The sequence below is a fragment of the Eublepharis macularius genome, chromosome 8 (genome assembly GCF_028583425.1).
Source record: "Eublepharis macularius isolate TG4126 chromosome 8, MPM_Emac_v1.0, whole genome shotgun sequence".
In the NCBI taxonomy this organism is placed as follows: domain Eukaryota; kingdom Metazoa; phylum Chordata; class Lepidosauria; order Squamata; family Eublepharidae; genus Eublepharis; species Eublepharis macularius.
The window spans coordinates 30575148-30635022 of record NC_072797.1 but is presented as its reverse complement, the minus strand read 5'-3'; the positions used below and the strand labels follow the sequence as shown (position 1 = coordinate 30635022).

General features: G+C 44.3%; 1 protein-coding gene across 1 annotated transcript; it reads right to left on the bottom strand.

Moving 5' to 3' along the window:
* Positions 1-7680: 7680 nt before the first annotated feature.
* On the bottom strand, positions 7681-35138 carry LOC129334523 (granzyme A-like). The gene is made up of 6 exons (XM_054986680.1): positions 34980-35138; positions 24600-24642; positions 19954-20092; positions 13528-13669; positions 11366-11629; positions 7681-8776 (listed from the first exon to the last, which is right to left on the bottom strand). The coding sequence occupies exons 1-6, from the start codon at positions 35136-35138 to the stop codon at positions 8621-8623; spliced, it is 903 nt and encodes a 300-aa protein (XP_054842655.1). The 3' UTR covers positions 7681-8620.
* Between the last annotated feature and the right edge of the window lie 24737 nt (positions 35139-59875).

Here is a 59875-nt window from a genome sequence, read left to right as displayed (position 1 = left end):
CCTAAATCAGCCCAAAATGAAGCACAGAAATGCTCCCATAGGTGGCACATTTCAGGTCAATGGCTTGTACTCTTATATAGAAAATTTGTTATTTATGTATGTAGGCATGAAATGCATTTATGGAATAAACTGTGTTTTGTATGTATTTTAGGGATATTTATTATCAGGATTGATGTACACACACAGTCACATTACACTTTAAAAGCTTTATTGAAAAGTTAAAAATTTCTAAACATCATATTCCTTAATTAAGAAGTGGTATATTGAGTTATTCCATTAGGGAACTAGATAGCTCCACTTCTCTGGTCGTGGTCAGATTAAAAACAAAAGCAATTTTTGGGAACCAAGGACTGTTTTCTCATGGACTAAGGTGAAAAGGGAGAATGAATCTCAAACATTCTAATTAAATACAAAATTGTAAACTTAAATGATACAGAGTAATGAGATAAATCACACAACATAAATGCAAAATAAATGTAGCATAAAACATAAGTAATAAATTGACTGGAAAAAATGCAAAATAACACATAATTAAATGGTTGAAAAATGTGAATCCAAAACAAAGCATGCAATGGAAACGCAATCAAATTAAATCCATAGCAATAAATGATCAAGTTCAATTCACATATGAAGAAACACACATACCAACAAAAAAAATCAGCAGCACAGGCAATCTGCGGCAGAAGCAAGCCTCTTGGAATTCTTCCCCTCTTGTATCAAAAAGGGTGTTGGGCAATTCAAGCATGAGGATGCCCAGTATCCATAAATTCCTTTAAGCTTGTTTACCTTCTCCCCATGAGTCCAATGACTGGAATGCATGGCAGACTTTGGATAGCATGTGGGGAACCATGGGAAAGTGTTGGCAGCTGGCAGCAGCTTTTGCTGACAAGGTACACGCCGGCAGGACCTGCAAAAGGATAGCTGAAGCACTGGCTTTGGGATAGAGGGGATGGGTGTGGAGTGCTGGAGTCCCACAGGGTCTGCAAGCTGTGGAAACTTGGCTGGGTGCTTGCAAATCTGTGATTGGTCGAGTTAAGGCTTTTGGAGGCAGGAGGTGGCCCATGGTAGCTGATTTCCTTTATTTTATTTTTATTATCTATTAGATTTTTAGTCTGCTCTTCCCACAAATGTGGCCAGAGCGGAGCACAACATAATCTATATATATAAAGACAAGTGTCCTGACTGACTCATCAACGCCCAGCTCAAACCCCTGGACTGTTGTGGCCTCTGAGTCCTCAGAGGATGAAGACCTCGGGGAGGACGACAGGGGTGGGACTATTCCAAGCCCCTCCAGAGGCAGCTGCTTGGAAGACCAGCAGGGAATGGAGCGGCAGGAACCCTTGCCAGAGCAAGTTGAGGAATCCAGGGCAGACTCAGGGACAGAGGCTGTTCCCTTACCTGCACCAGCTCCTGAGACCAGGGCAGAATCTCCACCCAGCTCCCCTGAACCTGATAGGCAGCACAGAGGGAGACAGCATCTTGCTGCACAGGAAAGGAGGCAAAGTGCAAGGCTTCAGGCACTCAAACAACGACGTAACGACCTTGAGTTGTAACAGGGTGCAGCACTGCCCTGCAGTTGAGAGCTCTTAAGCCAGGACGCCCTTTCCCTCATTGCAGAAGCACCTGCGCACAGACCTGCCCGGTTCTACTGCAACTCAGTTCTGCTCTGACTGCTCTTTGGCTCTGACCCTTGCATTCAGCTCCTTGGACTACGCTTCCTGCCTGCTCCCCCATCGGCTTGGTTGAACTCCGGACGTTCAGAGAGGCTCGTGGCAGACTCCCCGCCTGCATTCCAGCACATGGACCTAGAAACATGAAATTTGGGCAGGACGTTCCTTTTGTGATGCAGGGGCTCACTAAGAAGAGATTTTAAGAAATTCACCCCCTAAGGGGGTAAAAAGGGGTAAATGTGTTTTCCCATAGGGATACAGCTTCCCTGTGTGGCTGGGAGGCTGCTCTTCCCCCTGCCCCCACCAACTGCCAACTCTGCCTCCCTGAGGTCATTTGCATATGCAGTCTTGATTGGCCATCAGCCCAACATTCTAATCAGTATGCAGGATGCATGCAGTACTTCAGGACACATTCAATGACTCCCAGTCATTGAATGTGTCCTGAGGTAAAAATACACCTCTCAGTCTGCCCCTCTAGGGTTGCCAGTCTCCCTGTGGGGCCTGGCTTTCCTGTGTGGCTGGCAGACTGATAGGTCAGCTGTGGAAGGGGTGTTTTGAGGCACTGAGCATAACTCTCAAAGATGTCAGGGGCAACAAGAGAATGATGGGGGGAGTCACCATGCTGCTGGCTGGAGACTTCTGGCAGACTCTGCCAGTTGTCCCAAGGGGAACTCGAGCTGATGAGGCATCGTATTTGTGGCCCCTCATCAGAAACCTCTCACTAAGAAAGAACATGAGGGTCTACTTGAGAGGCAAGGTGTCCGCTGGGGAATTCTCTAAACTCCTACTACAAATAGGGGACAGGGAGTATCCCAAGGGAAAAGTGACTATCCCTGGGCACAGTAGTGACGACCCTAGCAGACCTAAGAGTCACGATATATCCTGATATCGCCACTATCATGGAGAAGTCCATGCAAGCATGCCATTCTGATCCCCAAGAACAACAAGGCTGCCATTGTTAACGAAACACAACTTAACTCCCTCGAAGGGGCAGAAATGGAGTACAAATCTGTGGACTCAGTAGTGCAAATGGATGACGTGGTCCACTACCCTTCAACACGCGCAACTCTCCTGGCTTCCCAGCCCACAAGCTTCTCCTCAAAGTGTGGGCTCCAGTGATGCTGCTCCAGAACCTCAGCCCACCCAAACTCTGCAATGGCACCAGACTATGAGTGAAAGCCTCCACAGGAATATCATTGAGGCCACATTGTTCACTAGCAGTGCTTGGGGGGGAAGAGTCAGTGTTCATACCACGCATTCCACTCATACCATCAGAGAACCCCTTCAAATTCAAGAGATGTCAGTTCTCCCCCAAAGCCTGCTTTGCTATGACGATCAATAAGTCCCAGGGGCAGACACTGAAGGTGGCAGGAATTGAGGGAGGATTGCTTCTCACATGGGCAGTTCTATGTGGCCTGCTCCAGAGCAAGCTCACCCAGCAGCCTGGTGATCCTAGCACCTGAGGGGAAAACCACCAATGAGATCTACAAAGAGGTCCTTCAGTAGAAAAAACCCCGGTTGTACATATTTTTCACTTTATTTATTGCCCTACAATCTTTTCCTTTTAAAATTTCTTCAATAAATGTTACATTTCGAAATTCACTTCATCAGTTTTCGGCATCAACACGCTTCACGTTATTCAAACACCTTTGTGAAACTCGGGTACTATGCTATTATACTACAAAACCAACTCAAAAAAACCCTCCACAAACCAAAAAATGTTACATACCCATAAGTATTATAACGGAATTTAAAGTAGTTAAATACTGTAGCAAAGCACGGCATCAAGCTAGTAATATACATAAAAGGTTAAAAATGGGAGCAATTCATTATATTAAAAACATCATAGTACAGCGCACACAATCAAACTGGAATGTGAGAGATCAAGGATTATTCAAAAATATGATGCTCCAGCATAGGTCACTTTGACAAGGCAGATGAAGGGGAGTTGGGGGGGGGGCTCTTGGAAGGGGGGGCACCTTTATTCAAGGCTGGTGCTGGCCTTCAGTACCAAGCAAGGCAGTCCATAAAAAGACAACAATCCCTTGCGGATGAGAATCCTGGACCTGTATGGATATGGAATTCTCCATTGGGTTTGCCTAGCTGGGCAAGTTACTTCTGAACCAGATGGTGGGGTGAAAAAGGAATAAGTTCTTACTACCCCATACAAATCCAGGGCAAAGTGTGTACTTAAATGATCCCCTGGAAAAGGAATTATTCTCTGTCCCCTTTGGTTCTGGGCACCAGTATTTACCTCATAAGGTTCCGAATTGGAGTCATGGGGGGCTCTGTCCCCCCGACGTACAAGTTGAAAGATAGAGAAAGGGAAGGAGAAGGGGTGGAAGAGGGGCAGTGGCATAGGCCTCTTCGCTGTTCCTGTCTTGCTGCAGCGGGCCATTTTGCTCAGGGTTTTCAAGAGGATGAGCTGGAATCTCATGTACCTTGTTAAGGAGATTAGAAAGAGAACTAGCAACACTTGGGAAAAAAGGATCACAACAATGGGTTGAAGCATTATATTAAGCATCCCAGTGGCATGCTCTGACCATCTAAAGAGCATCTACAATCAGGTGTGATGGCCTGTGGAGGTGATTACAGTGGATAGGTCAGCGATCTGAGCACCATTGTGGGAGACTGTAAAAACAGTTTGCTCCCTGGCTTCCTTTGTCTTTTGTAGTTCCTGCTGAATGGAGGGATGAGTAAGGAGGTTGCGGATGAGTTCCAGACCTATGCCTAAGAATATGAGGGACACTGAGAGCAGAACCACAAGTGACAAAAGCCACGGGTTGGACACTTGTCAGCTTCCCTCAATTTTTGATGGGAAATGTAGGCATCCTGATCTTGCACCTTGGCTCTCCGACTGCTGTCCAATGGACTTTTCAACTGTCAGTTGTCCAACATTCCGCCAAGCTGCCTACATTTCCCATCAAAACTTGAGGGAAGCTGACAAGTGTCCAACCTGTGTCAGGCGTCACTTGTGGTTCCGCTCTGAGTGGTAGAGGATGCGGGGTGGTGGTGGTGGTAGATTTAGTTCCTGGCAGGTCCAAACAGGGACAGTGAAGTCAAAGTCACACAACCCTTGAAAACAGGTTGCAAAACCACCTGTTTATCAGGGGCACTATTAGCATTAATGAAGACTCTGTTGGAAAGGATTCTAATGCTTGCAAATCCTTATCCTATGTACACAATGTCCATCTCTGGTTACATCATAGGAGCATTGGCCTTGTTGGTTCCTCCTAGGGGCTAGGCAGTGATTATGTTCCTCTAAGGCATCACTGTTGCAAAGGAAGCCTAAGTTCTCTCTGCATCTGCATCCTTCAGTGTTAACTGTCTGCCGTTTGGATGGGGAAGCTCTAGCCCAATGATTACAGTCTCTGGTATAAAGAACATCGCTGGTGATTGTTTGTAAGCCAAGGGGGATGATGGTGTAGATAGAGAAGGATTCTTGAGCTACAACAGTAATTATAAAGAGGCTCAACTGGTGATGGTAGGAGTCGTAGGAATCATGAACTAATCTCCACTATTCTTCAAGCTCTATTTCTTCCTTAGTTAAATTAGCTTTCATGAGCCAGTTTACTTCCATCAAGATGTGTCCGTCCATGGAATGGGAGATGAGTTCCATAGCTGTAGCCAGATTAAGGTCTTGGGCTTGAGTGCAGGCTCATGTCATGGAGACATTGTGCTTCAGGGTTTGGGTTCCTTTCAGAAGCACTGAAAAATATTTTTCCATGAGTTGTTCCCAGGTGATTAAGAAGGAACTAACAGAGTGCTGCACATCCATCACCAAGGTGAGGTATTGCATTAGAGGGTTGCCTAACTTTGCTGTTTTGGTGGTGGCATAGGACAATTTATTTGCAAGGATTTCTATATTGGTGGCATCTATAAGAAAAATCCTCACCGCGACTGGATCTAGCCAGCCCTTTAAATTGTGCTTCATCCTTGAAGGGCCATTGGCACCTTGCCACATTTTAATCCATTCTTACCAGCCATGCTCACTTGGGTGAAGGTAGGGGGTGCATTCTGGAAGCATGAGAGAGATGTTGAGTCCGATTAAGCTAACATGAACCTCTTTCATAGACATTTGAGTCTGTATAAGCACTCTTTCCTGGATGTCCATCTTAAGGACGTGAGATCCAACTTTGGGGAATGCTGCTCTTTTAAGGGTGTCTGCATTAGCGATGAGGGGGTTAAATTTTAAAATTGCAGGGTTCTTTCATCCTATGCAGAGGGTGTACCTTCCTTCCTGGTGGTTAACGTTTATAGTGAGAATGCCCAATGACTTGAAGGGGATTTGGGGAGAACAGAGGTCACAAGGGGATCCGGTCAGGCCAACTATCCAGTTTGGAGGAACTTGACATACAAGATCTTGCCCAGTCAATGCCCAAGAAATTTGTTTCCAATTGGTGACGATCAGGCTGCGGCCAGAGCCTGAGGAGTTGGTAAGTGAGATAGTGAGTTGGTCTCCTTCTTCCCAAAGTTCATCCATGCAAACTGCTATAATGATTTGGAGGGGATTTCCCATGTTCCATATGGCTGCTGTGACTAGGGCAAGTCCCCAGTAGGAATGTCTGCTGCTTGTCTGGGCAATAGCTTGCAATAGACTGGAATGGCTGAGGTGGAAGTGTCCACTAGGCTATAACAAAAGGTTTCTTCCACTCCAGAAACCTTGTGGATGCACTTGGCTTTGTAGGAGGGGGGCAATTTATCAATGTGTCTCTAACCCATTCTCCACTGGGAGCAGGGGATCCCTTGCTCCCATCCTCTGCTCCTGCCACATTTCACTTGTCTGGGGGAGGGGGCGCAGGAACAGGCCCAGGGAACCCCACATTGTGTTCCCATGCACTCAGGAGCATTGCTACATCATGTTGGGAATAACATCATTTTTGACATGACATGAAAGTGCTCCAGAGTGCTTGCACAATCCCCCCCATTGTCCCCCTCTTTCATACCAGGGGGACCTGGCAACCCTACTTCTACTGCTGAGAAAATTTGGGGCCCAAATCCTGTAAAGACTTATTTCTTTCCTGGCACTTCCTCAACAGGGGGAAGGCCTTAGGCTGCCAAATGCTCGTTCCTGTACCTGGTTCAGGCCTCTGCCATTGTTTGCCATTGCCTACCTGTGTAGTGACCCTGGACTTCCTTGGTGGTCTCCTATCCAAGTACTCACAAGGACTGACTCTGCTTTAGTTTCCAAGATCTAACAAGATCGGGCTAACCTGAGCTATCCAAATCAGGGCAATATAGGCAAGATATGTTATAATGTTATGAATGGGAGAGAATTAGACATAAAGAGTTTCCCCCCCATTTTCCCATAAAATATGGGGGTACCCAATGAAGGGGATGAGGATTTAGAATGGACAAAATAAAGTACTCAGCAATAATGAATCATACGGAATTTGTCGCCAGTGGATGTACTGTTGCCGTTAAAAGTGGAGTAGATATATTAATGGAAGACAGGTCAATAAATGTTTACTAAGCAGGGATGGCTTAGGCAATTGCCTACAGTGCCAGGGGTACCAAAAACACCACCCAGGTTGCCAGGCCAGCCAGTGGTTTAGGACATATTCCAACCAGCTGACTGGTGGCTTGGGGTACAGTTGCCCACTAATGCTGATCACATTGTATGTGTGGAAATTGCATTGGAATCCAGAAATGAACAAGGATGCTCTAGGAATCTCCCCAGTCTCTGTTGTCTGTACCCCCTATGATCAATTACGTGGCTGGCCTGTGACTCGGGGTGAGCCCAGGCAGGGGAGGGGATACTTTCAACCAGCTGGCCTAAGGTATGAAAAGCCTGGGCTGGCATTACATAAGGGGGAAGCCTTGGGTTGCTGGCCCTTCAGTTTGGCCACCATGTGAAAGAAGATTCTGTACCACTGGTCTGATGCAGCAGGTGTCTTCTTATATTTTTCTGTGCATCAGAAAGAGGCGTGCATAAAAATATTAAAAGGATCAAACTGAGAAAGTATACGTTTATTTTAAAAGCAGCACAGTAGAACATTTTCCAGTTAATTTTAAAATTATATAGTAAAGATTAAATTGTAATGATTTAGACTTTGGTTAGAAGAGCTTTCCCCCCATAATAAATTTCAAGGCTGGGGGCGGTGGGGGGGGAGTGCTATTTGCAGAAGAGATGAACTTTGCTGGGGAATCAAGCAGCATTTTTGGTGCATCATTCAATTGTCAAGAAAAATATTTTAATGTTACTGCTGTCCATTGTCAATATTTTTGAAAATATCATATGTATATATCTATTTTTTATCTGAATGAGAAAAAATGTTGTCAGGATACTGTTGGAAGGACTCTCAAATGGAAATAGATCCCACTGAACTCAATGGAAGTTAGTTGCCTACATATTTCTTTGGACTGCACCAAAGTGGCTTATATATTTTTGTACTGAGCCTCAGGGATCCCCTAGTATCACAGTAGGCTATGGAGGAAAATCATACTCTTCTTTTGTCTCTCTGTAAATGATGAACCCCAATATGTGATACTGATTGACATCTAATAGGCAATTTGCATGAGGCTACTGGCTTTATTGTGTACAATTTAGAAGTACAGTGAAACTGGTTGAAATAAATTTATCTTTCATTGAATGGAATGGCCTTGCAATCTGGTCACAAGAAGAGACAGAAAGTAATCAACTCTTCAGGCTGAAATTTTCAGTCTAGGCCTGAGAACACAAAATTTTCATGGGTGATAAGGAAATCCTTCTTGCAAAGGGGTCGGAGTGAATTTCAGAGCCAATTGCTTGAATATTGGAATTTGCTAGATCTTAGGAAGGCTCTCTCTCACTCATTCACCTCTTGTACATCTATGCAAATAGAATACAATGTCAACAACTAGCAGAGAAATAAATGAGATGCGCATGAATCAATAAGCAATCTAAACTAAGGCACTATATCAGAAGGCATCAAGAGACTAAAAAAATAAAATCCAGTCATCAACCAAGTTCACCCCCGTATGACTTTATGTATCCATTGGAGATAGCCCTTTGTGAGACGAGTAAAGACATCTGGGGAATCGGGATGAGCACAAAAGTATTTATGGCCAAAAGAAGTGATGCCTGTTTGTATTCCTCCGCATATCAAAGGCCCACCAGAGTCACCCTGGGGAAATGAAAAAGAGACACCATTTGTTATCTACCAAAGAAGAAATGTGTCCTTCTTTGGTTATAGTGTTACAAGAATAAGGAAAGCTAGGGAAAATAAAGCTCTTGCATTTAATGATTTACTGAAATGTTTTAACTGCATGAGATGCAAAAAAAATCATTATGTTCTAAGTGCTGTAGCAATGCACTGAATACTTACATTTTGGGTAGTTGAAAAGATTTTTACAAAATTCTTAAGTCAAAATGTAATTCAGAGAACAAATAAAACATCGTTTCACTGTGGGTTGAAAATCAATTAACATACTTTATAAACACATACATTCATATTGCAAAAATCCACTTCCCAGCCCACTTAAAAGTAGGATATCAGAGATAAGGCTCATTTAAAGCATTCTACCAATCTGGCTAGTTTTGTATGTGTAGGGAAATTTGGGAAATGGGTGTGCATTCAGTCAATTACTGCTAACCATGGTGCAAGAGACATTGTCTGAGGTTGCTGACTTTGATGTACAATCAACCAAAACATCCAGCCCTGAGTCAGTTGAATATATTTTGTTGGACCAAGGACACTTCTCTTGTGCCATCCTTGTTAGGCCCCATACAGGTACAGAATTATGAATATGGGAGGCAACAATGGGGGTAAGCAACATCTGCTACCTTCTCCTGCATTGCCACCTCAACCAATTTGGTACCACATATGATTGCTTGAGTTGCTTGGATAGTGAACTAGAGAGTGATGTCAGTGCACTGCTGGTGACGTAATCCCCCGATTACTGGGGAGGCCAGCAACCCTCCCATCAAGCCTCCTGGGGGATATCATTAGGGATCCCAGGTCCCCTGGTGGGAGTGGGGGATGCCCCACTCCCACCCTCCACCTCCTGCCACCATTCACCTGGCTGGCAGGAGGGGGGAAGCGGGGGAATAGGCCTCCTGGGTGCACTCATGAGGTGGCGTAATATGTCACTCCCAGAAGTGACATCATCATGCAGAGGGTGGGAATGCTCCCGCACTTCACAGTGGGCCAATTTGGGCCCCAAATGGGCCAAATTGGGCCTGCTTGGGGCCCAAATTTGCCTGCTGCAAAGCCAGTGGTCCTGCCCCCTGCACTATCACCCTTCTCAAGAGCCACCCAGAGGACATCTTTGGATGTACCTGTATGGGGCCTTTTGCAGTAGCAACATGAAAAATTATTGTTGTGTGCAAGCAGCCTTAGCCGCGGCTTATATATGTATTTGAGACAGAGGAGCTGAACGCTCCCTCTATCTAACCTCTCTGTTGGAGTTGATTAAGCAATGGGAGTTGATTAACCATAAAATTTCCTCCAATTCTAGATAGAGTTACCAGATCCCCTTACCCTCCAGGTGGGAAGTAGGAGACCTGGCACTCTCCTTTTCAGTTGTCTTCATGTGTGCACTCCTGAGCTACGTGATGTCAGGGAAGTGACATCATCATGCAGGCCTTATGTCATCCCTGGGAGCATAGGAGCTGGTAACCCTACCACCAAGCCTCCCACGGGGTGTTGTGGGATTAGCAGATTGCTTTTAAAGGGCCAAGCAGGAATTTGCGGGTTTACCAGATTGACTGTCGGGAGGACATTTTTTCACCTGCTTCATGATGTCACAAGAAGGGGGATTTAAAATTGTTAGATCTTTGACTGTTTGGCCATAACTAGTTGACAGGAATAGGGCAAAGTGTTCACAATTGGTAGGGAGAATTGGCAAACACCCTGAGGCAATGGGCATGATGGAGGGTTGTGTCTGGAACAGGCCATCACATGATTTACAGCTGGAGGGGGTGGCTGGGTCTGCCCAACAAAGACCATTTTCATATGGCCACGCACCCAGAAGATCACGCGAAACTCACGGCATGGCATGATTTCTGTTTAATGGCGCTTTTTTCTGACATCAGGCCATTAAAGGGGATCATGCTGGGAGATCATGCTAGGAAGATACTTCATGCCATGAGTTTGCACAATCTCCTGAGGTGCGTGTGAAAACGGCCAAAGTCAGCAGGCTGCCTAGCATAGCCAGCCATTAAAATATGTTAGCAGATTTAATAAATTATGGTGTAGATTTAATAAAGTAGTTAAACTCACTCTGTTCTCTTGTGCTAGGCTTGTCAGGCTGAGTTTGGCAGCTGGCAGGAGGTCTGAACATGGGGGCAAGGGGGTGTGTATGTGACATTGGTAATGCCACTATGTCATTTCCTGGTAACTCAGAATTGACAAAAGAGCTGGAAGAGCTGTGACTGACCCAAGGTCACCCAGCTGGCTTCAGGCGGAGAAGTGGGGAATCAAATCCAGTTCTCCAGATTAGAGTCTGGCTGCTCTTGACCATTACACCAAACTGGCTCTCCAGTTCATAGAGCTTCCAATTCATAGAGTTTCCAGTGATTCCTAAAGTTTGTGTTTTATATGTATGTTGTAAACCACCTTGAACACCAGACATGGGGGAGAGGAGGTATGTAAGCTGAATTAAACAAACAAACAAACAAACCCATTGAAAGCAGTGCCAAATTCTTTAATTGGCTAACCTTAATCCCATTTATAAATCTACAAGAAAGCAGGATTGGTAAACAAAATTCTTACCTTACAAGTACCTTGTCTTTTATTCTGAAAACCACCTGCACACAGGTTGTTGAGTGTCACAGGATAATTGCTATTATACTTCCTTTGGCAGGATCCTCTGTTCTTGACAAATACATTAACTTCACGCAGCCTATCAGATATCCATTCTTTTTCATTTTTCCCCCATCCAACGACTAGACACTGTGTTCCTTCTCTGATATCTCCAAAAGTTTTAGGAAGTTGAATGGTTTGCACATATCGATTAATTCTTGCTTTTCCATTAAGCTGAAGAAATATAATAAAGAACATCAGTGGTTATTGATAAAGAAAGGGAAAACCCAGATATCTGTTGCTTGCCACACTAGCTGTTCCACACAGTTTGAAACAGACATGCATTTAGTTTTTCTAGTAAAGTGCTTTTGTAACTTCCTGGAGCTGTTGCTTCTTTAATTTTTTCCTTCATTTTGTTGCTGTTTATTTAGTTATCTATTTGTGTGTGTATACCCTATCCAATGGGACTCCCCAGTAGGAGTCCTGAAGCAGTTTACAACATCACTCTCTCCTCTTCCTTTTTTCCTCACAACAGCCACCCAGGCAGATTATGCTGAGAGAATGACTGGCCTGATGTCAGTAACAAGCTTCCATAGCGGAATGGGGATTCGAACCTGGGTCTCCCAGTGTCTAGTTACATCTGGTTTTCAGCTTAATTAGTTATGTTCCACTCACTTACAGTGAGCATGGCACCTCTGAATAAATTATCTGTCCTGTTCCTGGGTGGAGTGGGTTGCAGAGAATGAGAGCTGGAATTACCGTTTTTCAGTTGCTTACTCTTTTTATTTTTGTAGCCAAAGCAATTGCTCATTTTTAAAAATTAATATAGTTGTATGTTATAAGAATTATGATCATGAAAATAAGAAACAATTATAATTGCTGTCACATGAAAGAGAAAAAGAATAATTAAGCTCATTCCTCCTCTGGGAATCAGAGCTGATTAAGGATCAACTCATTTAACACTGTGAACTGATTAAGAATCAGCTAAGGAATGCTGCTACTACCACAAATGATTGGGAATGAGAAGTAATTACAAATAAGTTGATTCCTTTGATTTTGTGCTGATTTTGAAAGATTCCTCCTTCAGGGGTTTTGTTCCAACTCTTTTGTCCAATGTCATCAAAATTTGAGGAACAGAACCCCAAGGATTAAAGAGAGAATATTACTCCCACTTCCCCAGTGACTATCAAGACTGGGAATAACCAGCAACCCCCTTTCCCACCTTCCATTTCCTACCACCACTCACTTGGCTGGCAGAGGAGAAAGGTGGGGGAACATGCCTCCTAGGTGTCCTCCAAAATCAGCCCACTGTGAAGCACGGGGGTAATCCTGGGACCTGTGCGATGACATTACTTCCCAGAAGTGATATCATTGTGCCACCCCGGGAGTGCTCCTGCACTTTGAGCATACGTGAAGACAAAGAATAAGGTGAGTACTAGGTCTCCCCCTTCCACCGGGAAGGTAAGAGGACTTGGTAACCCTAACTCTGAACAACCATGAAGATTGAGGATCTGGAGAAAAGTACACCCTTGAGTTGCAAAAAATTAGCAGAGTAGCATAGTGAGTGCAGCAAAAGCATGTGTGCGTGCCTGAGTTGCAGAGCATGTGCACAGAGAAGAACCAACTCATACATGGGGGTTTGCTTAAGCTTTAGAAAGAAATATAAGTTTTTTTTATTTCAGGAACTCCATTACAGATAAGAGAAAGCATTCTGTTCTATCTATCTAGTCGAGGATGCTGAGCGATGCAAGATGGCATGTCCTACACTGATAGTGGCAAGGTGGAGAAGAAAAGACAAAGTGAGGAAGTTGTAGTGCAAGAAAAAATCTACACTTGAAAGGGATACCTCCAGGACAGTAGAGAGGACCCCATGTATCTCTCTGACTCTCTCATAGTCCCTCTCTGAAACTTGAGATGAGGGACAGCCTTACAGTCCTTCCTGCTAGGGAAACAGGGAAGGTGGGTATGATCTGCCTCTGCAAGCTTCTTGCATTTGTATTCTGTAACATTTAAATAACGTTCACTTTCATAATCATTATAGTGGAAAAGCATCCTACCCACCTAAAAAGAAAAATACCCATAAAGATAAATACAGCCTTTCATTTCCACCAATGTTCAGTGTTAAAATGTACCTGCAAAAGCATAATGTCGTTTTGCAGTGGGAGGGAGCTATAAGATGGGTGACGAAAAAACCTAATAATTCGAAAGGTTTGCTTTCCATTCTCATGGTTAGATAGCGAATGAGCACCAAGAATAACAGTTGTTTGCGGTGTTCTGAAAAGATAAAAAAATGGATGAATATTTTACTTCGCAATATTTTGATTTTTTACCTTTCCATGTTCTTTGGTTAACCCCCACCCCCAACTAATAGAGCAGCACCTATAACTTTGTAAAAAAACCAATGCCCGCTATAGCTGCCATGGGGGGGGGGGTTGCTAGGCAACAACAGCAATATTGCTAGCCTTCAAAACTTGATTTCTGTCAGTAAATGGGAGAAAGATGAGGCATGGCCCTTTCCATGCTTGTTTTGCCTTTGAGGGAAAACTCACTGGGGGCCAGGCCCCTCAGCAACCAGGCTTGGCTGCTTATTACTATTCAACAACAGCCCCTCCCCCACTTTTGTGTGGTTAGAGTTTCAGACTAGGATAGGGTTGCCAGGTCCCCTTACCCTCGTGGAGGGAGGGGAGGACCCTGCACTCACCTTTTTTTCCTCTTTGCATGCGCAAAGTGCGCATATACTTCCAGGCCTGTGCAATAATGTCATTCCCAGGAGTGACGTCATTGCGCTACCCCAGGAGCACACCCTGAAAGCCTGTTCCCCCTGCCTTTCACCCCCACCAGCCAGGTGAGTGGGGGGGGGAGTGGAGCGGGGGAGCAGAAGATCCCCCACCCCAACCGGAGGAACAGCAACCTTAGACTAGGATCTGGGAGTAACAGGTTAGAACCACCCTCAGCTGTGGGTTGGTGTGAGGATAAAGTGGAGGAGAATGATGTAAGCTACTTTGGGTCTCCATTGTGGAGAAAGACAGCACAGAAAGGGAGAATGGAATATATCTCCTCTTTTACAAAGCAAAGGGGATTTAAGAACCTCCCTGAACTATCACAGACCGTGTGGTATAGTGGTTAGAGTGTCTGTCTAGGAGGCACAGGTTCAAATCCCCTCTCTACCATAGAAGCTTGCTGGGTGTCCTTGGGCCAGTCACACAATCCCAGCCTAACCAACCTCACATGGTCGCTGTGAGGATAAAACGGAGACAAGGAGAATGATGTAAGCCAAACAGTAGTTTGATTGGTGGGTGGGAAAGAAAGAAGGAAGTTTGGAAAGGTGATACGGGGAATTGCCAAGGGGAGAGAAAGAAGGATATAGTATAAGAAAGCAATCCCTTAAAGGTAATAAATCCTTCTCTTTTTGTATAAAGTAGTCTATGAGGAGAACCCTGAGGAATCATAGAATCATAAGGTTGGAAGGGATCTCTGGGGTCATCTAGTCCAACTCCCTGGACAATGCAGGAAATTCACAAATACCTCCCCCCCCCCCCCACACACACACCCAGTGACCTTACTCCATGCCCAAAAGATGGCAAAACACCATAGGGAAGGGAAATCTCAGTCTCTTCTTCTACTGCCTGACTCTTGTTACTCCAACCCAAAATCTTACCTCAGCAACAGGACATTTTCCCTGCAACTGAGCAGGCTCAGATGTTGCTATTTTTGAGAGGAGGTTAACCTCTGCTTTTTACTTTTTCTATTTTTATATAAACCTGAGGTGATGCATCAGTGGAAGATTACTGCATTCCCCTCCCTTAGCTGTCTTCCAACCAGAATAATAACCACATGGAGGACGGGAAAGGACAATTTTTTTCTGTATTCCACATCCTTCAGCAGAACTCCACTAAGGAAATATGAAGACAGCCATTTTGCCCCCCTTCCCTTTCTCCATTGCAGCCTCCTGCCCCACATGGCTATTACTCCATGTGGGTCCTTCAACACCAGTAATAGACTTTACTGGAGCCAGAAAGGATTGCTGGGAGGAGAATAGGGATGTGTACTTCGGGTTTCAGAAACCCGAAGCAAACCTGAATCAACCCCGATTCGGGTTGATCTGTGATTCCTGAATCGGCCCCAGCAGAGCTGGCCTAATTTGGGAAACCTGAAGCAGAGCAACCCGAAGTGATTCAGGTTGATTCGAGTTGCTCTGTGAAGCCTTTTCCCCTTGCTGCGGCAAACGGAAAAAACCTTCAAAGAGCTCTCTTCCCATGGCTTTCAATTGATGGGAGGGGGAGAGGGGGGCGATCAGGGAAGGGAGATTGGCTGAGAGAAAGAGCCAGTTGCTGCAGCAGCAAGTAGCTCTTCCCTTCCTGATTGGGGGAGTCCCTGGGAGGACAGTATTTTTTTTAAAAAAAATTGTTTCAAGGTGGGACTGTGATTTGAATGTGCTGTGCTGTTAATGCTGTTCCCAGAAATCCAAGATTTTTTTAAAAAATGGTTTGTGATTCTCTGGAGTGATGTTAGAATTTGTTTCAAGGTGGGGGACTGTATGTTGTGATTTGAATGTGCTATTAATGCTGTTCCCAGAAATCCAAGAAATGAAATTTTAAAAAAATATTTTTGGTGTGTTTTTGGTTCTGTTTTTGGAGTGTTTTTCATTCTCTGGTGTGATTGTGGGGGCTGATTTAATCTAGGCCTGTACATTGTGATTTAACAGTGATGTGATGTTTTTAATTTATTGCTGCTACAAAGAAATATTTTTTTAAAAAATTGATTTGTGTGTGTGTGTGTGTGTGTGTGTGTGTGTGTGTGTGTGTGTGTGTGTGTGTGTGAGAATCTCTGTTGCGATGGCTGGCCAGCCAGCTCTGGGGGTGCTGGGGAATTTTGAGGAGTTTGTCTTTGTCTTTGTTGGGCTGTTGGGGGGTTTATTGAGGGGTTTCTGCCTGTGGCCATGGATGCCACATTCTATGTGTTTCTATTGAGGGAGTCTGGATTTTCCCACAATAGAAAGTGGGGTGGCTGGGGTGATGGTCAACCTTCTTTGGGAAACCATTACCTGGCCCCTTGAAGTCCAATCTCCCTGATGTTTGGGTGATCTCCAGAGGGCAGGTAGGAGTAGGTCCCCTGCAAGTCTGGTGCATTTTGCTTGCAAAATGCCACCCCCAGCCTCCTAGAACTGCCCACTAGTTTTCAACACATGGTTCAGTTGGGTTTGGGTTGAATTCAATGGATGATTCTCTGGAGTGAAGTTGATCCCCTTTCATCAGTTTGGCTGCACTGAGGGAGGTCGTTTATTAGTTCACTTCTAGTTGTTCACTCACTTGCTTCACATGGTTGTGTTGTGTATTTTTAATCAAATTTTTCTTATTGTGATTCTCTGGTGTGAAGTTAGTCCTCATTGAGAATTACTCGGCTGGGGGACCTTCTTTGGGGGGCCATAACATGGCTCCCCGAAGTCCAATCTCCCTGAAACTTGGGTGGCCATGGGAAGAGAGTTGGGAGAGGGTCCACTGCAAGTTTGGTGCATTTTGCTTGCAAAATGCCACCCCTAGCCTCCTGGGAACCTTCCCCCCGCTTTCCCCCCTAGGAAACAATGGAGGTAGGCGGCGGCTGGGGGGACCATAACATGGTCCAATCTCCCTGAAACTTGGGTGACTGTGAGAGCAGGGTTGGAAGAGGGTCTCCTGCAAGTATGGTGTTATTAGGAAAGAAAATGACCCCCCCCCAGGCCCCCCGGATAGCTGGGAGCAGCATTTCCCATTTGAAACAATGTCCGAATCTTCCCTAATAATCCCAAACTGGCTAAAATACCTGCCACTTTGGGGTTTGAGTTTACCCCAATTTTTTTCCTGCTCTGGGTTAACTAGAAGCAGGAAAGCCAAATCTTTTGGGATTGCTCACACCTAGAGGAGAATGCAAGAAAGATCCACATATCTTGCATCTGCAGATCATCCATCCCTATTTCTTACTTTGAAGAAATAGAACCTGTTGGCCCTATTGTATGCATTCTTCAGTCTTCACATGGTTATTAGATAGGTACAGTTTCTTGAAAGCCTATGCTGCTGGAAGGTAAAAATGTTTTGTTTTGTTTTGTGGTCTCAAGTGGTGCCAGCTACATGCACAAATGGCACATGATGCAAGATAGGATCATAGGTGCATTGACCAAGATACTCTGGGAAAATTGGTTAAGACTCTCATTCTAAGTTGATGAGCCGCACAGTACTTTAATCCCTGAAAAGGACCATGTTAAGGTGATAGTTATCCAGAATCCTCATCACAGGGAGATTTGCCATCTCACTTGGTTGACAGCCCAAATTGTTGTGGGTTTCCTTGCCATGCTAACCTTCTTGGACCCTATAGCAGCTGACATTAGGAGACAGTCTTATTGGTCCAATTCTGCCCCCAAAGTGATTTGGTTTCTCTCCAAGTGCCTGCCATTCTTTTCTGCCATTTCTCCTGTATTTTCTCTGAGTTTTGGGGGGCAACTTTTACTCCAATGTTTTCCTAAGAATCAGTTCTGAATCAAGTTTGTGCATAATGTTTCTTGTGCTTTTGTAGGTTCCTCCCATTTCCCATTCACTTTCAGTAGACTGGGCTGGGACTGGGGGACATCCCTGCTTTGTGCCCTCTCCCTGCCCTACCTTGTACTCTCTTCCCCTTGCCCTGGAAATAAGGATTTTTTGCCTTGCATAGGCAAGTTTTTAACATTTATATTTTAATCACTCCTATCATAGTGATATATTGCTATAAGAAAGCACAGAAGCAACCATTACACTCCCTGCCCTCTGTTCTCTCAACCTGTCCTACGTACCCCTAAAATAAGGAAATCCTTATGTTTTTGTGTAGTTAAGTTTTGCACATCTGCACACTGAGTATCAAAAAAGATTTTATAGAATGGCAAAAAGTATAGAAAAGGCCACCAAGATTATCAATTCCTTGCTAATTTTGAAGGGTTCCTCCTTCAGTCCAGGGGTTTTGTGCTGACTCTTTTGTCGAATGTTATCAAAATTTGAGAAGCAGAACCTCAAGGATTAAAGAGAGAATACTACTCCCACTTCCCCAGTGACTATCAAGACTAGGGATAACCAGAATATAATATTTAAGTCCCATGGATATGCACTCCCAATAACCATGAAGATTGAGGTTCTGGAGAAAAGTAGGCCCATGTGCTGCAAAATGTTAGCAGAGTAGTATAGTATGTGCAGCAAAAGCATGCATGTGTGTCTGAGTTGCAGAGCATGTGTGTGGAAAAGAACCAACTCACACATGGGCCCTGGTTTAAGCTTTAGAAAGAAATATAAGTCTTTTTATTTCAGGAACTCCATTGCAGATAGGAAAGGGTAAAGAAAGCATTATGTTCTATTGATCTAGTCTTGGATGCTGAGAGATGCTTGATGGAGAAGAAAGGACTAAGAGAGGAAGGCCAGTGAATTCAAGACCAAAACTTATGGGAAAAATATAGCTCTATTTGGGCAGGTGCAGGGGGAGGGGGGGAGTGGATTCAGCCAATCATTCTGCCTGCCTCTCTGCCTGCCTGCACTTGGGTGAGGGACAAGATTGGTGGTGAGAACACTCTATTTTGCAATGGAATGCTGAGTGTCAAAAGGAAGGATTTGGATTCACTCCTCATCATGGAAACAAAACTACAAAGCTCAAGGAAACATAGCAGCCACAAGCAGCAGCAGAATGCAAAGGTAATAATTTATTGGCACCATAGAAAAAGAAAAAAGTGAACAAGAAGCAGGATTGTTTTTAATGTCACTGCACTGCACTGGTTGGAGTGTTCTCCTGCTTGGGAGCTGCCTTGCAACCACTGCCTCTTTGCTAGTCAGTTTCCTGCCATAGTGTGCTCCCGCCAGTACTCACCTTTTGCGGGGTCCGTTGCTGGGTGTGTTATTGTGCTTGACTCAGTGGATCAATGGTTTAGACTAGGAGGGGTACTAATGGTTGATGCAGATTTGGTTAAGCCTCATTTCCCTACCCACCTCCTTGAAAAGAATAGTGTGTATGAGTAGTTGCCTTCCCCAAGCTGTGTGTGCTGAAACTCAGTGGGTCAATGGTTTAGAGGGAGGACTATGTTTTGTGTGATTAAGGTGCTGTTAACTCCAAAACAGCTGACCCAAAGAGCCTGGAAGCCCTCACTGCAAAAAACAGGTCTGAAAACTCATAACAACAAAAAACTCAAATGGATTAGATCTGAACTAGCAAAGCCATTGTCAGAAAAAAACCAGAAATGATTCATAGTTGGTTCAGAACCCCTGGATCTAAAACTGAAAGGGACATTTTTTCAGTGCACACTTCTAATGATGACAGCACCATCATTCAGAAAATGTGATCTTTATTCCATTGCATTTGTAAGACATGCAGAAAACCCCAAACTCTGCTCTCCAGCAAGATCACTTTTTACCATTGCACAAGCAGCCAGTCCAGCAAATGCACACACCAGAACTTTGCCTAACTGACGCATTTCAAAGGAATGCGTAAAAACAATAGAGCATAAAATAGAAAAGGAGAGAGGGAAAATGTCTGGGAAAGGAAGTTATAAAGAAGAAATATTTCTCCCAACTTACATAAGACAATGAGCTGCTGTTAGCACCCAGTTTTCATGGATCAAAGTTCCTCCACAGGATTTTGGTCCCTTGATAAAGGCCATATAAGGTCTTGAATTTGCATTTGATTCTTTCCCTCCAATGATATCAGCACAGTCACCTAAGTAGAAAGAAGTCAACCTAATGAAGCTGCTTCGTTTATGATGTGTTGCAGGTTAATCAGTCATTAGTAGTACAGGATATATAATTGGGAAAGAGATAAACACGTGCATATATGGACATAGAGAAGTATATTAAGAAGTTACTGGATATTGCTGAAAGGTGGAATATCATCCGAGGTGAAATAACATCCCCATGGTTCTGCATAGTTTCAGGTAAGGTCGCTTTCTCACTCTAAACACCTTTAAACAGCTAAACCAACTACGAAGTTAGAATGCCTGCAGGAGAGTGGGGGCTATCCAGTGTTTTACAAAAAGTGCCCATAGGAAAGAAGTTGTGGGTTCATGCTTGATGCATGCAGTTCTTGGGTCTCAGTTCCCTTGAGACTAGGGTTACTGACCTGAGAAACAGAGAGAGTTAGAGAGCCATGTGGATGAGACCCTTTGGGGCTTGGTAGAACTGCCCCAGTCCTGTTCTGATAGCTCCTCTGCTGTCATGAAAAGTGACGGTCTTGAGGATAGAAGGCTGAGGAGGATAGAAATAATCCTTTGGAAGGCACCCTTTCCTTGCACAATGAACCAATACCATCTTGTAAGGAGGATACCTTTCTGGGGTAGGGGGTAGGTGGACTTTTAATAGTGAGAGATTGGATCATTAGGAATATAGACAATAGAATTTGTGATGGGCATTTTGAGTTCCTGGTGACTTACCTGCTTGATGCCAAGGTTGTGGAAATCACTTGCTGTCTAGAAAGACTAAGAGCTACTATGGGAGAGGAGTTAACAGTTATGGGGCATGTTGGCACCAATGACACAAAGAAATGTAGTCCTGTGATACTGAAGGGAAAAAAATAGGCACAAGGCTGAAGGCCAGGACTCATAGAATCATAGAATTGGAAGGAATCTCCACGGTCATCCAGTCCAACCTCCTGCACAATGCAGGAAATTCACAACAACCCACCCCAAGTGACCCCTTCTCCATGCCCAGAAGATGGCAAAACACTTCCAGGATCCCTAGCCAAACTGGCCTGGGGAAAATTGCTTCCTGACTCCAAAGTGAAGATTTGCATTGCACTGGTCCTGTAAGAAACGGCCACGAGAACTAAGCACTGTTGTAATCCTTCCTGCCCTCCCTCTCATGAATCAGCATTGCTATCAGATGGCCATCTGTTTAAAAACCTCCAAAAAATGAGAGCCTCCCCCACCACCCCGGAAGTCTGTTCCACTGAGGGACTGCTCTAACAAGAAGTTCTTCCTAATGTTTAGCCAAAAACTCTTTTGATTTAATTTGAGCCCATTTGTTCTGGTCCGACCTTCTGGGGCAACAGAAAACAATTCCGCACCATCCTCTATATGCCAGCCCTTCAAGTACTTGAAGATGGTTATCATATCACCTCTCAGTCGTCTCCTCTCCAGGCTAAACATTCCGAGCTCCTTCAATCTTTCCTCATAGGTTCCACATAATATCCTTGTTGACAAGTTGGTAAAATGTGGCTTGGATCCTATTACTGTTAGGTGGATCTGTGACTGTTTGACAGAGCACACCCAAAGTGTGCTTGTTAATGATTCCTTATCCTCTTGGAGAAGAGTGACAAGTGGAGTTCCTCAGGGATCAGTCCTGGGACCCATTCTGTTCAACATTTTTGTGAAGCTAGAATGAGATAACTCCATGTTTGCTTCCCTGAGCTCCTTGGAAAAAGGACAAGGTATACATGTGCTGGATAAAAGACTAATAGAAAAACACAACACAGCTTGGCCTGACCAGTCATTTCATTGGGTCTTGTACTCTGCTCACTAATCTATAGGGGCAAACAGTGAGAAAAAGAAAATAATCTAGTGCAACACTTACCACTGTGCATTCCAAGGAAAAGAATGGTAGTGGAGAAGGAGAAGACAAAGAGAAGGCCCATTGTTGCTGCTTTGTGTTCCCACCACAGTGAAATATCTAATATATAGAGGGATTATGAAGGAAGTGGTCTTTTTTGTTGTTATTTTTTCACATGAAACACCCTCTGGTCTTCCTAGGAAGATGTGCCATTTCTGATTACATAATGCCTGTCATATGACTGTGGGGGGCGGGGGGGGGCAGTGGCTGCCCTACCCTCTAACTGTGATGCCTCCACAAGCCTGACTCTTGCAGCATTACTCAGGTATCCACTCCACCCCCCAGCATTCCACCAACAGAAACACATGAACAACTCTTAGGGGAGGGGAGTCTTTGAGAGGACTCGGTTCATTTTCAGGTGCTGTATAAGCAATGAGGGAAAAACCCCACCAGGAGTAAAAAATAAGATGCAAGAACAATCTGTATTCCAGTAATAAAGTTTTAAAGTACAAAATCTTCAATTACTGATAGTGACTCACTAAATGTGCAAATTCCACCTATATACAATGTAGTGGACAATAAGAATTCATACAACAACTCCTATACAGCATTCAACCCCTCAAGCATGTCCAAATATCATTACAGTGGATCCAGGAAAAAGTAATCGAACAGGTAAGTCCAAGCCCAGAATATCAACTGCTGTTATTTGTATATCTGCAGAAGACTACGTTTTAAATGAGACATTTTGAAATAATGTTATAGACATAGACTTACATGTTAGATTACTTTTTCCTGGATCCATTGTAATGATATTTGGACATGCTTGAGGGGTTGAGTGCTGTATAGGATTTGTTGTATGAATTCTTATTGTCCACTACATTGTATATAGGTGGAATTTGCACATTTAGTAAGTCACTGGCCGTTTCCGCACGGCTTACCTCAACCCAGAACACTGTGCAACATGCCGGAAAAAACGCAGAAGATCACGTTTTCTTGTGCGAGTCTTGTGCGATGTTGCGCAACTTTGTGCAAAACTCGTGTGAGAAAACGTGATCTTCCACGGGTTTTTCGGCATTTTGCTCAGCGTTCCGGGTTGAGGTAAGCCGTGTGGAAACGGCCACTATCAGTAATTGAAGATTTTGTACTTTAAAACTTTGTTATTGGAATACAGATTGTTCTTGCATCTTATTTTTTACTCCTGGTGGGGTTTTTCCCTCATTGCTTATACAGACTTTAACCAGGGGTGCCTTTGTTTTGCTCAGCTTCCATTTTCAGGTGCTGCCTATTGCTGACCACTGGCTCAATTGCATGGAGCTAGCCAGCAGGCCAGTGCTAGCTGAGAAGTGGTCCAGGCCCAGCTGCATGATGGGAAACCCACAAGGACCTGTGAGCATACCTCAGTTTCCCTTGTATCACTTTCCTCTCACTATTTTGTCTTTCCCTCCTCCTGACAGCCCCCATGTCCTTACCTTTCCCTGCTTGCTTCTCTCCTTCCCACCTACAAACCACCTGAACATTTATATGCCCCCCATCTTCAGCTGTATTTATTATTTATTTACTTCATTTATACCACATGTTTCTCCAAAATGGGGGCAAAAAGTAGATTACTATATTCTCCTCTTCTCCATTTTATCCTCAGAACAACCCTGTAAGATGGGTGGCTTGAGTGTGAAAAACCCTGGAAAAGGGCCCTTCATCCAGTTTACCTGGGCCCTGCTCAAATACCTGGTTGGTGCAGCAGCACCTTTCATTGGCCTCAGACAGAACAGTAATCTTAGAGATGTGCTGGTACACTCTGTCTTTAAAAGCAGTGATAGCAGCCAAGGTTGCCCTAGTGGCCATTAGTGATGTGGCAATTGCAATGTATGCCCACTTGTGGATGTAGGAAAATATTTCAGATTGACAAGTACTGGCCGTGTTATCATTCTAAAACACTTTCCCACCTGTAACACCTCAGGTGTTGTTTACATCACAGAGTGCTCATGCCCAGTGGTGTATGTAGGGAGCACTACCCACCCAGTAAGAGTTAGGATCCAAGAACACTTGTTGAAGATTAGGAACCAGAATGCGGAAGCACCATTAGCGACCCATTTTCAGCAATGGCATAGGAATGAGAGGGAGTTGCGCTTTTCTGTTTTAGAGGCAACCAAAACACGGGCTCAATGGATTTTCCAAAGGTTGTTATTATAACTGGAGGCCTTCTGGACTTTTGAACTTGATTCCAGGGCACCAAGAGGTTTCAACCAGGATTGGGATTTAACTTGTTATCTTTGAGCATCCTTTCTCACTACCAGGTGCTTTCCTTTTAAGGGTTGATGTAGGAGGATGGTCCCTTTAAATGCCTTAGTTGTAGCTCTGTGTAAGGGTGGGGTTTAGACTGGGAATTCACGGAAGCTGCCCATCCTGACACTTTGGAGCATGGCATCCTTGTTTGAAGACTTGTATACATATGTGAATAGAGACATTTCATACTTTTTATTATCCAATTGTTTATTACCTAGAGGATGTTTGTGATCAGTCTATTTCCTTGCAGTTTGAGACGCCCTTGAGGAAGCTCAGTGAAATGGGCCTGTGGCTAGCAGCCTGTTGGGCAAGGCAAAGAACTGCAGCATCTCCTGGTTTCTAGATCCTTGAAAATACAAAGGATGCTCTTATTCCTGGAAAGTAAGAGATTATTTGCTTACCTGATGACTGGGAAGACACTGTAGCTTGCTTAATTTTCTCGACCTGCAGAAGGAAAAGAGAATCAGAAACATTTAGTGCAGCACTTTATAATCAGCTGTTTACAATACTGGTCGGACTCTGAATTCAGTTTATGTACTGTATCTTGGATGTCTTGGTTCTTGTACTGAATGATTGATACATTCAGACTGTATTTTTAGGTAGGTTATTTATTGTGATCATTATATATTAGCACTGTTGCACCTTCTTTATGCACTTATTGGAATATATAACTTATAGTGTTGATTATACCTGTGACTGAATGCCACAGGAGGGCCACACCCTACTTGTTGGCAGGTTACTACCTGTGGCAGCCTCTCTCTAGTTGTAGTCTGCCCAACAAATTGGCCTGGTGCTGCTTGCCTCAGCTCTCATGGGGCTTGGGTGGGCTGGGTACTGCTTTCCTGGGTTCACATGTCTCAGGTGGGCAAATAGCCATCTCTCTCACCTTGGGTGGGATGAACCATAAGTTACCTCCCTAGCCTTACCTTGCACAGGGTTTGGGTGAGTCAGACACCATCATGGGCTTTGTGTCTCCATTGTCTTGCAACAGCTGAGTGCTGCTGTTGCCTCCCTCACCTTACCTTGCTTGGGCTGAGCCAGGCACTGCTGCCTCTCTCACCTTGTGCAGCTTGAGCTGGGCACCCTTACCTCACTTGTTTTGCACAGGCTAAGCCAGGTACCTCTTCCCTTGCCTTGCATGAGACAAGTGTTGTCTCCCCTGCCTTGCCTCAGGTGGTCCAGGCACTTTCTCCCCCAACCTGCCTCTTGCAGGGCACAGGGAGGCTGTGCACTGCCTCCTCCACATCACCTTGCGTGCACTCAGGTGGGCTGAGTGCTGGCTCCTTGCCTCACCTCATGCAGAGCTCACATGGGCCAGGTTTCCCCATCTTGCACAGGGCTCAGGTAGGCTGGATTCATCCTTTCTGTCACAGGGCTGGCCCAGTCCAGCTTGGCGGGGTGTGTGTGTGTGGCAGCCATGGGCTCACTAGGAAGCCTTTCCTTCCACATGCTACCAAATTTCTCAGAGGATTTTCCTCCTAGTGCCTCAAATGCCCTTGCCTTGTCAGCAGTGCTGGTTCCAGGTTCGGGGGGGGGGGGTTGCTTATGCTCTCCACCAAGCTCCCCTCATGCCTTCCTTTCCACCCACCTACCTGCATGTCTCCCCACCTGATTGTGCTTCCTTTCCCTGCTCACCAACCCTCCTACCTTCTATGCTCTTAGAGTTGGCTGCATCACATTCATGCCCTTTCCCTCACAGCAGTGGCTAGTGCACGCAGCTTATGGTGCTGCTGCTGTAGCTACCAGAAATACCACCAATCTGCACCTCCTGCATGCACATCAATGCTAGGAAGTGGGAACATGGACAGGCTTACAAACGAATCAGCAGGGAAGGGAACATGGACAGAGGGCAGGGAGATGCACACATTGGGAATCAATGACCCCCCACCAAGAGCTCTGGGCCCAAGCAGCTGCCCCACCTTAGATATGCTGATGCTGGCCCTGCTATAAGTATAAGCCCTGCTATAAGGCCATTTCCCAGTGTATTGTTATTCCAGAAAAAAATGATCTTATAATAAAATGGTATAATATTCCAAAAATCCTTTGCCAGGACAGAACTGTCTGCAACATGCACCAACATAAGATTTCAGTTGTGGTGCTGAGGACTCCCCCCACCCACCCACAGAACAATGATTTGCACTCCTTTGGCTCTATCATCATAGCATTGGCTACAAATATTAGACACTACAGTGTTCATTGATTTGCTATTAACAAAGGAAGGGGGAGTGGGTACGAACAGAGTGGCAAATTGTCCCTTGGCACTTTGGTGAGAGTTTGGCATCCATCACCAAAGAGTAATAAAGTTGCCCTTTACTGCTGGTGTGAAGTTTGCAACATGAGAAAAGAAACAATTATTTCATAGCAGGGGTAAACCTCAGCATCTATCCCACTTGGCTGATTGCTGATGCTGGTGCTGCTCCAGCTCTTTGTTATGTGCAATTATTAGTGATTTAATTCCAAATTCCAAATACTCCAGTTTTCTCCCCAATGGGGACCCCAAGTGGTGTACATCATTCTGCCCTTCTCTATTTTATCTTTAGAACATCCCAGTGGGGATGTGACTGGCCTAAGGTCACCTGGCAAGATTGACTGGCCTAAGGTCACCTGGCAAGATTCCATGGCATAGCGAGGATTCAAACCTGCATCCCACAATCAATCTGAAGGTGGTGGCCAATTTTGAGACTCTTAGCTTTATTTTCTGCTGAATTATGTCTGCCATAAACGGATAGCCTTAGCTTCCATTACCAATAGCACTGTGTGTGTGTGTGTGTGTGTGTGTGTGTGTGTGTGTGTGTGTGTTCCAATTTCCTTCATTTTCAGCACCATACCACCCATCATGATCTTGAGGTTGTTGGCCAATTTTTAGATTTCTAGCATAATTTTCTGATCCATTATGCCTTCTGCCATAAACAGAGTACCTTATTTTAGTTTATATAGCAAATAGCACTGGAATGGGGTTTTTTTGCAGATAACATAGGCCAAGATGTTCTGATTCACTTCATCTTTGGTATTGTAACTCCCACAGTCCTCCTGAAAATGGTGGCCAATTTTGAGGCTCCTAGCTTTATTTTCTGATGAGTTATGTCTGTTACAGGCAGACAGCTGCATGGTTTTGATATGCACAATTGCTGTTTCATCTGAAATGGCAACTGCATTGCTGGGAGAATTGGAGATAGTTTGCACTCATGCTACACACAGTTGGATACCCCAATGTGGTTTTTGGTAGAACAAATTTATTAGAGCTTTCACTTTCTTAAAATGTCTTCCCTCTGGCCTTCATTGGAATTTTTTAACATCCATTTTAATTATTATAACTTCACTTAGGAAATTAGCAAGTTACAATTCTTAACAAAAGAACCTGCATAATGGTTTGAATTCTTTCATAGCCTTCAATTCATACATCTCATTGTCATTGAGCAAGGTGTCAGTCAAAACATGTTTCACAGTTTAGTTTATTTCTCCATTTTAGTTATGCAGAAGGGAAGAATTAGTAAATCAAATCTCTTGCTATACATGTATCCTTCCTTCTTTTTTTGTCACCAGCATATACCATGTTCATTATGACAACAGGACTGGTTATTTTCTCAAAGACAATGACATTCACTTCATGCAATGTATCAAATGGTCTTTTGTCTTTGTCATCAGTAATGCCCCACTTTCTAAGTAAAACATCAACTGGGGCAATACTTCCAAATGTCTAACATTTTTCTAATAAAAGTATTGCTGCTACTATAAAATTTCCTAAGAAAATATGAATCTTGTCCCCTTGCTTCTTGTGCTAGACAAAATTAGATTGACTTTGGGTCACAAAGCACTCTGTACTTCATATGTTCACTGATTACTTTGCATAATATTTATTGTTAATATTGATTAGTTACAGAACATTTCTACCAAACATGAAGGAGAGATATGTATAATTAAAAGAATGGAAACAAAGATTGGAACCAGTGTTTGTCATCTTAAATATTCTAACTGGTGTATAGTATCATCTATACATGAGTTTCAAATCATTTACCCTAATCCCAACATGTACTGAGGTACAGAAGATATTGTTAGGGATTTTAAGACAAGTTTGCTATGAAATATCCTGTGACAAGTCTGATTGCCACTAAACATTGTAAGATGATTCTTTAGAGTTTAAGGCTTCTTCCACAGGGTCTTATTGCCACAGTCTCCAACTCAATATTTTGAGAGCTTCCACATCACTTCATTTCATTTACATACCTGTTCTGCTCCCCAACCCCTGTGTTTCTTCTGAAGTTTGGCAAGCCTCTTTTGATCTGATGTTTTCATAGAAACATAGAGCTGGAAGGGATCCCAAAGGTTATCTAGTCCAGCCCCCTGCACAATACAGGAAATTCATAGCTATCTCCCCTGCTCACCTTCCTCAGTCACCCCTGCTCTATGTCCAGAGGAAGACAAAAAACTCCAGGATCCCTGGTCAATCTGGCCTGGAGGAAAATTCCTTCCTGACCCCAAAGTGATGATTGGCATTAGTCTGGGCATCTAACAAAGGGCCATGAGAGCCTAGCACTGACTCATCCCTTCATACATTCCATCTCCTGATCTGTGTATATTCATATTAAGCCAGAGAATCATCACAGCTGTCAGATGACCATTTAGCCTCTTCTTAAATACACTTTAATACTTTAAGGACGCTTTAGAACATAGTGATGTGGATCCTAATGAATTTAACCTAAGACCTAGATCCATATTTAATCCAGTTACTAAAAATCCAAGGGTTTTAGCTCTTCTTAAATTCCTCCAAAGGAGAATCCACCATCTCCTAAGGAAGCCTGTTCTACTGCAAAACCATTTCTGTAATCATTTTCTCTTATGGAAGGTCTGCTTCATTGTCCGCTGTTGTACCCACTCTGCCATTTCAATCCCCCTCCCACAAATCACTTGGCAGTGCAAAGTGGCACTGAGCAATTTCTTTCTTCATTAAAAAATAGCATGACAGTTCTATATCACTGCAATGAAATATCACTCAAAACATCTTTTAAGAGAATATTGAAATCTATTTCGTGTTGCTATACCAGTCACATGGTCAGGGTTGGGGCATAGGGTGGGTAGTTGGGGCCAAAATGGTGCTGTCTTTAATTTTCAGACCAAAAAAAAAACCACTTGGTGCCCAAAAATGGTGCTGTCATTTTTTCCCTTTTAAATCAGCATAACAGCAATATATTACTACAGTGATATAACATAAATTAGAGCAGTGGGGTTTTTTTGTTCTTAAAAAAGAGGTGCCGATACCCATGATATTCTACCTCCTCAACTCAATCTTGAATGCCCAAGAGGTACTGGTACTCTGTACCAGTGCATAACCCCTGAAAAAAGTCCTGTATTAGAAAGTCTTTTCTCTGTAGGCACAAATCATAAAAAATTATACCGTGTAGGAAAAGATGAAAGGAGGCACACTATTCCCAGTATATTGCTATAGTGTATGTGCATAGGTAAAGGGAAGAGCCCCGTGGTGGGGAAGAGCCCTGTGGCGCAGAATGGTAAGCTACAGTACTGCAGCCCAAGCTCTGTTCACTACCTGAGTTCGATCCTGGCAGAAGCCGGCTTCAGGTAGCCAGCTCAAGGTTGACTCAGCCTTCCATCCTTCCAAGGTTGGTAAAATGAGTACCCAGTTTCCTAGAGGTAAAGTGTAGATGACTGGGGAAGGCAATTGCAAACCACCCCGTAACAGAAGCCTGCCAAGAAAATGTTGTGATGCGAAGTCCTCCCATGGGTCAGTAATGACTTGGTGCTTGCACAGGGGACTACCTTTACCTTACCTATGTGCATAAAAAAGGAGGGGGGAATAGGAGGAAAAAGCATCCAGTCTGGGATGTTTGTAATGTAAACATCAGCCCACACATACAGAGAAGGTTTATAGTACTACCCAACATATGGAATGTCTGTATCTGAAGTGCATGATCAGGAGCTGCCTTGGCAATGAGCTAAATGCTGGAAAATGCTGCTATATGGAAGACATTGAAGTCCATGAGAACAGAATAACATTAGCCATCATCTCTTTTTGCTATAGAGGCTGAGCTAAGCAATAACCTTTTCATGCTGCTGTGGCTGCTGTTTTCCCTACCATGCCACCAGAGTGTTTCTTTTTTTTCTTTTTCTTTTTTTTTGAAAGAAATTTTTATTAGGTGAGTATACATATAAACAAAATCTTCAATTAAAAACCTAAATGTCAATTTTCCCCCACCCTTTCCCTCCCCCCTCTTTCAAGAGACTTCCAACAGCTTTCCAACCCATATCTTATTCTATAACTTACTTATCCATTCTATCTATATGTTATTATCTCATATTCCATTAATATACTAAATAATATCCATTAATATCAAATCTATTCTAAGCATAAACTTAACAATAATTAAAACTTCACTTTAAATGGTAAAGATCCCTATCTCTACTAATCGCCCCAATTAATAACTTTCAAATTGCCATAATTTCCCCTTCACATCCCACTTTTTCTCCAAATACTCCTTCAATTTCCCCCAGTCATTAAAAAATTCTTCAGGATTCTGATCTCTCAGCCTTCTTGTCAATTTATCCATTTCCGCCATGTACAGCAACTTTTGTATCCAATCTCCAATAGATGGTATTTCTTGCACCTTCCATTTCTGCGTATAGTATTCTTGCCATATAAAATAACAGTGCTCTGTGTTGCACAGGAACATCTTCCATATTTAAGTTCAGTAGCAGGAGTTCTGGGTTCTTTATTATTGAAATCTGCAAAATCTCATTTATCACTACTAAAATATCTCCCCAGTACTGCCTCGCAACCTCACGTCCACCACATATGAAAAAATGATCCTTCATGACTTTTACATTTCCAACACTTATCTGACATCTTAACATTACCATAAGCTATTTTTTTTGGCATCAAATACCACCTATATATCATCTTAAAAACATTTTCCTTAATATAGGTACAAGTTGAAATCTTCAATGTATTTTTCCACAAATACTCCCATGCCTCCATTGTTATGTCTCTTTGACAATTTATAGCCGACTTCACCATCTGGACTTTAACAACTTTATCCTCAGTATACCACTTCAAAAGTATTTTATAAATCTTTGAAATTTTCTTCTTGTTTTCTTGTAGTATAGTTTCTTCCAATTCTGACTTTTTCCATCTGATTCCATCTTTTGAACGATCCGAGTTGAGTAAGTCCTTTATCTGCCCATATTGAAACCATCCATAACAAAAAGCTAATTCTTCTTCTGTTTTCATTCTTGTCATATTCTGTTCCTGGATGAGAATCTTTTTATAGGACAGACATTGGTCTCTGTTATCAATAGCTCTCGGATCAATAACTTCAAATGGTACCACCCATGAGGGGATACCCTCACCAAAGTAACTTTTGTATTTTTTCCAGATTGTGTAGAGACTTCTTCTAATATAATGATGCAGAAACATAGAGTCAGCTTTTACTTTGTCATGCCACAAGTAGGCATGCCATCCAAACAATTTCTTATATCCTTCCAAAGTTAGAAGCTTACGATTCTCCAATGACATCCAGTCTTTTAGCCAAACCAAACAAACTGCTTCGTAGTATAATTTGATATTCGGCAGTTGCAGTCCACCTCTTTCTTTGACATCACATAAAACTTTCATCTTTACCTGAGGTTTCTTGCCTGCCCATACAAAATCGGAAATCTTCCTCTGCCACTTTTCAAACTGCTTACTGTCTCTAATGATTGGAATTGTTTGTAATAAAAAAATAATCCGTGGTAACACATTCATCTTAACTGCCGCTATTCTTCCCAGCCATGACAGATTTAATTTATTCCATTTAATCAAGTCTCTATCAATCTGTTGCCATAGCTTTTCATAATTATTCTTGAATAAATCAATATTCTTCGCCGTAAGCTCAATTCCTAAATATTTTACTTTATGTGTTACTTCACAGTTTGTGGTTTCCATCAGTTCTTGTTGCTTTTGTTTAGTCATATTCTTACATAATATCTTTGATTTTCTCTTTATTGACATAAAATCCAGCCAGATCTCCGAATTCCTTTATTTTGTCTAGCAGCTTTGGCATATTTTATATTGGATCCTCAACAATAACCATCACATCATCCGCAAAAGATCTAACTTTGTAGGTAAAGTCCTTAATCTTTATGCCTCTTATAGCATCATCATCTTGAATCTGAATCAGTAGCATTTCCAAAATCAAGGTAAACAACAATGGAGATAATAGGCAGCCTTGCCTTGTACCCTTTCTTATTTCCAGTTTTTTAGTTAAATCTTCATTGACTACAATTGCTGCACATTGGTCTTTATAGATCGCTCTTACCGCTTGAATAAAATCTTTTCCCATTTGCAGTTTTTCCATTGTGGTGAACATAAAACTCCAATTTAGATTATCAAAGGCTTTCTCTGCATCCACAAAGAAGAAACCAACTTCTTTCTCACACTGTTTGTCATAATATTCTATCGCATTTAAGACAGTTCTCAAATTGTCCTTAATTTGTCTATTTGGAAGGAAACCTGCTTGTTCTTCCGCAATAAATTCCACAAACCCCTCCTTTAGCCTCTCCGCCAAAATTTTTGCAAATATTTTATAATCATTATTCAGCAACGATATAGGTCGATAATTCTTAACATTACACAAGTCCTGATCTTCCTTTGGTATCAATGATATAATGGCTTCATTCCAAGATTCCGGAGCCTTTTGTCCTTTTAAAATTTCGTTCATTAGCACCTTCAAAAAAGGTACTAATTCTCCTGCCAATGATTTATAAAATTTAGCCGTAATTCCATCTGGACCTGGTGCCTTCCCTAATTTAGTTGACTGAATAGCTTCTTTTATCTCTGTCTCTGTAATTTCTGCATTCAGCTTTTCCTTCCAGTTCTCTGATATCAATGGTAATTTAATTTTGTCCAAATATTGATCGATAGTGTCCAAATTTACTTCTTTCCTTTGATACAATTTTGCATAAAATTTAAAGAAAGCTCTACTAATTGCAGATTGATCCATCAGTGTCGTTCCATTTTCTTGAATCTTAGTTATCACCTTTTTTTCTTTTATCTTCTTCAATTGCCACGCTAGATACTTCCCAGGTTTATTTGCCCCTTCAAATGACTTTTGATTTAGTTTTTTCAACTCCCATTCCAACTCTTTATTCTCCATTGCTTTCAATTGTTCTTGAAGAATTTTAATTTCTTGATACAATTTCTTTTTGCCTGGTCTTTTCTTCAATTGTGCCTCCTTAATTTTTATATTCTCCACAATTTCTTTCTTCTTTTCCCCTTTTATCTCTTGCATTTAAATCCATTAAAACTCCTCTAATAACCGCTTTATACGTATCCCAAACTTTATAGGTTGGAACGGTATTGTTCAAATTATACTGAATAAAGAATTTGGTCTCCCTTTGTAGCATTTCTAAATTTCCTTTTTGCTGCAGCAAATCTTCATTTATTCTCCATCCTCGTCTTTTGGTGCATTTTCCAAACTTCCACATAATTGGATTATGATCTGAGCCTACTTTAGGCATTATCTCCACATCTTTTGTCCACACAACCAAGTCCTTAGAGGCCCAGATCATATCAATTCTTGATAAAGTCAAATGTCTTGGCGAGTAGTACGTATATTGCTTTACTTTAGAATTGCTTCTCCTCCAAACATCTTCCAAATTCTCCTGATCTTTGATTTCAAAAAAGGATTTTGGCAAAAGTCCTCTTTTTTATGTGCACCTTTTGTTTTTTTATCAACATCCAAAGCCGTAACTCCGTTGAAGTCACCTGCCAATATTATTTGTGAGTAAGTTAATCCATCCAATTGATTCTGTAAGTCCTTAAAAAAATTGTCCTTAGCACCATTAGGTGCGTAAATCCCAATCAGCAAAATCTTTTTTGCATTCCAAGTAATTTCCATGGCTATATATCTAGCTTCCACATCATTAAATATCATTTTAGGTTGCAGCTCCTCTTTAATATACAAAACAACTCCTCTTTTCTTTTGCCTCGCTGTTGCTGCAAATTCCTTTCCCAGTTTAGCATTTTTTAGATATTTCACATCCTGTTTCTTAATATGGGTCTCCTGTAAACAAATTGTATTGCAGTGCTGTTTAGATAGCCAATGGAAAATAGGTTTACGTTTTGAAGGTGAATTAAGTCCATTTACATTCCAAGATATAATTTTGCATTCCATGATCAAATTCTAGGTCTTTTAGGTAAGTCTTTTTCATTGTTTGAAAAGAACATTTCCATCTCATGCCTAGATCTAATAGTTTTCTTAACTGCTTGAAATTCAAAGCTCAAACCCTCTGGTAATTCCCATCTTTATCTGATTTTCAACTCCTTCAACACTTGCACCAATTCTCTATACTTCTTCCTCTCCAACAGGACTCCTCTAGGTAGCTCTTTCATTATTCGCACCCTTTTCCCATCAATTTCCAGAGGGTTTTGAAATTGCTTACTCACAATATCTTCTCTTGTTCTTTTTGTTGTAAATCATATCTCTTGGTAAATTTTTTTGAGCTGCATATCTTGAATTGATTCTGTATGCCACATCCAGAAAAGCCTCAACTTCTTCCTCTTCCTTCTTCAAAAATTCTGCAAGTATTTCTGATATCTGCTCTTGGGCTGATTTCCCCTCTACTTCTGGGACTCCACGAAATCTAAGTTGTTTTTCCATATGTTTACATTCCATCACGGCCATTCCTCCTTTCAAACCTTCGGTTTCTGCCTTAAGAGAAGAAGACAGTTTATCAACTTCATCTTCCATTACTTTAACTTTCTGCTGTGTTGTTTGTCATTCTTTCTTGACCTCATCAATACTCTTAGTTAGCTCTGCCACCTCTGATTTAAGTGTCTCTTTAAAATCCTTCACCATATCCTTTATCATATCTTTGATCTCTTTGTTTCCGTTCACCACTTTCTTGTCAAGACTCTCCAGCGCCAACTGCCATTCCTTCTTTGACATCATGGGGCTAGCTTTACCTTGCTCCCACGAGTCCGCTCTCTTTCGCAACTCCGTGGCGAGGATAGTTTATTTTCAGAGTCAAAACATTCATTTTGCACAAATTCTGCTTGAGTTGAAAGCTTCCAGTGTCCAAAATGGCGGGCGTCTTTTCTCTATGGTTTTTACTCGAAGCTTCTGCCCGTTCCCTCTTCCAAGATGGCCCACTTCCGCTTGAATTGAGGTCGTGCCCTTTCCCTTTTCCAAGATGGCACACTTCCTTTTCCGGGCTTCTTTTACCAACCACTTCCAGCCCGTTGCTCTATTACTTTGACGCACTTCCTGTTCCGTCTCAGCCACACAGCATTTCTCGTGATTCTTCAAGTTTCCCACAGTTCACTATCTCTCTTAGACCGCAGGTATGTAAACAATAGTTACTTTTCCGCTCTAATTCTTCTAAATAAATTTCTTTTTACTCAGTCACTTTGCCGGAACATAGCCAATAAGTCTTTAAGACTTTTCAGTTTTTTAACTTCTGATTTAGTTCAATTTTTCTTATCAAATTTCTTCTCAAAAAGAGAGAGAACAATCTTTTACCTTAACAGTTCGATTTGCGGGTTGTAATCACTGTTTCAATACTCAAAACAGTCCAAATTAATCCAAATCGATTACTGAAGCTTGGGTACGATGGTCTTATGGCAAATCATTGACTCCAGAGCCGCTGCAGAGATCTTAGCCACCCCTTGTTGAGTGGGACCTCAAGACTGGGTGGGCGATCGTTGCGCAGATCTCCCCCCACAGCCGAGATCTACTCGCTCTCAGAGTCTTGAGCGTACTCGCCTGTTCTCCGCCTGAGAACAGGGGGCCGCAGGCGATCTTGCACCCCACAAGCCCTCACAAACAGCAGCACGGACAGCCCAGCTCCCTGAGCTGCGTCAGACCACCATGATCCCAAACCGGAAGTCCCCAACAGAGTGTTTCTTAAGTTTAAAAAAAAAGATAGTAAGGACAAAGATTCATTAGAAATAAAATTGGAAGTGTTACTGGAATTGGTCTCCTTGCAAGTAAAAGAATTTGTGGGGGGAATTAGCAAGCAAGGAAGACAGCTATGCGAGAGGCTGGTAACTGCGGGGATCTGTTCACCAGTTTTTACGGGGTCCCATCCATTATAACAAACAAGGCTGGTGCTTAGAGTCAAGCAACAACTTTTATTAAACAAAAGGCTTCATGTACATACACACAGTATTATGGGGTAAAATGGTTACACACATACAGAGTCCTAGGAAACTAGCCAGAAGTTGGAATAGAGGGAGGGGAACAAGTATATCTACCTATCCTGAAGAGTAGTCAGTCCATGGGGAAGAGGGCAGCTTCAAACGCCAGCATTCTTGGCCAGGAAAGCAAGAGGCTTAGGGCAAACCTCAAGGGAACAGCACTTTGGATCCGATACGCATGTACAGAGAGAGAGAGAGGCTTAGGGAAAAGACCCTAAGGGAGCAGCCAGGAAGCATGCACAATTTGAATGGGCCAGGGCACTACTCTTATAGAGTAAAACGTGCCTTGAGGTGAGGGAACCCACCTAGCCATTAGAACAAAGACTCCAACAGTCAGTTCCTGGGATTGACAAAAGGTTTGATTACCTTAATTGGTAGCTGCCTGGGTGTATGAAAGCAAATGCAAAATTTGTTCTAGCATTGCACAAAAGGGACGGTTTGTTAATGAAGTCCACCAGAGCTAATTTGATGAATTTAGGTGGGGAATGTACTTTTCCTGGAACAACTGTTTAAACTAATGAACACTGGATTCCTTAGGGGCTGAGGAGACTGCAAATCCATTTTTCTGTTGTATCATTATTTATACATATTGTCGCTTGTTGATCCTTATAGATGGCTTTTATAGCTTCTGTAAATTCTTGCCCCAATCCCATCTTGTCCATTAATAAAAACATAAAGTCCCAATTTAAATTGTCAAAGGTCTTCTCCGCATCCGCGAACAGAAAGCCCACCTCTTTCTCAGGATGTTTATCATAGTACTCTATGGCATCCATAACAACTCTCAAGTTATCCCTTATTTGTCTATTTGGTAAAAATCCAGCTTGTTCTTCCCCCACAAAGTCCATTAAAAATATTTTCAATCTCTCTGCTAAGACTCTTGCAAAAATCTTATAATAGTTATTTAACAACGATATAGGCCTATAATTTTTAACATCTGAATTTGAAGTTAGAAAAGGAACGAGACAAGGATGTCCACTTTCACCTTTGTTGTTTGCTATGGTTCTGGAAATATTGTTAAGACAGATAAAGGATGACCACAGTATTAAAGGTATAAGGCTCAAAGGTTTTTCTTACAAATTCAGAGCTTTTGCAGATGATATGATGTTTATTACTGAAGACCTGGTCCAGACATTACCGTTATTATTAAACAAGATTAAAGAATTTGGAGATCTGGCGGGTTTTTATGTTAACAAAGCTAAACCTAAATTGCTCTGTAAAAATATGATGAAAAAGAAACAGGCTGAGCTAATGAGTATTGTGAAGTGTGAAGTGGTCCAGAAAACAAAATATTTGGGAATAGAATTAACAATGAAAAATAGAGATTTATTTAAGAATAATTATGAAAAACTATGGTCGCAATTAGAAAAGGATTTGATAAAGTGGAACAAATTGAATTTGTCATTGTTGGGATGTATATCAGTTGTGAAAATGAATGTGTTACCAAGAGTGATGTTTTTGCTTCAAACTATCCCAATTGTGAGAGACAACAAACAATTTGATAAATGGCAAAGGAAAATATCAGACTTTGTGTGGGCTGGGAAGAAGCCAGGGGTTAAGATGAAAGTGTTATGTTATGCAAAAGAAAGAGGTGGATTACAGTTACCAAATTTGAGATTATATCATGAAGCGATATGTTTAACATGGTTAAGAGACTGGGTAAAATTATCTAATTTAAAATTACTAACCTTGGAGGGTCACAACAATTTGTTTGGTTGGCATGCATATTTATGTTATGACAAATGTAAAGCGGATAATATGTTTCAACATCATTATGTAAGGAGAAATGTTTTCTTGGTTTGGCAAAAATATAAAAAATATCTAGAAGAGAAAAGGCCTTTGTGGATTGTTCCAGCAGAGGTGATAAAACCACATACAGAGTACCAAGGCAAAGACTGGATAACTTATAAGGAACTGTTGATAGAAGAGAGACTGTTAAAATGAAGAAAGAAGACTAATCTTTTAAATACGGATGGTTACAACATCAACAAATTAAAGATCTATTTGAAGTAGACAGAAGGAAAGTAGATTTCAGAAGTAGAAACTCAGAGTTAGAACTTTTGCTTGGAGAAGGAATAAAGATAATTTTTAAGTTTTATAAGTTGTTGTTGAAATGGTATACTGAAGATGTAGTGGTAAAAACACAAATGGTGAAATGGGCATTAAATTTTAATAAAGAGATTACAATGGAGGCATGGAAGCACCTCTGGAAAAATACTATGAAAATATCCACATGTGTAAATTTAAAAGAGAATGGATATAAGATGATGTATAGATGGTATTTAACACCGAAAAAATTAGCAAATATGAGTAATTGTATGTCAAACAAGTGTTGGAAATGTAAACAACATGAAGGCTCTTTTTATCATATGTGGTGGACTTGTGATAAGGCTAAACAATTCTGGTCTAAGATATATGTGGAAATGTTGATAATTATAAAAGGTAACTTGCCGAAAAACCCTGAGCTGTTTCTGTTAGGACTTAGCATGGAAAAAATTTATGTAATGGACAGGACATGATTATATTATATGATGGTGGCAGCAAGATTATTATATGCGCAGTATTGGAAGCAAGCGGAGATCCCAGAGATTGAAGATTGGATACAAAAACTGTTGTACATGGCAGAGATGGACAAGTTGACTAGAAAATTGAAAGATCAAAATTCAAATGCATTTTTAAAAGACTGGGAGAAATTTAAAGAATATCTGGAAAATAAGTGGAATGTGAAGGGACAGTTATGGTCTACGGATAATTACTGATGTCTATGTGATTGTGGAATTAAAGTTTAGGCAGGAACTTTACCTTTAAGAAATGGGAATATTAGAAATACTAGAATAGATAAAATATGAGGAGAATTAAAAAGGTTTTAGTGCTGTTGGGGGTCAAGAGAGAAAGGGGGAGGGAGGGTGGGGAATATATGTTTTAATTAATTAAAATATGGTAAAAAAGTTGTAGAGTGTTATAGGGAACTGATGTATGCATTAGATATATGTGTGTATTAACCTACCCAATAAAATCCTTTAAACATAGAGACTGCAAATCCAATCACCTTCAATCACTCTGTATTCCTATGCCACATTCCATTCATGCCGGACTCTCCCAGGTAGGATTCAGCAACTGTTAGCTGGAGGTCCTCTGGTAGCAATACAAGCTGCCATTTTAAATCCAGAGGCCTGATGACATTTAATATCACAGGCAGCCATATTAAAATGGTTATTAAAAATGGTAGAGGTTGGGTTGACTGCTTACAGAAGTATTTTTATCTCTGCTTGATCTTCCATGTTTAGATATTACTCAGCAACAACTTCTTGCTGAACCTTTGCATATGGATGAAATTAAGGTTGTAATAATGTGATATGAACACCGGCAATTTTTTCTTGCCTCACGGATTTTTAGAATTTTTAGAATGGATTAGAATTCTAAGCAGAGCCTAGATGACCATCTGACAGCAATGCTGATTCTGTGAACCTAGGTAGATCATGAGAGGGAGGGCAGGAAGGGTTACATCAGTGCTTAGTTCTTGTGGCTCCTTGTTACATGCCCAGGATAATGCTGATCACCACTTTGGAGTCAGGAAGCAATTTTCTCAGGCCAGTTTGTGTGCACTCCTGGCCTGCACAATGATGTCACTTCCGGGAAATGACATCACCATGCAGGCCACATGCCACCCTCTGGGAACACTCCCCATTTGGGCCGAATCGGGCCGCTATGGAGCTCAGGAGGTCTGCTGGGGTGGTGTGATGGGCCCTGGTGTGCTCCTCTGCTTCGCAATGGCCCGATTCAGCATGGATCAGGTTGGATCAGGCCACTGTAGAGTGCGGGAACACTGCTGTGCTCCACAGCTGGCCGACTCAGGCCTGATTCAACCCAAATCCTGGGCAAATTGGGCAAAATCGGGCTGCAGTGGAGCACTGGAGTGCTGCTGTGCTCCATAGTGGCCCAATTTATTCCAATTCAGGCTGAATCTGGCCCGATTTGAGCTGATTCTGGCCCGATTCAGCCCAATTCTGACCCGGGGGCATGCCCTGGGAGGCCATGTAAGCAGGGGTGGGGAGGGGTCAAGGATGGGAGAGTGGGATCTCCTGCCCCCAGCAGGGAACTGGCAACCCTATATATGATAATGCCTCCTCCTTTTCCCCTCTTCTTTGTTCTTAAACAGCAGAAATGATGCCAGAGGTGTTTTTAAATTCAGAAATAATTATTTTATTTATTTTAGAGGAGAAAGATGAGGTGAAATCAGGGGTTGAAAATTTCTGAGGTAATTCAACATAGATATTTCTGAGGTAAAATCAGCACATGTTCAGACTTTAATTCTTATGTTTCAGGCTAATGAGAGTTACTTACACTTTTCACAGATATTTAAATTCTTACGTTTAAAGGCTTTTGTTCCCGTGTTTTCCCCCAAACACTCTCATACAATTTCTTTTAGTATTCTATTTCTATTTTGGATTTAAGAATACTGGTACCCACTTTCTAGGACACCAGTTCCCTTCTCTTCAAACACCAGTGCTTTTCTTAAGTTTTAAATGAATCTTAAGTTTTCCAAAGGCAGTTTCTAACCACACCAGACCAGGAATTTGTTCACTCTCCAAAGCTACCTCCATGTTTGACTGGGTAAGGAAAGTATCCCCTTCCTTAGTAGATCTATCCCTTTCCTTTGGCCCAAATGGGAGTCTGTACCTACTTCCCAAACTTCCTTGCTAACTTTCCCCCAGTTCTCCTGTCAGTGTTTAACTGCCCTCAGTCAGGAGTCCATCTCCCAACTGTACACACCTGATTCCTCTCAGCTAGGTCTGAAAAACAGACCTCCTCTTTTCATCTCATGCTACCCAATCAGATTCCTTAGAATAACCTGTTACTTAAATCTCTCTGTTTCTGTGAGGGATTAACCCTTAACCATCCTTCAACTGTTTGTACAGCACTTCCAGGCTTTTTAAAAAAGTGCAGTCCATCAAAAGATGACAATTGCGTATGGATTTATTTTTAGATATTTGGAGACCTTTATACAAATATTTTTTTTAAAAAAATCGAAATGCAAAATTTGGCGTCAATAAATTCTAGCTCAATATAGAAAGCACTCATCCATCTTTAGGTGTTTATTGTCAGTATTAATCTCATTATGCCTTTTATCACTAGCTCTAGTAGGAAGTGAGTCACAGCCATATTGATTGGATCATGTTAATTTGACTACATTTTGAATTCAATTATGCTCTCTATAGCTTTGCATCACACCATGTTTGATCATTTGGCCCCACTTTGTTTTTTAAAAAGACAATTTTTCTCCTTCTCTGTATACTCAAATGCCTTGTTAGCATTTTCAATGTCTAATCAAAGTAAATTTGTACCAGAAGCCCCGTTATTTGTTTTGTTCCTGTAAGGAAATTGTCAGCCCCAAACCAGGTCTTTGGTACAAATGGCTGGACTTAGGTTCAGAAATGTAAGAGTTGTCAGGTTGTAGTCTACCTCAGCTATGTGGTTGCTGGGCTGATTAATAACAGCTGTGGAGGAGTCTCTGAGTTCTTCAGAGATTCAACCTTGGGAAACTGTTCTCAGAGAGGTTCTAAGTTCAGGGGGGCTTGCAATTACCAAATTTGAGGCAATATGCCTAACTTTTGAGGCAATATGCCTAACTTACCAATATCATGAGGCAATATGCCTAACTTGGCTGAGAGAATGGGTAAAATTGTCTAATCATAAATTATTGGCTCTGGAGGGACATAATAAGCTGTTTGGATGGCATGCATATTTGTGGTATGATAAATACAAAATGGACTCTATGTTTCTTCATCATTATGTTAGAAAAAATCTCTTTGTAGTATGGCAAAAATATAAGATGTTTTTAGGTGAAGAAAGACCATTGTGGATAGTACCAGCGGAAGTTGTGAACCCAAATCTGGAATATAAAGGAGAAGAATGGATAACCTACAAAGAACTGTTGAAGTGGGATAAAAACGAACTGAGGATTAAAGACAATATAGAGTTACCGTTTCAACATGGATGGTTACAATTTAGGCAAATTAAAGATCTATTTGAAACGGATAAAAGAAAGAAAGGTTTTAGACAGGAGCAGGGGGACCTAGAAGTACTTTTTTTAGGCGATGGCCTAAAAATTATCTCTAAGATAAATAAACTTTTGCTGAAATGGTACATGGAGGATGAAACAGTTAAAGTTCAAATGGTAAAATGGGCAATGAATTTTAATAGAGAAATTACAACGGACACCTGGGAATATCTTTGGAGAAACACAATGAAAATATCGACAGCTACTAGTCTAAAAGAGAACGGCTATAAGATGATGTATAGATGGTATTTAACACCAAAAAAATTAGCAAATGCCAACAATCAAATGTCAAACAAATGCTAGAAATGTAAAAAACACGAAGGTTCAATGTATCATATGTGGTGGACTTGTGAAAAAGCTAAGCTATTTTGGTCTAAGATTTTTGCTGAAATGTCATCAATTTTGAAAAGTAATATAGCAAAAAGCCCAGAACTGTTATTATTGGGGTTAAATATGGAAAATGTGAATGTTAAGGATAGAGTCCTGGTTTATTACATGACAGTGGCTGCAAGACTACTGTATGCTCAACATTGGAGACAGGAGGAGCTACCAGAAATTCAAGATTGGATTCAGAAATTGTTGCACATGGCGGAAATGGACAAATTAACAAGGAAATTGAAAGAACAAAATCCAAGGGAAATTGTGGAAGATTGGGGTAAATTTAAAAAATATTTAGAAAAGAAATGGGACGTGAAAGATCAGTTGTGGTCTCTTGATAACTACTGAGAGATTTAGAAATATAAGATAAAACTTTGCCTTAAACAATAGGGGAAAAGCAACTTAGAGTTAGTTATTAGGGGATAAGGGGTCAGAGTGCTGTTGGGAGTCAACAAGGGAAAAGGGGAGGGGGGTGGGATAACATATATTAAGAAAAGGGGTATATTTGTTGTAAAATGTTTTTGAAATGTATGTGAACCCATCCAATAAAAATTTTCAAAAAAAAAAAGAGAGAGAGAGAGGTTCTAGGTTCAATCCCTAGATTTTCACACAGCAGAAACACCAATTAACAGCTCAGCCCTGATTGTCTCTGGAGTTGCTGGGTGATTCATTGAGTCCTGAAAAGAGAGCTTCTCAGCTCACCCAATTCCCCAATTTCTTCAACCAAGCTCAGACTATGATGCAAGTATGTCAGAGAGAAGCTGAAAGTCACATGATATTCATCACCTCAGAACGTCCCTATGCTGAACCAGCATGACATGGGAGAGGGCTCGCGTTCTAACAGATGGTGAGATAAGCAACAAATGGATGCCAATCAGAGATGCTAAGGTAGCCAGCTCTCAAGTTTTAGATAGGCAGATTTTATCATGTAGCAACAGAAAGGTTTTCTTATTTTAATGTCTGTTGCCTGTGTAAGAGTGCTTTATGCTTTTTGCAAACACTCAAACTAATAACCTAACTTTTATTTAAGCTGAGTCTGGAATTGATGACTTGGATTCACCCCAGAACGAACCTGGAGATTGGAAAGTCAAGGCCTCTGGGAAAGGAAGAGCTTTCAGTCTCACAAACAGAAAGGAACATGTCCCACCTGCCTAATTGCTGAAGTAGCTATGAACAGCGCTCAGAATTAGGAGGAAGGGAGGGGGCCTTCCTGACAGCTCCCATGAGATATGAAAGCTCCCCTTTTAAATATCTTACCATTTGATAATTATTGTACTGATGTTCTTTGAGAAGAATGTCTTTAAGTTAATATAACTTTTGAAACATTTATTAGCGTTTACATAAAATAGATTAACAGATGACCACATCACTTAAGAAATGAACAAATTTGCTTGCTTAACAATGTTTAAGGGACATTTGTTTTATTGATGGGATATATATTTAGTTCTCAGAAGTTTAGTCACTTTCTATTTATCAACTTTAGACTCCCATATCCTAAACGTCATGATTTGCAGAGAGGGAAACATGCTATTTAGGAATGAAAAAAAATATTTTTTCTCTTGTACTGTACCAACTGCGTGCCTCTCAAAAAACAACTTGACATTAAACCTGTTATTGTATTAAATTTTATAATTTTGCACATTTTACTATTAAAAGGAAATTAAAAATTCTAAATGAAAAAAGATAATTTCTGTTATGCTATTTTGTACTTAAGTTTTAAAGATATAGTCTCTGAAGTTTCAGATTTTATTTTAAAAATAGTAATCCTCTTCTCTTTTCATAGTATGTGTGCTTTATTTCAGTTTTGGACCAATTCATCTGGCATATATAGTCAGGGCCTTTATTGTCTATTTGAAATAATATTTTTCTTGACCAGGAACTTCTGCACATAGATTCTGCTATTTCCTTGTACTTTCTCTGTGTTTTATGAAACCATTTTAGGTCTGATGCCTTCAGCCAAAATGCATTTAGGCAGTGTCATATAGGCCATGCTGTGTGATCAGGTTTTTTTGGTGTGTGTGTAAAAACCATGAGTCTCCCCATGTATGAGAGTATTGGGTCCAGGTTTCCATGCTGTTCTGCCTGAGATTGCCCAAGGCTAATGGTGCAATGCTTCTCCTTCAGTGTTATTATCTATGGTATCCAGCATTTGAATTTCTTGCTAGTAATCTCCAATGCCATCCAACCTGGGAGTCCTGTCTCCAGCACTATATCTTCTTTCATTTTGGATTGTCTTACCATAGGGTTTTCAAGGTAAGAGTGGTCTGCCATTGCTGTCTTCCGTGCAGTACCTCAGTTTTTTCACTTCAGCTAACCATGGTTAGTTAAAAATAACAAAACTTGAGGCTATCGTACTTTAGTCACATCATGAGAAGACAAGATTCTCTGGAAAAGTCAATAATGCTGGGGAAAACGGAAAGCAGTAGGAAAAGAGGAAGACCTAAAACAAGATGGCTTGACTCAATAAAAGAAAACATGTCCTCCAGTTTGCAGGATCTGAGCAAGTCTGTTAATGCGAGGACATTTTGGACGTCTTTCATTCATAGGGTCTCCACAAGTTGGAAGCAATTTGAGGGCTTATTATAACACACACACAATCTCCAATGCAAGGAAGTTATGTATAGCTTAATGCAAGAGTTCTGCAGAATACCCAGCATTGCAAGACTTCTGCAGAACATCAAGTCTTATAAGAATTCTGCAGAATGGCTAAGTTTGGGGGAGGGGTATGAACAGTAACTCAGAGCTCACATTTCCCCCTTCCAGTTCACAAAATGCCTGTATACAACCACATCTTCCTCTCCTATCTATAAACATACATTTTGGGGGGAGAGTTACTCAATATAATTGGCACAATTATATTGAGTATTGATTCAGACATAGCATGAAATGATGGATTCACTACGGTTAGTTTGTGAACTGAGAATTCAATAAGACGGTTTAGTTGTGGTTATGGATTAGCATACAGACCAGAGCAGGGAGGAATAGGGGGTTGTGCATCCATGACATCAGCTCACATGTATCCATTTCCCATGTTTTCTCTAGGTTTGCTATGATTTTTCACAAATCCAAAGGCAACAAGACTCTAGAGAAGAGCTGTAGTTATTGTGCTACTTGCCCCCAGAGTCCTGCCATCTGTAAGCAGCAACTGATTATCATCAACAGCATTGCAGATGCCACCAAGCCCTGCTAGGGCCAGGTGATGAAGAGCTATGGCTTCTGGAAGTATTGGAAGGACTTGAGAAGCATCGGGCACTATAGCAGCAGCAAAGCAACATTGAATCAAGTGCTGCTGCTGTGATTCTTGTCGTGGCAGTGTGGGCCAGGCAGGAAGGCTGCTAAGCTTGCAGCCCAAAGACAGCAGAGTTAGCAAGAAGGCTAAGCAGTGTTGATGAGCCTGCTGCCTCTGCAAAAGGCACCACAGAGAGAGAGGTACCTGTGATTGGAGGCTTCGGAAGAGCCCAGGAAGTACCGGCAAGCTCTTAGCTCTTCTCCTCTTGGCCTCAGGTGAGCCCGTCTAGATGCTATTGATTAGAGATGGACATGAACCAGAAAAAAACCAAACCGTGAGGTTCGTGGTTTGTCACATTTCACAAACCACGAACTTTCATGAATCTGCTTCGATTCATGAACTGGTTCATTTGGTTCATGAAAACATTACATCCAGGTCAGGAAATTGTCACTTCCAGGCCAGCAGAAGTCCACTTCTAGGTCAGCAGAAGGTCTACAGGAAGTCCATCCCCTGTTGCCTAGGAAGCTGATTGATCAGTGCCAGGCTGTCTGCAGTGATGAACCAAAAAAATGAACTAAATGAACCAGCTTACAGTTTGTGGCGGTTCGTCAGAAATGGGCTCTGACAAACCACCGGTTCGCGAACCATGAACCGGCCTGGTTTGTCACGAACTTTGGTTCATATTTCAGTTTGCGCTCATCTCTACTATTGATGCGGTGTATGTGAATGATTTATGTTTCTTTTTTTGTCTCTAGATATAAATGAAGTAAATAAATAAAAAATAATTTGCCAGCAGTGGCTTAGCAAATGCTGGGAGATTCTGAGGGTGACATCACTTCAGGGCAGGCTTATCATTTATTTATTGGTTTGTTTGTTTCATTTACATTATTTATAGTCCGCTATTCTAACTGAAACAAGGCAGTTTACACAGTATGAATTTGGCAAGAAAACTCCCAGGAACTTGATCTGTTGCCTGCCCCCTCCCCCACCACTAAGTGGTGATGGGGGAGAGGAAAAATAAAAGGAAAAAAGGCTTCAGCCTAGTCATTGGCACATCACTTCCAGGTACATCCCAGAAGTTACAATGGTAGCTCGAGCAATTGCACAGTGTTTTACTATAGAGTTGCAGTGATTACAGCTACCACTTTCACTTCTGGATTGTACCAGAAGTGATGGAGTAACGTTGCCTATGTCACTGTTACTCATCCCAACCCTCCACAACCCCACCCCAGCCCCTTATACTGATTGTCAGGTTTGGCCACATAACCCTACTTCTGGGTAATGCTGTAGGAATTCCCCTTAATCTCTGTGGTAAAGACCATAGTGTTACGATGCAGGCCATTTCTCATACACTTTTTCTTCTGTTTCTCAGTTTCTTTAGGGTGGGTGATTGGGACCAAGGGCAAAGGTTTGTCTGCTACAATTGGGAAAATGGCAAGCTTACTTGTCTCTTTGATTTAGCTGCCCACATGGTGCAGGTACCATGTGCTTTTTGGGAATCCCAAAAAGCAACATGGCAGTGGAGAAATACAAGACAAAGAAAAGCTCCATTGCATCTGCTCTGTGTCTCTGTCCAGTTAAGGATCTACTAATATATATTGAGAACAAAAAGGAAGTGGGCTTTGGTTTCTTGTGCTATGTGCGTTCTTTTTGAAACGGAAAGATGAAACACCTCCAGTGTAGCCTTGGGCTTTCTAGAGATAGGTGTCATTTCTAGGCACTGGAGTGTGACTAGGTTAGCTGGCTTATGTTAGCAGGGCAGATATTGTTTCACTGTGTGCGTGGTCTGCCATATATGAATATTTCCTGTAACATCTGTATATTTGATTTTGTCATGAAAAACTAAAGTAACAAGTACTGTTAGAGAAAGGAACATTTTGGGTGGGTGATAATTTCCTGCTGAGTCCGAAGAAAGCTTGAGTTAAATAGACAGGGGATGTAGTGTAGGTACTGCTATATGGTAAGAAGTATAACTAGAGATATGGGTATAGGTTGACTGGGTTAAGCTGTAATAAATTCTGGGGCACTATGACTCCACAGTGAATAAATGTGTATGTTTAGTTCCTTAGGAGGAGATGCCCATGTTCACACCTACTACCTTGATTATCATTAACAAGAAACAGGTTAAAGGGAGGGTTTGGGTGCAGACTGAGGAGAGAATCACAGAGATATCATTGAAGTGATAAAATTAGAGTAACACATGCACCCTGGTGTTTTGGTTTCATTTTGTAAATCCATTGATCTCTGCCAGATGTGCTGCAGTTGGATGGGGGTAGCCCTGCTTCCAGTAGGGAACAAAAAAGACACAAATGGTGGGGCCAACTAGCTTTTGTAGTACATGAGCAGTGATTGATGCTTAATTTCAATAAAATACTGGGAGAATTTTTTTAAACTCAACTTAAGCACTTTGAATAAACTACATTACAGCTGCAAGACCAGGATGCCTACATTTCCCATCAAAACCTGAGGGAAGCTGACAAGTGTCCAATCTGTGTCAGGTGTCACTTGTAGCTTGGCTCTTAGTTGAATGATCACTAGCCGATTTTTAAAGGTACAGCTGTGGAAAATTTCTATGTCATGTTTAAAGTAATACTCATATAATATTGTTATTTTTACATATTGTCATTTACGATCAAGTGTGTTAACATCATACCTATATGTTTCATAACACTACATGTTGTTGTTATACATATATATAGTGAGAAGTCAACACTCTAATTAAACCCATTTGGCATACCTGTTCCTAATTTATAGATCCAATAAGTCTAATTTTTGCTGGGGTTTGCAAAAAGAGATGTTCTCTGTTGCTTCATCCAGTATTATGCAACAGTTCTGGCAGGAGGCAGAACTCTTTACTCAGTATTCAAACGGCAGTCAATATGACAAGTGCAGTGAATTATGGGGTTGATGAGCAGAGTGAGTGGGCACATCTCTAGTCAATATGTAAGAATATGATACTTGATTTCTTAACAGCAGCTGGAATTAGCTAAATCCTGGAAAAAGGCAAAACATTTAAATGTAAAAACATGGAAACTGGAAATGTAGTAAATAACAAAAAGCAAACTGATTGATAGAGCTAAGAATGGTCTTGCAAGAAACCTTACTTTTCCATATGTTGGAAACCTTTCTTTGGAATGACATTCGAAGCTGCAGTTAACAGTTGATTTATACAATTGTGCAACATTGTTGTAACTTAGAGATACTACTGTATGACTTCAGTTATTTCTGTCTGGTCTCCACATGAATGGTGAATGTTATCTGAATTATAAATATAGTAACTAACTAACACTATGAAAGGGAAAAATGTTACGTATTAAGGTTAATATGTACATGTGGTACAGTTAAGTATGCAGATTTTGGTTATTGGCTACAATGAACAGTTTTTGTCGATATTTTTCTTCTTTGGTATTAATAGACGTAAAACAATAAATATTAAAAGTGGAAAGTTTCTCTGAATGAGGTGAACAGAAAGGAGCACAGGTTCATTTACAAGTTCAGAATAATGGGGCTGAAGAGAAAGATAGGATTTTTATCTCAACTGGATGTTTGTTGATTAGAGTTGCCAGGTCCCTTACCCTCCCTGTGGTAGTGCTTATCTCCCTGTGGCAGTGCTTATCTTTTCTCTGCTCCCTTCATTCTCTTCGCACACGTGCAAAGCAAACACGCTCCCCCACCAGAAGTGACATCACTTCCAAGCGATGTTATCACATAGGCACAGTAGTCCGTATATGCTTCACAGCAGGCCGATTTGGGCCCCAAAATGGCCTGCTGCGAAGTGCAGGAGTGCTCCCAGGGCTGCATGATGACATCACTTCCAGGTGACATCATCACACAGGTGCAGGAGTACGTGCATACTTCACAATGGGCCAATTTGGGCCCCAAATCAGCCCACTTCAAAACATGGGAGCGCTCTCGGGGTGGTGTGATGATGTCACAACCAGGAAGCAACATCATCATGCTGCCCCAGGACGGAAGATTCAGGGAGGCTGGGTCCATGGTGAATAAAAGGAACCTCAATATACAGAGGCAGCAACCTCTGAATATCAGTGAAGGATGCCATGTTTGTTGTCCTGCCAGGGCAGCTGTTTGGTCACTGTGTGAAACAGGATGCTGAACTAGATAGACCACTAGTCTGATCCAGCTGGGCTGTTCCTCTGTTCTTATACATTTTTAAAATCTGCCTGGAGAAGCATATTTGGTCATCATATGAGGTTTTGGACCATTTCCCTGTTATGTTCAATGATTTAGACAGTTTTTGTTCATCAGGAGTGTGCAAGCTGAATCTAAATGGGGAAATTTTCCTCTCTTCAACATGGATACGTTTTTTGGCTTTGCCAACCCCAGTGTGCAAACATTGTGCAACATTGTTGTAACTTAGAGATACTACTGTATGACTTCAGTTATTTCTGTCCAGGATACATTATTTCATATTCTCCAGCAGCCTGAGTCTAAAAAAGTAGTTATTCCTGGATTCCTCTGCGTGTCAAGGAAGCAACTAGCAACACAATTTGTGGTAGATTATATGGTTTGTTTGAGGAAGCTGACAATACCCTGTTCGTTTTCAGAACCTTCACAGGAATGACTTGCAAAAGAAATCGTTTTTGAGGTGTCTAGTGATGACTTGCGTTCAAAGTTGCTTTCAAGCAGCCGCACAGATTAACCCTTTTGGCCTCAAACCCCATGGATGTTGCGGAACTGTTTGAAGCTGTTGTGTCTAGTCACTGAGGTCTGTTTCTTGGAGGATGACTCTAAACTCCATTGTAAAAGACATCCTAACTGTAGCCCAGGATGCTTTTCAGTTCTAGTGCTTCATTACAGTTAATGAACAGTTCATTACTGTTTCTATCTCTATACCCTTTTCCTGGCCCTGCTCTGAGTTTAACTTCTAAAATTGGACATTACTCTATTCAAAGTCATTGATGACTTCCTAGAAGTGTAGGTAGGTTACAGGAACACAAATTCATGAGAAATGAGAAGCAGGGCGATGAGAAAGTACACATGAATTTCCCTCTGCAGGATGCAGCCCCCCCCCCCCCAATATATTTCTCTTTTTTTCCTGATGGAAGTTGACTTCTAGATATCTATGCATCGTTATACTTCTCTTTCCCCAAGGAGCTCATGGTGGTGGATCAGAGAGGTTGCAAACAAGATGCTATAAGTTGTAGAAGATCCAAAAATTACAAGCCTGTATAGTGGGAAGAACAGCACAGTTTAGTGTAGTAGTTAGAGTGATGGGACTCTAATCTGGAGAACCGGGTTTGATTCCCCACTCCTCCGCTTGAAGCCAGCTGGGTGACCTTGGGTCAGTCACAGCTTCTAGGAGCTCTCTCAGCCCCACCCACCTCACAGGGTGATTGTTGTGGGGATAATAAGACACACTTTGTAAACCAAAGACTCAGTGCAGATTGCAGAGTGTAAATCAATGCAATCAATAGGACAAAAGATCTAATAAGCAATGAAACAGGACTAGGATTATAGAAATCTGAAAAAACTATTAGACATGATAGTTTCAACAATACAGAGAATGGTATTGCATAAGCACAAAGTAATGCAATGAAAGCAAGGCAATACATATAGCAAATAGATAATAAAACTATAGACAGACAGTAAAGTAGTCCATAATCTAATCCCCTTTATTAAAGTACTTATTTTGTTACAGTATTGCCTTATTGCATTCATTAAAAAATGTCCTTGTGAACAATTCTGTTTTGCATAATTGGTGGAATGACAGAATCATGGAAGCCTTTCTGAACTCCTTGGGCAGGCCATTCCACAAGGTAGGGGCTACAGCAGAGTATGCACATGTATGGACAGGACAGTTGTTGATCTTTCCCATTTGCAGGGTGGCATCTGCAGAAGTCACTGCTAGGATGAGCGACGCCGTTACCGCCTATGGCCGAGACAGGGGAGCGGGAAGGTTCGCGCGGCAAAATAACAGCACACACATACACATGGCTGGGTAAAAAATGGCCACAACTTTATTAACATAACAAAGAGACAGGAGTATTGGCGCGGCATGTGGATCGGATCCACCGGACTGCATCGGCTGACCCGCCTGCCAGCCGATGACCCCCCGCCCCCCTCAGGCGCCCGCTGAGGGAGGGGACCAGAGGAGTGGCATTGAGAAGGGGGGAGGTCACCTGGTGTACACCCTTGGTGATCCCCCTGCCACCTGGGAGGGAGGATGCCCCGGCAGCCCCCGAGCTGGGCGTGCCTTCATACTCCCTCCCAAGATTCCTTATGGGAATCCCCTGCCTGGGGAGCCTGCGCCCGAGGGCCTGGCTCCCCAACAAATGGGATCCGATCCAATGCCCAACCGCCACCAGAGCCACGAGTGGCTCCCGCCAACACTCCTATCGCTGAAGCCACTCCAGCAAGCCGTCACGCAGGTCCTGCAACCAGATGTCATTGCCCCAGCTGGAAAGATGAACCCCGTCCGGACGAAACAGGGGGGCCACGCGATGTGAGATGTCCCAGTGCGCGATAAAGGAGCCTCCGACCGCCGCCACGTGCTGGCCCATGGCATGTGCCAGCTTCTGCCTGACAGTCTCCATCTTCCCGGGGGAGCGGGCCCCCCGCCAACAACACCTCTGGAGTAAGTCTGACCACAGGATAGCAGTCCGTGGAAAGAGACCCCGCAGGAATCCCAGGTCGGCACACATGGCTCGCTTGAGTTCCGGGCCCTCCCGCTTGCCCAGGTCGTTCTCGCCCAGCTGAATGACCAATGCGTCCGGAGGGCCAGACTGGCGTGCCTGCCGTTGCAGCATGGGGACCAGGGCCTCCCAGAGCATTCCTCGCACGCCGAGCCAGCGAAGGTTGAGGTGTTCCTCCAGCCCCACGTGCCAACCCCAGCCAGAAGCCTCCGCGTACTTGCCAGCCCAGTGCACGATGCTGTGCCCACAGATCCATACTGTCCTCCTTCGCCCTGTTACGGAAAACATAAGACTGTACATTAATGACCCGCTTCCCCCGAGGGGCGAATGTAAGTCTGGAACGCCCTGGACCGCCAACGCCCAATGGCCTTTATGGCCGCGGTGGGCAGACCCCGCTCATGCGCCTCCGTGGCGGCGCCAATGCGGAACGAATGAGTTCCGAAATCCTGGGGAGGGAACCCCAGGGCCCGTAAGCAGGAGCGCAAGACCGCCGCGAACTGGTAGCGGGTGAGAGGGGAGTGATCCCTGTGAATGAGGAATGGCCCGCGGAGGTCAGGCCGCAGACCCAGGTAGTCTCCCACTGCCCGGACTGGGCACAGGGCCCGGTTGCTAGAGGGCCGCAGGGTGACGGTGTGCCCCCTCCCCCGCTGGTCCGTCTTGGACTGGCGGACAGTAATGGATACCCGGCGGGGGGTCCAATCAATGTCACTGGCCCGCAGCGCCCGGGCACTGTCTCCCGACCAGGAGCCCGCGACCAGCTCGCCCACCCTGAATGCCCCGAAGAATGCTAATAAAAAGGCCGCGCGGAACAGCTGGGCCTCGAAGGGGGACCAACAGAGGTCTGGCACCACGCGGAGGATCCCCTTCAGCGTGGCTAAGGTAATGGGCCGCCTGCGGTCAGGAGGAGGGGGGGCCAGGCGCGCCCAACCCTCCACCGCTCTGCGCACCAAGAAGCCGCCGCAAGGGTCCGGGTGACCCGCCGCCTTACAGAAGAAGGCGATAGCTGCCAGGTCCCTCCGCATGGTCCTGGTGGATAGGCCCAGGTCGCGGAGGTGGGCCAAATACTGCAGAACCATATCTTGGGTCACGGGCCCCGCCGCCCCACCCCCGCAGCCCTCGGAAAAGGATTGAAATCTGGATGACGCTGCGGTGTAGGCTCGGAGGGTGGAAGGCGCCACCGAGCCCAGGACCCCCTGCATTATGGACTCCCTCCAAGCAGCCACAGCTCCTCCGGGAATGGGTCGGGCTCGCGACGAGCCTCCGGTGCCAGCGAGAAGAATCTCTCCATCTGGAAGCGAGATAATGCGTCTGCCAGGTCGTTGTTTACCCCTGCTATGTGCTGGGCAGAGAAGGCGATGTTAAAATCCAGACAGTATAATACAAAACGGCGGACCAATCGCATAACCCGCTCAGAGCGAGAAGACTGGCGGCAGATAACCTTCACTGCCGCCATATTGTCACACCAGAACGTGACCAGCCTGTCCCGCAGGAGCTCCCCCCACATGGCCACGGCAACCAGGATGGGAAACAATTCCAGGAAGGTCAGGTCCCGGAGTATTCCGGACCGTGCCCACGTGGCCGGCCAGCGCTGGGCGCACCAGCGGCCCCTGAAGTAGACCCCAAACCCCTGGCTGCCGGCGGCGTCGGAGTGGACTTGCAGGTCTGTCCCCAAGTCCAGCGGGTCCTGCCAGAGAGAGATCCCATTGAATTTGCCCAGGAAGTCGAGCCAGACCCGCAAATCGGCCCTGAGGCCTGCCGTGATCCGTATCCGATGGTGAGGGGAGGTGACCCCCCGGCACGCATGCGCCAGGCGGGCGCAGAAGGCCCGCCCCGGGGAGACCACCCTGCAGGCGAAGTTAAGATGGCCGATAACAGACTGCAGCTCCCTAAGGGTGCACTTGGAGCGGGGCAGGATGCTGGCAATCAGGTCCCGAAGGCGCACAAGCTTGTCCTTGGGGAGCCGGGACAGCCCGGCCACCGAGTCCAGCTCGATCCCTAAATAGGTGAGCCGCGAGGCCGGGCCCTCGGTCTTTTCCCGGGCCAGGGGGACCCCCAGCTCGGCGGCCAGGGCCTGGAAGGTGCTGAGCCGGGCAGCGCAGCACGAACTGTTGGGCGGGGCCATGATGAGGAAGTCGTCCAAGTAATGAGTAACAAACGGAGACCCCATGCGGTCCTTAGCCACCCATTCTAGGAATGTGCTAAAGGTCTCAAAGGCCGCGCAGGCGATGGAGCACCCCATGGGCATGGCCTTGTCCACATACCAGTGATCCTGAAACTTAAAACCCAGCAGGCAATGATCCCCCGGGTGTACTGGCAGCAAACGGAAAGCCGACTGAACATCGCACTTAGCCATGAGAGCCCCCTGTCCGCATGCCCTAACCAGGCGCACTGCATGGTCGAACGATGCATACCTGACCGCGCACAATTCAGGGGGAATGGCCTCGTTGACCGAGGATCCCTTGGGATATGACAGATGGTGTATGAGCCGGAACTCCCCAGGGGCTTTTTTGGGGACGACCCCCAGGGGGGACACCCTCAGGTTGGGTAAGGGGGGGCTAGAGAAGGGGCCTGCCACCCGCCCAGCCGCTACCTCCTTAGCGATTTTGGCTGCGACCACCTCGGGGAGCTCCCTGGCGGATTTAAGATTCCCCGATGAGGAAGCCACCCGCGGGCCCGTGTAGGGGATGCGGAAGCCCACGGCGAACCCCTCCCGCAAAAACTTGGCGGCCTCTCTGTTAGGGTAGCGCGCCAGCAGGGGGAGCAGGGCCCGGAGCTGGACCGGGGTACGGGCCAGCCCCAACCCCTCGAAGGGGGAACTAATTACTGCTGGCGGGCTGAGCGGTGGATGAGGCCGATCCCCCGTCCTTGCGGGAATTGTTGGAGGACCGGCCCCCGCGAAAGGGGTGTGCAGGGTTCCCCCCCCGGGGGCAGGACGGGCGCGAGTGGGCCCCCCCACAGGCGTCGCAATTGTGCTCGAAGCGGCATTTCGAGCGCTGGCACTTCCCCTGATTATATTCCCAGCACACGCCCCGTGCCCTGTCCCTGCGAGGCTGCCACCGGCCTGCCCGCAGGGAGTCACTCTTTCCCTTCATGTGGGGGCCTACCAGCCACAGCCAAAGCTTCTGGCTGATGAGGTCCCACCGGGCCCTGGGGTTGTGGGAGGCCCTCTTCCGGAAGGCCTCATCATAATCCATAGCAGCGGCTTCCCCCGCCAAGGCCCGAGCCCTCAGGACATTTCCCAGGTGGTTGGTCAGGTGCCATCCCCGCTCGGGGTACGCGGCCTGGATGACCCCCATATAGACCGTGAATCCTTCAAGCCAGTTGGCGAAAGACCGTTCCGCCACCTCCTTCTTGCCCCCCCGCTTATCCCTCTTGGACGGAGGTGCGCACCTCCCATCTTCCGCCTCTGGGCGGAGCAGGGAAAGGACGTCTACATAGTAGCCGTCCAGTATGCGCTCCCTGACCCTGCGGGCCAAGTGAATCCCCGGGGGGTCCTCGTCGTCCGTGAAATGGGCCACCCGTGGGGGGGCTTCCTCGGACCCCCAAACCTCCCTGGGATCCCCCTCCCCTGGCCGCGGCCTGTCCCTCCTCCGCTGGGCCCAGCCTGGGAGGCCTGGGACTCTGGCTGCCACCTCCCAATAATCCTCCCCTTCTGCCCCTTCCTCTGCGGAGGAGGTCTCACCTGATGTCCAGTCGCTGTCTGTCTCCTCCCGGTGATGGCGGCGTCTCCCTTTTCGGCGAGATGTCCTGCTACGCTTGGGAGGCCTCCGGCGTTCCCCACTGCTGCTGCTCTCCGAGCTGGAGGGGGAACGGGCTTGCTGCCGCGGAGTGCCTCCGCGCCCCCTCTTTGCCTTCTCCCGCGGTTTACGCTGAGAGGCCATGCCCAGCTCGGCGGCGGGCTGAGCTGTCCCCGTCCCAGTGTTACCCAGGTGCTCCACCCGCTCAGTCAGGCGCTCCAGTGCCCGGGAGATATCTAAAAGAGCACTGGGGCTGGCCTCCCCAGCCGTCCCCAGGCCCCTTGCCCTCCCCGCTGCCTGAGTTCTGGGCCCTCTGGCGGTGGCCCCTTTCTGGCTGCCTGCCCGCTTGCCCCTTGATAGAGCCTCCCCCGCCCCCTGGCTGGGATGCGGCCCCCCCTTGCGAGAGGCCGCCCTCCTTGTGGACGAGGATGGGGGGGAGGGTGCTGGCCTGCTGCGGCCCTCCGCCGGCCCGGGCCTGCCGCCCATGTCGCCGCCCCTCTTCCGTGGGGCCTTTTTAGAAGCCCCTTTGGGCGCTCTTTGAGCCCCCGCGGGCGTGCCGCGTGCTCCGGCCCCCGCTGGGGCGCCTTTCCTGCTTGGTGCCATGGCCACCCCCCCACCAACCAGCACAGCCCGGGAGGGTCAGGGAAGCTGGGCAAGAGGAGAGGCCGGGAAAAGCGAGCTCCAGCTGCTGAGGCCCGCCCCGCTGGCTTCCTTGTGGGCAGCCGCGCAACCCCCACCCGGCCGCCGTCGACCGGTTGCGCCTCTTCCCCGGCGCCTCGTCTTCTGCCGGGCCCGCGGGGCCGAGACAGGAGCCGCGAGGGGCTCAGCTAAACCCCTCCAAGCAACCTGCTCCGCCGCGCGACTCGCCCGGGCTTCCGACGCCGCCTCCTCCTTCCTCTCTTCGCTCTTCCGTCTTCAGCGTGCGGAGCCGACTGCTCAGCACGCTCGCCGCCGCCGAAGTGGGCGGGGGCGTGTCCAGCAGCCGGTTAAATACTCGGCTGCCGGACCTTGGAGGGAACCGCCGCCCGAGCCGTGCGGCCGGCCCCGCCCACCGTCGGCTCGGCCCCGGGCCGCCGCGATTGGCTGGCCCGGGGTTTGAACTGATTGGTCGCTGGCTCGCCCGGGGCATGCCGGGCGAGCCAGCGAGCATGGCGGCCGACGCGGTTCCCGCTCCCCCGCCCGCCGGCGGCAACGGGGGGGCACAGGTAAGTCTGGGCCCCCCATTTGTGGCGGAGCATAGGAGGAAAGGTGGCCCTGCAGATCAAAGGCCGTGAAGGGTTTTGTATGTGTTTGAACTCTCCCCGATAACTGATGGGCAGCTAATGAAGTGACTGCAGAATGAGTAAATATGCATGCTCCACTTAGCTCCTGATAATAATGTGCTGCAGCATTCTGTACCAAATGGAGTCTCTGAGAACTTCAAGGGCAGACCCATGAACAGTACATTGCAATGTTACTGTGGAATAGATCCAGGTGGCCAGCTAGGCCAAGTCCAGATTGGAAGCTATCTTCCAAGATTAACACATTTGAAAGAATTTTTTTTTGCAACTTCATTAACTTGCTTTTCCTGCAGTAATGCTGGATCCAGTATAACCCCTAGGCTCTTAACCAAGCCAATGGTGGGGGGGGGGGGTCTGCTGTAGCCTGCTGAGAGTGGAAAGTACAATGTCCTTTCAGACACTGAGCCATCACAGATCAAACATGACAGACAATTTCCCAACACTTCTCATTGTCTCAGATGTAAAGCTTCTCAGAGAGTAACTATGCGATATGCCCAACATGTGTTGGATAATGGGTATGTGACCAGACTCATGGTCAAAGGTACATTCTTGACATGGCTGACCTGGCCACCTGAATCCATGCTATGGTAACATCATGGCTTGACTATTGTAATGCCTTATACATAGGTCTCCCATATAAGCTAACTAGGAGACTCCAATTAGTGCAAAATGCTGCAGCTTGACTGTTATCAGGAGCGAGCAGAAGCATGAGCATCACTCCCATCCTACAGTCACTCCATTGGCTACCTATCAGTTACCATACTCAATTCAAGGTATTGGTTATTACACAGAAAGCTCTTCGTGGCCTTGGTCCGGCTTACCTATGGGACCGCCACCCTCCCTATGTTCCTCTACGGCAGCTTCGCTTATCTGAACAGGGTCTCCTGCAAGTGCCAGGCTGCACATGGGCAAAATCAACAGTAGTCTGTACACAGGCTTTCTCTTTGGTGGCCCCTACCCTGTGGAACGACCTGCCTGAGGAGGTCTCCTGTCTCCTGGTTTTCTGCAAATGATGCAAAACTGAATTATTCAAAAAAGCTTTTTACTCAAATGGGAGGGCTGCATTGTAGGGACGGGGTTCAGATGCTTCGCTAATGAGTTAGGGACCATAGACTTCACCACTGTGTTGCCTTACATATTATCTGTTGCTTTAAATATGTACTCCTATGTACTACCTGTGCTTTATGTTGTCTAATGTCAATCCTAGAAGTGATTATGTTCTGTTCCAGTATTTTCTTCTGCTTTGTATTGGATTCTTGCTAACGCTATGTCTTTTAAAACTTGTATCTATTTACCCTACGGCATTGTTTATGGAAACGTCCTTGAACTTTACGGAAATGTATTTGATGTGGATTGTACTAATCTCATACTGTGTAATCTGCCTTGAGTCTCAGTGAGAAAAGTGGACTATAAATGACATAAATAAATAAATAAATAAATAAATACATACATACATACATACATACATACAAGCGAACTCATCTTAAAAACTGCTAATTCACTCAGTGCTGCAAAGGAGGGCTGCTGGAGGGGAGAAGGAGCTTCTAGTTTCCCTCCCACTCTGCTTTCACCAGCAAAAGGGGAAGTGGGGTGGAGGATGCCCCTTTTCTTTGCCTCCACATGTCCTTCTGAGGGCTTCCCCCCTTTTCTGTAGTTCCACGTGTCCTTCCTAAGACTTTTCATCCCTTTTCACTGAGTAGAGAAAAGGTTCAAAATGCCCCTCTGTCACCCTTTCCATTGGTGGAAGTGGGGGAGCAATGCCGGCTCCCCAGATTTAACTAGGGGCCGAGTTGCTGGTCGCACAGGGGCAGGGAAGTGGGGAAGGCTTGGCGGCTGCCACATGATAGGGCAGCGAGGGCTTCCTGCAGCTTCGTCAGGGGCTGCCTGAGCCACCCAGATTCAAAACGGGAGGTGAGGGGCCGGGAGAGGTCTGAGAATCTGGGAGGCATTCTCTCTCGCAGGTCCACCACTGCCCCTTGCAAAGGGAGGCAGCCACCTGCCCTCAATACTTGCCTCATAGCTGGCATCCCACCCAGGCCTTCCTTTTGTCACAACTTTGGAGGGAGCAGATAGTTTTGGTCATTGGGCACCGATCCATTTGGGGGGGGGGGAAACAGGGCCCGTGAGCTCAGTTTCCCTATTTGAGGATCCCCTT

What these genes read in the sequence shown, in the direction of transcription:
- LOC129334523 (XM_054986680.1), bottom strand. Translation starts at nt 35,138, where the DNA reads ATGATGTCAAAGAAGGAATGGCAGTTGGCGCTGGAGAGTCTTGACAAG. An exon ending in TAACTAAGAGTATTGATGAG is followed by an intron (nt 24,643 to 34,979) that starts GTCAAGAAAGAA and finishes TTCCTTCTGCAG; the next exon opens with GTCGAGAAAATTAAGCAAGC. An exon ending in AGTGTCTTCCCAGTCATCAG is followed by an intron (nt 20,093 to 24,599) that starts GTAAGCAAATAA and finishes CTTTCTACTTAG; the next exon opens with GTGACTGTGCTGATATCATT.